This window comes from Peromyscus maniculatus, chromosome 1 (assembly GCF_049852395.1).
Source record: "Peromyscus maniculatus bairdii isolate BWxNUB_F1_BW_parent chromosome 1, HU_Pman_BW_mat_3.1, whole genome shotgun sequence".
NCBI classification, from domain to species: domain Eukaryota; kingdom Metazoa; phylum Chordata; class Mammalia; order Rodentia; family Cricetidae; genus Peromyscus; species Peromyscus maniculatus.
In genome coordinates this window covers 90,659,363-90,720,987 of record NC_134852.1, presented here as the reverse complement: position 1 = coordinate 90,720,987, position 61,625 = coordinate 90,659,363, and the positions used below count along the sequence as shown (strand labels likewise).

Genomic DNA, 61,625 nt, shown 5'->3' with positions numbered 1-61,625 from the left:
TCTTCCAGAGGACCCAGGTTCAGTTCCTAGCATTCATATCTTGTGGCTCATAATCACGTGTGGGTCCATATCCAGGGGGATCCAGGGCCTCTGACCTCTGAGGACAACTGTACTTACATGCACACACCTACAAACAGACACACATATGTACACATGGTTTGAAAATAATAACCCCAGCCCTCAGGAGGCAGAGGCAAGTAGATCTCTAAGTCTGAGGCCAACCTGGTCTACAGAGTGAGTTCCAGGACAGCCAGGGCTACACAGAGAAACCCTGTCTTGACAAACCAAATAAAGTAAAATCAAGCTTACTTAAGAGCGGAGTGGGGTGACTTGGAGAGACAGGGATCAAGACTTCTGAAACTGGGCATAGGTCCTGGGGCCAGGGAGAGGAAACAGGACAAGGCGGAGTCAGAAGACTCCAACAGCAGGGAGCAGCACTGGACTTGGTTTATGCTCTCAGGGCCTACAACATACACAGACATGGCAAACGGAAGCATGGCTTCCACCTGGGAACTTCCAGATGAATAAATGTTTAATTAAATACTGACAGATGCCCAGCAGTCAAATGCTCCATAACCCAGAGACTATATGTAATATGTAATGTGAGTAGGTTTTTGTTTGTTTTTTAATGTGTATGTGGGTGTTTTCCCTGCATTAGGTACATGCAGTAGCCCTGGAGGCCAGAGAGGGCACTGGATCCCCGGGGACTGGAGTTACAAACAGTTGTGCACTACCATGAGGGTGCTGGGTATCGAACCTAGATCCTCTAAAGTAAAGCTAGTGTTCTTTACTGCTGAGCCTTCTCTCCAGTTCTGTAAGCATATTTTATTGTTTTTTTTCCCCAAACAGGGTTTCTCCATGTAGTTTTGGTGCCTGTCCTGGATCTCGCTCTCTAGACCAGGCTGGCCTCAAACTCACAGATATCTGCCTGGCTCTGCCTCCTGAGTGCCGGGATTAAAGGCATGCTCCACCGCCGCCCAGCTCAGCATATTTTATTAGTAACACATTTGATGTATTGGGAGCAGGCTACCCAAAGGAGGCGAGGAGTAGAGCCTGGCCCTACTGGTGATACTCCCAGACATCCTCACAGCAAAGCCTGCCCCGGCCCAGGTGACAAGTCTGCATGGGGCAGGCAGAGAGTCACTGTGAGTAGGAAGAGGGACATGTGGAGAGTCAGCCGCAAAGACAAACCACGATGGCCAGACCCCTTCCTAAGCGCACGCACAACAATAGAGGGGTGCTGTAATATCTGGTTAGTACACACCACAGCTGTGCAACAAACCTTCCTGTTAATATATCTAGCACGGTTCAGTTCTAAGGTCAGATTTTTCATGTATATTTCTGCATAGAGGAACAGAAACACCCTCCACAGACACACCCAGAATTGCGTCTCCTAGGTGACTCTCAATCATTACATTGACATTGAAAGATTAACTGTCACAGGGCTGAGCAGATGTAGATTATTGGCTATATTACCCAAGCTGCCCACAAACTCCCAGACTCATGTCCTTCTTCCCTGACACTCCACAATTATTTGGACCATAGGTTTATGATGATGCCAGTCTTTGTTTTTTTTTTTTATAGTTAGAACTTTGTATTGATATTTTTTGAAGATTTTATTTATTTTGATTGTATGTTTGTAAGTGTTTTTGTCTGCATGTGTGTCTGTGCGCCACCTGTGTGCCTGGTGCCCAAAAGAGAGCATTGGACCCCATGGAACCAGAGTCACAGACAGTTGTAAGGCACTGTGTGGGTGCTGGGAATTGAACCCGGGTCCTCTAGGAGAGCAGCAAATGTTCTTAACCGCTGAGCCATCTCTCTATCCCCTTGATTTGTTTTAATTCACCATGTGAGTTCTGTTTTCTATAGCTTTCATCAGGACAGGAGGATTGGTTATGGATAGGCAGCATGGACTTGGCAGGACTGAGAAGGGCTGGCCCATGCCAGTTAGAGGATGACTCTCCCCTTTGGATAGCTACAGCTCTGCGGATTTGATGGAACATAATTCACTCTTTGTGGGAAACCACATACCCTCAGTGACACTGGTGGCTACTGGCAGCCCTCCCGTGACCGTGAGAATATTCCTGAAGATAAAGCCAGTGGGAAGGAGAGAGATGGAGGACTTGAGTCTCGGGTGACCTTGATGAGCTTTGACCCATGATAAGGTGTCCAAGGAGGTCCTGCCACTAGGCCTCCTGATCTGTAAGATAAGGGTCCCTAATGGGGAAGCCAGGTGTCATGTGAGGTTATTTGGAGACCATATCCCAGAGTAGAGGAAGCAAAAGCTTTCAGCAAGGAGCCGTCTGTGGAGGTCCCGATCACTCCTTTAGACCGTTCCCTTCGCTTCCCCATCTCTTCATGCACCTGTACTTATTTCCAGAGCACTTCTACGTGCTGACCAACCTGCTGAATACTGGACCCAGAGACAACACGGCCAGAGCCACCTCTTCTTCGTACTCTGGACTCCCGGCTGCTGCAGATTGACAGCTCTGCACAATCTGATATGAAGCCAACTCCCATACGTGCCATGGAAAATTTCAAATACAGAACAGGGTGAACTGTATACTGAACAAACAGATGAGAACACAGGTGTGCCTGTACCCACATAGAACATTTCTGGATAAATGCTAGAGAAATAGGTGTTAAAGACCCGAGGATGTATCTCACCTGGTAGTGTGCTTGCCCAGCATGTATAAAAGCCCTGAGTGTGATCCACTGCATGGCACTACAGGGGTCTCCGTTAGCTCTGCAGCCAGCAGAGTGATGACTCATGAGAGACAAGAAGGCCCTTCGGGCGGTGGTGGCGCACGCCTTTAATCCTAGCACTCGGGAGGCAGAGCCAGGCGGATCTCTGTGAGTTCGAGGCCAGCCTGGGCTACCAAGTGAGCTCCAGGAAAGGCGCAAAGCTACACAGAGAAACCCTGTCTCGGAAAACCAAAAAAAAAAAAAAAGAAGGCCCTTCGGTTCAATATGATCAGTAACCGGTGCTGGTTCAACCTTCAAGAGTCTCACCCTGAGTAGTTTATTTTAGGCATATTTAAGCACAGCACAATTTGGTGAAAAGTTTTCTGGTTATAATTAACCCAATCTCTTGTGCACAACAAAGCTTAAGACATGGCTACATCAAAACTCTTTGTAAAGTACAAGAGACCTGTGACATCTTCCCTCAAGATGGGTTCTATAGGTTAACTGAGAAAATAAGCTTAAGATAAGGGTGTAGAGAGGATCCGGTGTGATCTCTTTTGGCCACAATAGCGTTAAAGGTCACCAGGCTATCAACCAGGTCTGCTCCCAGCCTTCTGGGCTGAAAACAGGTTGTACATCTCTCCCTTTTGAGAGACTACCCTGTGTGTTTAACATTCCTGGTTTCCCTAGTGCTTCTCTGTGAGCACAAGAAATTCCTCTTACATGGCACAAAACCAGGCATAGTAGAGCACGCGTGAAATATCAGTACTCTGGAGGTGGAGGTAGGTGGATCAGAAGTTCATGGCCATCTTCAGGTATTTGTTGGATTCAAAGCCGGCTTGGGCTAGAAGGAGGGAAGGAAGTAGAGAAGAGAAATGGACCTTCAGGGCTGCCTCTGTAGAGGGGAACAAAAGAGAGGGAGGCTCAGACAGGAAACTTGTTTGTCTGATTTTTGCCTTTGCAGTTTGAATAGTTTGCAATGTGCTTTAAAAAAAAAAAAGTTGAAGCATCCGGAAAAAGCATTCAAGACACTTCGTTATCTTGACGTGATAAATTCAGGTTTCAAAATCGTAGGTACAATGTGACCCCTATTTTTGCAGAGAAAAGTGTGTGATACATCTCCATACCTAGAGGAATGTTGCATTAGTTGGTATTTTCACTGCTGTTTATTCGACATTTTTCTGATAAAATACACACAGTAGAAAAGGGCACAGACACAGAAGTCCATGTTCCTCTTCTCCGTTCTTTGCATCCTGTAGCCTGTGCTTCACTTATCACACGGAAAATGTCAACAGACATCATGTCTGGGGTGGGGTACAGCAGGGACAGTCTCTTTTGTGACTTCCTGGGGCTTCTCATTTTCATCTATGCACTTATATTACTATGAAGAGAAGAAAAATATAATTTATTTCTTTGTGTGTGCTGTATGCATGTGCAGGTGTTCTTGGGTGAATTCATATACACATTCAAGTGCACATTGAACACATGCATGTAGCAGCCAAAGGTCAAAGCCAAGTGTCTTTCTTAGTTACTCTCCACTTCATTTAGTTTTATTGTGCTTTTTTTTTTTTTTTTTTTTTGGTTTTTCGAGACAGGGTTTCTCTGTATAGCTTTGCGCCTTTCCTGGAACTCATTTGGTAGCCCAGGCTGGCCTCGAACTCACAGAGATCCGCCTGCCTCTGCCTCCCGAGTGCTGGGATTAAAGGCGTGCGCCACCACCGCCCTCATTTAGTTTTAATTATTTATTTATTTTTATTTTATGTGCATTGGTGTTTTGTCTGCATGTGTGTCTGTGTGAGGGTGTTAAATCTTGGAGTTACAGACAGTTGCTACCTGCCATGTGGGTCCTGGGAATTGAACCCAGGTCCTCTGGAAGTGCAGTTACTGTTCTTAAGCATTGAGCCATACCTCCAGTCCCAGCCCCTTGATTTTTGTTTGTTTGTCTGTTTTGTTTTTCAAGACAGGGTTTCTCTGTGTAGTTTTGGTGCCTTTCCTGGATTTCGCTCTGTAGACCAGGCTAACCTCGAACTCACAGAGATCCGCCTGGCTTTGTCTCCCGAGTGCTGGGATTAAAGGCGTGTACCACCACTGCCCAGCCCCTTGATTTTTTTAACTTATTTATTTTCATTTTATGTGTATGATAATTTCACCTTCATGTATGTTAATGCACTGTGAGCATGTCTGGTGCCCATAGAGATCAGAACTGGCATCGGGTCCCTGGAACTGGAGTTACGGACATTGCAAGCTGCTATGTGGGTTTGGGGACTAAGCTCAGGCAGGTCTGTTGCAGGAGCAGCAAGTTAACAGCTGAGCCATCTCAACAGTCCCCCTCTCCCCAGCCCCGGTCCACCCCCATGAAATGGGGTCTCACTATGTAGCTCAGGCTGGCCTAGGTGTTGCTATCTTCCTGTCTCAGTGCTGAGATACGAGGTGGGGTGTCACCATACCTGGCTCAAACACATTACAGTGCTGTGAACTGAGGCAGGCTTTAAGTTGCTTCTCAGTTCAACACAGGAGAAATAAGCTTCATGTGCCCCCTGTTATCACCCACTGCACCCCCCACCCCACTCAGTTTGAGAAGCGGATTGGGTGATAAGTCCACATTTCCAAATTATGGGAAAAGACTCCTGTACCACTCTGAACAAAATCCCCTTTCTCTCTGCATGCTCTGGCCTCATGACCTCCACCCTCTGCCCACCAGCCTCCTTGGAGAGACAGGATGAGTGTCACAGAGAAACTTGTTGCCCTGCTGGGACTCAGAGGGACTCAGCCCAGGACCCATCCCCTGCCTCCTTGCTCATCCAGAACTGTCTGGAAATGGATCTGAACAAGGAGGAGAGAAGGGAAGCATGCTAGTTCCCTTTCCCAGAGATCTTAGGTTAAAAAGGACTGGCCTAGTTAAAACCGCACCTTAATGAGGCTTCTTTCTGGCCTAATTGTCACCATGGCAATGACCCCCGGTGGCCATCTTTAATTAACTTGGAATCAGAGTTGCCAAATGAGCTTCTCCAGTAAATTGCTCAGCAGCCCAGGCAGTCACGCGGCCCCTCCTCTGTCCTGTGCCCTCTCTGCTCCTGAACATCGAGGATGATGAGGCAAGAAATTCTCAGCCTGGCTTTCCTCTCCACCCTCTGGACTTGCCCGCCATGGCCGGGGGAGGAGCTCAGACCCAGAGCAGTGGGAACAGTAGGGAGGATAGCTTCACAATGCCAAGTCGCTCATACACATTATCCCCTTCAGTCTTCCCAGCCATGCCAGCCAGGGTGGACACATTGTTACAACTCATCGCCTTTTCCTGACGAGGAAACACAGGCACAGAGAGAGTTAAGTCAGCAGCTGGCAGAGTTGAGGTTACACCCAGGCAGTCAGGTTCCAGGATCAGCGCCACAATGCCTCTGGTGCAGATGAAGTCCGTGGGCTCACATGTATGTTTCTTTGGAGCTGGAGTTGTGACTTTCCTGCTGGGCGACCTTGGGTCACTCACTTCACATCTGTGACGTGTTTCCTCACTTGAAACAAGGAGTGTAAAGCACTCCAGGGGGGTGGGCAAAGACCCGAGCGGCAGTACCATTGCCGCCAGAGCCTCCCGGCCGTCTTCACCATGATGTGGTCCTGGAAGCAAGATGACATGAGGTCTAGATAAGAAATACCACCACAGACGACCTTGACTCTGCAGTTCCTCTCACGATCCTCCTCCAGTCCCTTGGCAAATCTTTGTGTTTGCTCTTCAAGACAGGGTTGCTCTGCGTAGCCCTGGCTTCCTAGAATTCACTCTGTAGACCAGACTTGGCTTGAACTTCAAGAGCTGCCTGCCGCTGCCTCCCGAGTGCTGGGATTAAAGGCGCGTGCCGCCACCACTACCACCCAGCTTCCTTGTGAAATCTTAATGGCTTTCTCTTCAAAATACACCAGAATGGAGCCAGGGTTCATCAGTGGCTCCATCCCAACAGGCAAGAGGAGGCGAGCACCAGATATTGATAGGAAGAAGGGGTCTCTTGACTGCAGCAAGGACTTTGTCTTATCAAGAATGATATGAAGTGTATAGATGGATTTTAGGTGCCCCTTGAAAAGGCCACTCTAGCTGGGCGTGGTGACTCAAACCTGTAAGCCTAGCACTTGTAAGGCACAAGCAAGGGAACTGCAGAGTCTAAGTTATCTCAGACTACACAGGAAGTACCGGGCCAGCCTGGACTACAGACTGAGACTTGGTCTCAAAAAAGGAAAAGAGAAAAGCAAAGAAAGAGAGAAAGAAAGAAAGAAAGAGAGAGAGAGAGAGAGAGAGAGAGAGAGAGAAGAAAGAAAGAAAGAAAGAAAGAAAGAAAGAAAGAAAGAAAGAAAGAAAGAAAGAAAGAAAGAGAGAGAGAGAGAAAGAGAGAGAGAAAGGAGAGAAGAGGATCTAGGGGAAGAAGGAGCTGTTCTTGTGCTGACGTGTGGCCCAGCGGTATAATGCTCGCCTGGCTCGTGCATCTGGAGGGGGACAAGCGTAAGCACATGCACTTTGAGCAAAGCATGGCTCTCCTGTAACCCCAGCTATTGGAAGGTAGAGGCAGTTGGATCAGGAGCTCAAGACCAGCCTCAGCCTGTGTTACATGAGGCCATGTCTAAAAAAAAGGAGAGGGACTGGAGAGACGTTCAGTGGTTGAGGGTACTGGCTGATCTTCCAGAAAAAATGGGGGTTTGATTCCTAACACCTACATGGTGGCTCACAACCATCTGTAATTCCAGTTCCACAGGATTCAATGCCTTCATCTGGCCCTCCTTGTGCACTAGACATACATGTAAGCAAAATATTATATATATAATATATGTTGTATATATATAATGTATATAATTAAACATCCAGGCATGGTGGTGCATGCTTTTGATCTCAGCACTCAGAAGGCCGAGGTAGGTAGATCTCTGAGTTCAAGGCCAGCTTACAGAGGGAGTTCCAAGACAGCCAGGACTACACAGAGAAACTCTATTTCGGGGGGAGGGGGAGATAAAAATAAGTGATTTTTGTGTTTGTTTTTTGTTTGTTTGTTTTGTTTTTCGAGATAAGGTTTCTCTGTGTAGTTGTGGTGCCTGTTTTGGATCTCACTCTGTAGACCAGGCTGACCTCGGACTCACAGAGATCTGCCTGTCTCTGCCTCTCGAGTGCTGGGATTAAAGGCTTGTGCCACCACTGCCCGGCTAAAAATAAATATTTTGTTTTTTAAATTAGAAATCAATAAAGAGGGAGAAGGAAGAAAATCTCTCTGGGTGCTGAGTGGGGAAAGGTTGGAAGGAACACTGGAAGCAGTGAGACCCATTAGGTGGCTGCCGGGATTTGTTGCCAGACAATAGTGAGTCATTTAGCTGTGTCTCTAAGCAGGAAGGAGGGCAGTGGCTGAGCCACAGACCCGCCTGTAGGCGACCAGGCAATGCTGGCCTGAGTTTCAGCACCACTAAAAGAACAGCTCTCGACCGCTAGGCGAGCACAGTTCTGTGAACCGGACTAATCAAGCTTTCCACAAGCTTTCCAAGAGCAGGGCATCCTGGGGGATGAGCCTTGGCATCCTCCTTCTGGGAATATCTCACCTTTGAAAACTGTCTGCTGCCTTCTAAAGCGAAGAAAACTACTGTGCGCAGCCTCCAAAGGCCTCTGGGAACCCACACAAGCTCTGCACCTTGGGAATCCGGCATGCAGCATGCGGGCATGCGGTGGGGTCGGGGAGGGCACAGGTCAAGGCCTCTGAACTAGATCTTTCCCTCCCAAGGCTGGAGAACTAAAAATGAAGCCAACTCTGCAATGGGTTGTGGGAAGGGATGAGTGAAAGGGTGCTTGGCCAGGTCTAACCACAGGGCTTTCTGCCCTGCAGCTCTGTGAAGCAGATCTTCCAGAGAATGGGGTGGTCTCGTTGACCCACACACCTGTGGCCACATCCTCCCGGTGCCTCTGTGGGATGCCATCCAGGAGCCTCTTGGCCCATCGCCTCCCCGGCACGCAGCCTAGTTCTGATGAGATTCTATCTCTGGTGATCAACATGATTCCTTTTCCAAGTTTGGGTGGTGCCACTGGGGCTCCCTGGAACTGAAGAGCCAGCCCACTTAGGTTCTTCTCTGGAGCCTTCTCTGTCGAGGTGCTGAGAGCAAGGTTTTAAGACCTGAATGGTTTCCAGATTTCATACTCAGAAATGACCTCCAGATTTCCAGTCTCTCAGCTTCCCTGTGGAGAAGAAAAGAGAGCAAGAGTGAGACACACACACACACACACACCCTCCGCTTTAGCCATTCCCCTCAAGTCGCCTCTAGGAACCCTCCTTGAATAATGCTTGTGCCACAGTGCTAAGCCTGCTGGAAACCAAGAGTTCTCTGCCAATGTCCAGGTTCACACATGACTCCCTGGCCAGCACACTGACTGTCTCCCTGGCCAGCACACTGACTGACTCCCTGGCCAGCACACTGACGACTCCCTAGCCAGCACACTGACTGACTCCCTGGCCAGCACACTGACTGACTCCCTGGCCAGCACACTGACTGACTCCCTGGCCAGCACACTGACTGACTCCCTGACCAGCACACTGACTGGCTCCCTGACCAGCACACTGACTGGCTCCCTGACCAGCACACTGACTGACTCCCTGGCCAGCACACCGACTGACTGCCTGATCAGCACACTGACTGACTCCCTGGCCAGAATGTTGACTGGCTCCCTGACCAGCACACTGACTGACTCCCTGGCCAGCACACTGACTGACTCCCTGGCCAGCACACTGACTGACTCCCTGACCAGCACACTGACTGACTCCCTGGCCAGCACACTGACTGACTGCCTGATCAGCACACTGACTGACTCCCTGGCCAGCACACCGACTGACTGCCTGATCAGCACACTGACTGACTCCCTGGCCAGCACACTGACTGACTCCCTGGCCAGCACACTGACTGACTCCCTGGCCAGGACACTGACTGGCTACCTGGCCAGCACACTGACTGACTACCTGGCCAGCACACTGACTGACTCCCTGACCAGCACACCGACTGACTGCCTGATCAGCACACTGACTGACTCCCTGGCCAGAATGTTGACTGGCTCCCTGACCAGCACACTGACTGACGCCCTGGCCAGCACACTGACTGACTCCCTGGGCAGCACACTGACTGACTCCCTAGCCAGGACACTGACTGGCTACCTGGCCAGCACACTGACTGACTCCCTGGCCAGCACACTGACTGGCTACCTGGCCAGCACACTGACTGACTCCCTGATCAGCACACTGACTGACTCCCTAGCCAGGACACCGACTGGCTCCCTGGCCATGACGTCCTCTCCATTCCCCTGGTGCTTTTTGCACTGGGCTGGGTGCTGGTCCTTACTCACTTGGTCCTCAGAAGTCCCTGAAATGGATCCGGTCCCCACTTTGTAACTACCCTACCCTTAAGGGACAGTGGGTGAGTACCCAGATGAGGTTGTGCCCAGGCCAAGGTTTCTTGGTGTGACTGTGAAGCCATCAGACCTCTGATGGGACCTTCCCCCTTACCTCCATCACTCCTGAGACCTCTGGTGAGACCTCCCTTACCTCCATCACTCCTGAGACCTCTGATGAGACCTCCCTCACCTCCATCACTCCTGAGACCTCTGATGAGACCTTCTCCCTTACCTCCACCACTCCTGAGACCTCTGATGAGACCTCCCTCACCTCCATCACTCCTGAGACCTCTGATGAGACCTTCTCCCTTACCTCCATCACTCCTGAGACCTCTGATGAGACCTTCCCCCTTACCTCCATCACTCCTGAGACCTCTGATGAGACCTCCCTTACCTCCATCACTCCTGAGACCTCTGGTGAGACCTTCCCCCTTACCTCCATCACTCCTGAGACCTCTGATGAGACTTTCCCCCTTACCTCCATCACTCTGTGAAGACAATTTCCACTTTGACGATCTCAGTCTTACCTTCTCTACTTTTGAAATAGGGGACAACCAAGTCCCTCCCAGGAGGGAACCAGAAATGAGTCACTGATCCCAGAGCCAGACAAGAGGCTCTCTCTTGGGGAGAGTTTACCCAAGAAGACACCTAGAAAAATCTTTTGTCCAGCCCCCAGGCAAGCCATATCTCAGAAACTTTCTGGACCCTCTGACTTCTGCTGAGCCCCAAGCAACCATTTCTTGTGAGCTGTTTGATCACACCGTGAACCCTGGGTTTGCATTTGCATGAATTAAATAAAATCATTCTTGGGTCAGGAGGTGGAGCCAGCAACTAGTTGACAGAAAGTAATCATAGAGATCAGAGGGAGTCGGGGAGATGGATAGAGAGATGCACAGGAAGCAGGAGGGAGGGACTCTGAGTGTGGTGGTCTTTTTTGGTTTGGTGGCATGGAAGGACATGCTCTATCTGAAAGCCGGGGCAGCTGATTGCTCCTCAGTCTCTCTGAGCTGGCAGGCTTTCACTCCAGTCTCTGACTCCCGAGTTTTATTGATAAACAGAATGGTAAAGATTTAGTTAGGAACCTTTGGTGGGAGTGGCAGGGGGCGGATCCTGCCCAGTCACTGCCTGAGAAGTGGGCCAGGAACTGAGGAGCTGTGGTTATGGCTGAGACAGCAGCAGGTGCAGGTGCAGCCTCTGTGCCTGCGGAAAAACAATTTCTCATCTGAAAAATAGGCAATCCCGCTTTGCCACTGGGAAAGGTGAGGCCAGGCAGCCAACTGTCCTACTTTTCTCTGTTTCCCTAAACCAAGACCCCTGGTGAGGGACCTCAGCCTTCAGCCAGTCACCGTAGATGCCCCTTGTCACCCCTGGGAACTGCTGTTGTTGGTGTTACCACACATAGGCCAGACTGGCCTGGAACTCCTGTCTCAGCTTTTACAAGTGCTGGGGTTTACAGGCTTCGTACCACCATGCCTGGTTGGTCTCAGAAACTAATTCTAAAGAAGCCTAGGGAACTACCAAAGACTTTTACTCACGGCCCCAGGAACAAGAATGTCCACCCCCCCAACCCTCTTCTTCCAGACATTGGCTTCTTCATCCAAGCACCAGGAGAATGAGACTTCTCTGGTGAGGGAGGATTAAATAAAAGAAAATTCCAGCAATGCTTCCTTCCACCACGGTGTCCAGACAGCCTTCCACACGGAGTCTGCATCTCCCAACTGGCTGGTATTTTTGGCTCAATGGGTAGAAGAGGTTAAATAACCCAGCTGGAAATGTCGAGCGGGGACTCCAACCCACATATGCTTGGGCATCTGAGAGGGCAGGAGTCAGGATCCTGCTGGACAGAAGTACCAGAAGGGGCATTGAGAGGGACGAGGTCTGGGGAGGGTTTCCACGGCGTTATAACAGGAGATCCCGTATTCGGTGACCCCTCCACCTGCGCACACCGGGAGCCAAGCAAAGGTGTCCCTTTGGACTGTCTCCCTCCCAGATCCAGACGCCAGACCGCACCCTGCCTAGGGCATGCCTGTCTGCTCTAGAGCCAGGAAAAAAAAAAAAAAAAAAAAAAAGTCTGCCATCTTTGCCCTTCCACGTCTTTCTAATTCTGGCATTTTTAGAAACCAGGAGGCAACTGATTTTTAATTAGCTGAAATGATGGACTGTCAGGGGCTCCGGTATTTAAAAATATCTGTGAAAACAACTATTACGTGCACATATAGCTGCCCTCATTTTAGCAGATATACATACCAGGGTCCTGGATTAGCTCGTCTTTCTGCTCTCCACCTGCCAGCTCAAGGTAGTGGACAAAAAAATCTGGCGTGGCAAAAAGTAGGATCCGGAATGACACATCCCACAAGGCACATCCCACAAGGCCACATCCCACAAGGCAGCCCCGCCATGGCTAGAGCTGGGACTGTGCAGGGGTGTGTAAGGGAGGGAGACTGGGTGCGGTTTTCACCTCCACGCTGCCGTGTGTGGGGACAGTTGCCCCGCGCCTCCAGCTGTGAGGGGTAGCAGTGGCTGCCTGCTCTGAGCCGACACTGGGGCACTACGAAGAGACTATGCCCTCCGCTAAGTGCAGGTCATCGCCACCTCCCTAGGGTGGCCTGGGGACTGTCTTCAGCTTTGAACTTGCAGCTGCCCAGGCTTCTGCAGCACCCAAAGCCAGGCCGCGCTGCAGGGAAAGGGCCCTCGGGCTAGGGAAGTCTGGCCTCTACATTTATCCTAGGGCACCTCACTTGGTCACCGGAGCCGCCAACTTCCCTGCCCCACTTCAGATACACTGTACACAGTAGGTGATGGGTCACGTGTAACTTTCCGGGTCCCTTCCTGGCTCCTGCGTGCTCCGGCGCCTTGAGCTCCCCCTGCTGGCTCCCGCGGTAACAACCTGAGCCAATGCAGAAAGCTTGTGGCTCTCTCTCTCTCTCTCTCTCTCTCTCTCTCTCTCTCTCTCTCTCTCTCTCTCTCTCTCTCTCTCTCTCTCTCTCTCTCTCTCTCTCTCTCTCTCTCTCTCTCTCTCTCTCTCTCTCTCCCTCCCTCCCTCCCTCCCTCCCTCCCTCCCTCCCTCCCTCCCTCCCTCTTCCCTCTCCTCCCCCTCCCCTCCCTCTCTCCCTCTTTCCCTGTCTGTCTTTCTCTCTCTTTCTCTCTCCCTTCCTTCCCTTACTTTTTTCTTTCTCTTTCTTTCTTCTTCCTTATCATCATCATCATCATCTATTATATTCTAGTATTATGACCCAGAGCAGCAGCAGCATCCTTCTCCTCCTCCTCCTCCTTATTATCATCTATTATACTCTAGTAATATGACCCAGAACATCATCATCATCTATTATACTCTAGTAATATGACCCAGAGCACCACACACGTCAGGCAGGTGCTCTACAGCAGTTATGTCCCATCCCTGAAATCATGTTTTAACTTCAAGGGATTCTCTGCCTATAATTTTCTCCCCTACCCAATCCCAGACTCTGACCAAGTAACCCATGAGAGGCTGCCAAGATCTTATTTTCACACAACCTTATTCTGAATTCAAAGGCTAAAATTAAAAGGTGCTCTGACGTAGCCAATACATATTCACTGAGAACTCTAGTATTAAGCGCCATGGCTAACACTAATTGAGCTCTTGCTGTGTATGAGACATTGATGGACTCTGGATATCAGCACATTTAACCCTCACAACCATCACATTGGGGTGGAACTGTTATCATCCCCACTTTAAAACTGAAGACATCCAGGCCCTAAAAATCAGTACCCAGGGTCACATAAAACTGGGAAAAATTTTAAACCTGGGTAATTCCCAGAGCAGCCAGGCAGTGGTGGTGCACACCTTTAATCCCAGCACTTAGGAGGCAGAGCCAAGTAGATCTCCGTGAGTTCAAGGCCAGCCTGGTCTACAGAGTGAGTTCTAGGACAGCCAGGGCTACACAGAGAAACCCCCTTCTCAAAATAAATAAATAAACATACACACAAGAGCTGGGCTTGGTGGCGCATGCCCACGTGTAACCCCAATGCTCGAGAGACAGATGGCTGCAGGAGAATGACCTGTGGGTTTGAGAGAGGCCTGATCTACACAGCAAATTCTAGGTCAACCAGGGCCACATAAGCATTAAATCAAATTATATAATTAAAAAGCATGGGATTGGAGAGATGGCTCAGAGGATAAGAGCCCCGATTGCTCCTCTAGAGTGAGGGCCCAGGTTCAATTCCCAGCAACCACATGGCAACTCACAGCTGTCTGCAGCTCCAATTCTAGGGGATCCAACACCCTCACACAGACATACATGCAGGCGAGACATCAATGCACTAAAAATAGATAAAAATTTAAAAATAGTAGAGAACCTATTAGAAGTTACCGCCAAATGCCCCTTAATCTCTAAATAATCATTTGTAAATTCTTTCTACAAAGAGAAAGAGAGGAGCGTTTTGCTCAGATAGAGATGCTGGGGTTTCAGTGATCACTTGTGCCACCAGCAGTTATAGCATGATAAGGTCACCCACATTTCCAAGAGAAGACAAGGTTTAAAAAACTTGCAAATGGGAGATGGAGAGGAAGCTCCGTGGTTAAAAGTGCATAGTACTCTCATTGAGGACCTGTCCAGTGTCTCACAGCCACCTGTAAGGAGATCGTACAGGTTAGCTTGGAGCTCACAGTGTAGTCCCAGGGGATCTGACACCCTCTTCTGACCTCTGCATTCTGCAGCTTGGCAGCTGCATTCATACACACACACCCAACACCGGCACATCGTTCAAAACTAAAGTTAAAAATAAACATGCCATTGGCTGCATTTGAGAACTGACTCACGTCTCTTCGATGCTTTCTACCAAAGCAGGGTCATCAGCCTCATCTTTGGTCTTGGGGACCCCAGCAGGCTGCCCTCACCGTGGTCCTGCATTTAGCTCTGGCTTGGACTAAAAGTGCTGTGTTGTGGGTCCCCTGTGAGAAAGCCATGGCCATACGCATAAAGTCTTAGAGTGGAGAGAAGCTGGGAGAACAGTTAATCCACTATTTCCATCACATGGGGACTTCCAAGGTACCACGCTTGTGAGAAGGACACAGGATATTATTAAAAGAGCCACTCCAGGCTCTTGTGCTAACATTCAGGTATGGAAGCCAGAGATGCATCATATGACTTTTCTCCTGGCCCTAGCCATTCTTGGTACCTTATACCATAACTGTATATTTTTTTTCTTTCTTTTTTCCCCCCAAGACAGGGTTTCTCTGTGTAGCTCTGCACCTTTTTCCTGGAACTCACTTGGTAGCCCAGGCTGCCCTCGGACTCACAGAGATCTGCCTGCCTCTGCCTCCTGAGTGCTGGGATTAAAGGCGTGCACCACCACCGCCCGGCCCATAACTGTATATGAATTACTCACCACCGTATTCCAAGCCCTGTGCATAGGATCTGACACAGATTAGAAGCTGAATTCATTGATACATGCCCTCCACAGCATCTGCGGCTTGTGATCGCTCCATCCTCTTTTTTTAAATCCTCACAGAAATGGGGCATTTATTGCTCCTCTCTGGAACTGCTTCTCTTGGGTGCCACTTAGAAACCTGGCTTTGCCAGAATAAAGAGCACCCCTCTGAGCTTCTCCTGTGGAAAAATTACTGACTGGCCGGACAGCCTCATGCCTGTCATTTACCCTTAAAGCCTAAGCCAGTGGAAACACCCCCAAAAAGAGGTTTCCTCTTCCCAAAGGCATGGGAAATCTGAGGTCCAGAGAAGAACCCAATCCACCTGTATTTTTTTTTTTTTTTTTTTTAGGTATTCTTGAATGTCAATCATGAGGCTTACCCTAGAAACGTAACAGCATTTGGTTCCATAGCATTCCATAGTATTTTTCCTGTGTCAGTATGAGCAGACAATGTACACAAATCCACACACGGATGTGCATGTCAATCTGTATTTAAACACAGGCTAACCATAGGTTTAGGAAAGCCAGAAGTAAGTCTGTATCCTTGGGAGGAAAGGATGGAATTACTTCAGGGCACATGAACTGGTTAATGCCCCATTGCCACAGAAGATCTGGGTGTGCATGTGTGAGTGTGTGTGTGTGTGTGTGTGAGTGTGTGTATGTGTGTGTGTGTGTACAGACAAGACACAGCGCAATTTGGTTCTATGTCTGGAGGACAGTGCACATGACATGTATGGAGGACAGTGCACGTGACATGTATGGAGGACAGTGCACGTGACATGTATGTACATTTACTGCTCTCTTCCAACCTGGCTTGTGACAATGTGGTCCTGTTCTGAGCATGCATGTGTCCATATGTGCATGCACATGCGTGTTATTTACAATACAGTCCTAAGTCTTGTGAAAGTAACTGTGTGTGATATGTGTATTTGTGTGTTTAAATGTACAGTCATTTCTAAGTGAGATCCGGGTGGCTGTATAGTTACATGTGCACTCTTGCTCACTACCATACCCACAACCCCATGAATACATACGGGTCCTCTGCTACAAAGGCTGAGCCAAGCAGGCCCTGGGGCCGGCAAAGCACCTGGGGAAAACCCTGACCAACCTTTGTCTGGAGCCCACTCCCTGTGGCCTCTAAATTTCTGCTCCTGGCAGGGTCTCAGATGTCCCTGGTCACAGACTACCTTCCCCAAGGAGTCCCTTTAACTCACAGTCCCTTTTCCATCCAGGGGGCTGAGAGTTGGGGGATATTCATCTCGGGGAGTTTTTGTTCCGCCTCATGAAAGGCCTCAATGGCTGGGAATACCATTCTAATTACGGGGAAGCCCAGCTTATGTGGGGGATACAAAGGGCTGTGGTCTCATAGCAGCTCCTTCCATCCGTCAAATAAGGCTGTCTAATGACGGGGTGAGAGCTCTGAATGCCTAAAACAAACTCAAAAAGGAGGGAAAATAAAGCCGCCGGGGGCTTAAAATATATTAAATTACCCTGAGTAGGAGCCGTGGCTTTGCAAGCACTGGTTCGAGAGGCTGTCCAGGCCGTGAGTCCTGCTATTCACGTGGGGGGACAGGGGTCAGCAGGTCGGTGGGGGGGGGGGGGGCTCACAGAGCCCTGGCTCATTCTCATGCTAACATCAGGGACATGCTGCAGGCTTACTGGGCTGGAAAACAGAAATGAATTTGCCATAATCCTCCTCCTCCTTCTGCAGACCAGAAGCTTTGCCTAATTGCAACCCTTGGAGCCTGCTGGGACATAGCCACACCCTGGAGCCAGCACCCCACGACCCGCCCACCCTCTCTTTGGGGCTCAAGGATGAGTGTGCTCCAGGGCTCCTCTGAAGGAGCAGGGAAAACAGAGAGTAGGGATCAGTGGGGAGTAGAGGACGAGGTATAGAAATGTGTCACACCCACCGTCTGAAGAAATAGCTATCCCCAAGTCACAGCCATCCCTTTACACATGAACACACTACCCAGACACACAGATCCCTTTATTATTCTACACCCTTTATACAAAGCACTCCACAAATGCACACTTTCATAGGCACAAATACAGCTTCATACATATATAGACACATGTACCCTCCCATAAGTGCGCGCGCGCACGCGCGCGCGCACACACACACACACACACACACACACCTTCAGCTGTGACCCAGAAGCATCGACCTGGTACAGTTTCATTGTTTAACAGTAGAGGATATTGGTGATCCAATGACAGCTGAGAGGTGGCTCTTTGCCAGCCTTAGCTGAGTCAACGCTATACTGTTTATAATTGCTGCAGGACCTTGGATAAATCTGTCCCAGTCTCTGGGCCTCAGTTTCCTGCCATTTAAGGGAATGCTCAAGTTGGGTGTGGAGTACATACCTGCAACCCCAGCCCTAGGGACGTTGAGGCAGGAAAATCAGGATTTCAAGACCTGCCTGGGTTACTTAGTGAAACCCTGCCTCCATCCCCACCACCAAAGAGGAGAGATTACTTGAACTAAATGTTCTAGACAAACTCGACCCGCGCAGAAGAATTAAGAGCCATCCCAGGGACTACATCTTCTGCCTCTCGCCTGCTTCTGCACACTCCGTGTGAACACATGCACACACTGCTGGCACGCACACACCTCCACAGTGTGCCTAACAATGACTCCCTTCAGTGTTCACGTGGTTATAAAAAGATCTTCTGTGAAGCAGTAGCCCGCATCCTTCCTGCCGTAGGCGGGGACGCCTCCTTCCCACCCACCTTCAGGCCTGCTTCGGTAGCTTTGTCCAAGGGACTGCCAGTTTGGGATACAGTGATGACAGGTGCGGCTGTGAATCATCTAGCCCCACAGTGTGGCGCCAGGGACCCGGGAAAGGCATTCAAACCCGCTCCTTTCCTCTCCCAGGGCGCCCTCTGCCGGCGGGCCTGTAATAGACGGTTCTGGAGGAGACCATTCGAGCACACGCAGCTGCGGACCTGAACCCCGGAGTCCAAACAGTGAAATCTATGCATCTGTGTTCTCCGCTCCACTTTGAGAGGAGCTAGGAAACTGCACAGCCAGCGTGGAACCAAGACCACGAAACTACACCGTCGGGGAGCAGGGAACTGCAGCCCCTTGTCTGTAAGGGTTCTAGAAAACACCCTGCCTCCTCCATCCCACACAGATTGCTAGTGGGTGAAGGTGTGTAGAGATTGGGTGGAGTGTGAGCACCCGGAGTCGGCCCTGGCTGCTGATCTCTGGTGTGTTCCGAGACACTCCAGGCAGCCTAAGAAAGCGCGTGAAAAGCCCTAGAAAGAGCAAGACCCTATTTCTTACCCACCACAGACCGAGAAGGGCAGGGTTCAGAAGCTTGCGGAAGCCTGCCCTTGGGTGGTGCGCCAGTGTCTAGGGAGACCACAGACAGCTCTCTCTGCTGGCAAGGTCTGTTGTGGAGAATGAGGGCATTGCCCTGCACCACAGGTGAAGATCTTCCCTGCCTACATCCCCAGCTGTAGTAAGTGCTATGTGGGCAGCATGTCGCCAGAGCAGGGGCCCTGGCAAAGGCAAATGGCCCGAAGATGAAATTTGCTATATGTAGGCTGAATCCTTTCAGGGAATCAAGGGGTTTTCAGAAGGAGATAGGATGGGACGACAGGTTCCTTTTCAAACCCGTTTAGAGGTTAAGTACCAGCACCACATGCCATGACCATGTTTGGGGGGGCTCACGCGGTTGCTCCCCGAGCAGCATGAGAGAGCCTCTGCAACCCCCACGCTTCTTTCTTGGCCCTCACTGAGGCTTTAACAGACCAGGGCCCAAGATAGGGGCCGTGAGACTTGGGAAGGAAAGGCTGTGTTGTAGAGATGTGCGGAGGGTGGTGGTTTGAGCACAAGCAGAGACATCTACTCCAGGCCTTTCCTGTGAGACCTGAGTCCAAGAAGAAGCGTCTCCACGTGTGCCCCGTTTCTCCAGCAGCTGCACCAGGCCTCTGACCCGGCGGCCCCGCTAGGTGGAGGACCCAGGTCTGAAGCTACGCTCTGCTCTGTTCCCGCTGGACTCGGCTCCACGCCCCTGCCGTTGGGAGGAGTGGGGTTGGTTCCTTTGGGACAGCAAGGATGTGCACCAAAGGGTTTGATCCAGAAAGTGAAAGCTTGAGCACTGGAGGGAGCAGCTCAAAGCCCTTCGTGCTCCTGCTGTGATCTGAGGTCCACCCGATCTGTTGCCCCAGGGGAACCTCTCAGCTCCCGCAACAATCAGCCTCCCCAAACCCGTAGATTTGTAAAGAAGTACACACACTTGCCATAAGACATTCCGACACGGACACATAAGGCCAGCTAATTTGGATTCCGGAGTCCTCTCCAAGGGTCTTCTCCAAATTAAAGGGTCCTGTGGGGTTCAGATCCTGAACCCCTGGGGTGGAGACCAGGGAGTTTGTGTGTGTGTGTGTGTGTGTTTGTTTGTTTGTTTTAGCTATTCCTACTTGAAGGCTGTCTCCTAAAATCACTTGTCCCTTCTGTACCTGCCCTCACTCCAATGCATCCTCTTATCAACTACCACCTGCTAATGACAAAGAGAACCCAGAGCTTGTTGTTTTCTAGACCATTCCTCAAGTAAGTGGCTGTGTTTGAGGTGAGTTTCTGCTATGCCAACTTCGTTTCTTTGGCCAGGACTGGATAGGATCTGGAAAGTCTGGTCTCTGCACTCGGGTGGAAGTATGCGGCTAGCCAAAGACTCCAGGACAGCCATGGTTCTCCGGTATACCTGGAGGAGCCTGCAGCAGTCTCCGCCCTCACCTGGCCTAGGCATGTGGTTCATGGGCAGAGTCCCACCTCCACTAGGTCGGCTCACCACTGACCGCACCACCCCCGGACTCAGAAGCCCCAAACTCCTTCCTAATGCTTGGCAAGGATCTGGAAACTGGGTGTGCAAAGGCCACCGGCATTTAGTGTCAACGGAGAGCTAGGAATCCCTGGATTTGCACTCAAGTCTTGCATATCTGAACATCTGGAGCATTCAGATCCCGGAATCCCGTGGCCACCTCCATGAACCACGCAAGGGCCGGGTGTCAGAGCTGGGCTTGGTGTAAGGGCTCTGGGCTGGTGTTTGTAAACACTGAACGAAATCAAGAGAGCTGAATGAAGACAAAGCGACTTCCCTGGACTCATTTAGAGAAATCTCCCTTTCGCAAACACTTTCATTTTCAGAGCTGCTCGTGGTTGTCCGCAGGTCTGGAAAATCGCTGTGCGTCTGGACGAATTCCACCCTGGGAAAAGTCCTGGGAACAGGCGCCAGGCACACAGAAAGCACAGACGTCGTCCTCGGCGAGAATGTATGGGTGGAAAAGAAGCGTACCCCCAGGACGCCAACCGGCTACTTGCGGCTTACTCTCCCGCCTTCGTGTGAACCTAAAATGCATAGCTGTTAGCTTCAACTTTTATGCCCCCTGGGAGGCAAGTACGAATGTATTGGCAGGGCAGGCTACCCCTTCCCTCCTCCGAGCATTCTGAACCCTTGGCTGCGGATGCAAGCTTACATTTTCGGTGCAGCCGGGTTCCTGGAAGCGCCACTCCACTCCATCCCTCGCAACTGGCCTGGGTGTTTGCAAATTGTTATCCGGATTCTTATGTTCTCCGTCACAAATGCCCAAGACTTAAAACCCAGATCAAAATAAGACGCCCGAGTGAGGAAAGTGGGGGATATGACAGTACTGTGAGGCACCAAAGTTGGTAGGAATATTTATCGGACCTCTCGGACCTTTGCTTCCAGTATTTTGCCCAGTGTCCGGGAAACCCATTGGGCAGCATGTCTGCGGGTTTATGCAAGTACGACTTGCAAAGCCCCTGTGGCAGACGCAGAGCGGTGCTGACTTTTCCTATCAATGGGAGAGACGCAGGCTATTGACCCAGCGGCCTCCTCCTCTCGGCCTATTGTCGCGGCTCAATCACGCACTTACCGGAAGAAAAGCGAGTTTATTTTAGCTTGGAGGAGCCTCGTGTTGTGAGTGTGTGTGTGTGTGTGTGTGTGTGTGTGTGTGTGTGTGTGTGTGTGAAGGGTGGGGGAAATTCTGCAACCAGGACTGTGCAGATGGGTTGAGGATAGACACTTTCAGAAAAGGACCAATTTCCCTTTCACAATGAGCGCTAAGTACCTGACAAATGGGGCTGGTGTTTATTCATGAGCAGGTACTTTGGAGATGGCGATTAGAACAGCCGCCCGCGCTGCCTAGCCAAGGTACTTAAAGCCGGGCAGGTGCAGCTCGGCGCGCGGCCCCAGCGCACAAAGCCCGCGGCCGCCGCGGCACGGAGAGGGGGCGGGATGCGGGGCGCGCGGGCCCGGAGGGCGCGCCGAGCGCAGGCACCTAAGCCCTTTGTTCCTCTTCTGGAGCCAAGGCCACATCACAGAGGGGCGCCCCGGGAAAACCTCCCCTCTAATTACCAGGAATTTCCCTCCGACCCTCCTCTGGGAGCCCAGCCGAGCAGCTTTCGGGCTGGAGGCCGCAGAGGCTCGTGGGATCTGGCCTTGCGTTTACATAAATGTCGCCTGGGAGTTAACTATTGGCTAACCAGCTAACTAACTGGACAACTAGGACGGGACGTGGAACCCACCCAGGCCTGGGAACCGTTCTGGCACCCGCCGCTGAGGCGCCACCTCTGGCGGTGCGGACCAGCTCGGGCTTTCAGGTTTTGTTTCAACTCCAAAGGGAGAAAATTGGGGTCTGTCTCATTCTCCAGTTTGCTGGCGCCAAGGTCGTGGGACAAACCCGGTCTTGCCCTCGCCGCGGCTGCGGAATCCCTAAGTACCACCAGCTTTCGGCAGAGCGAGCTTGGCGGGAGCCGACCCGGGCGGGCACAGCGTGCAGGCTGTCCTGTGCTTAGCCACGGGACGGAACGCAGAGCACCGGCCGACAGCTCCGGTCCTCGGCCGGCCGGCCGGGCAGTGTGTGGGGGGCAGACCCCAGGCTGCTAAGGTGCTGCGTGTTCGTGATGTCCCGAGGTCGGGGACACCAGTGGTGTGCGTCCTCCTGGGGCCTGTCGGGATTGCTCTCTGTTGCTGTTGTTTTAAATCGTTTTCGAAAAGCCTGCTAAGATAACTTATCTCCAGCCTACAGAATCGGACAGGAGAAATGGGTTTCAGACAAGCTGGGTTCCCCTTGAGGAGAAAATTCTTTCAGGATGATAGGAAACGAGGGGCAGGGAACTGATGTTACCCACCACCAGGCAAGTTTTACATTTCCCATCGCGAATAACCCGACAGCTCTCCCTTTTGAGGCACACTGTACATATTGACATCCATTAGAGACTTTTCTGGAACCTCCAGGTTAGAATAAATTATAGAGATACGATAAACCCGATTCTCAGGCAAATCGATATCGTGATTGGGAATGCCACTGGCAGAGACATAGAGAAGAACAGTAGGAAGGAAGGTCGGAGTTAGGGCCCAAGGGCCTTAATTGTACTGCCATCAGCTTTGGGCAGGACGGGCGGGCAAGGCGAGCTAGCCACCATGCTTAAAAAAGAAGGCTTGTAAGAAAGGAAACGCTTCCCTTCAAGTCTCCTGTTAGGGCCTGAGTTAGAGTTCCAGGGTGAGTTACTTCTGGAAACGCCCTGCGCCAAAGAGACGTAGGAAGAAGGATAACAGTCCTGCCAGCTGAGCCACCAGAGGTCCAGATGCGGCCAGCACTACGCTTAGCTGCTTGGCCAACCCGGTAAGAACAGCTTTCTGGCCCGACAACCTTGGGTAAATGTTTTGAGATGGAGGAACTTGAGATTCCTCTGAAGTTCCTAGGCTAAAAGGGCAGGAACCCTGCACCGCTGGGTGCAGGAAGCAAATCAAGACCTACAGATCCACAGACAGGCTCTGCCCGGTCCCAGTCGCAAGGTGACTGCTGGCCCCTACTTGGGGCCTCAAATTCGGGCAGGAAATGAGAGATTGGAGCCGCGAGAGGTAGACCAAAGAAGCATGCTAAGACATATATATATATATATATATATATATGTCTTATATATATATGTCTTATATATATATGTCATATATATATATATATATATATATATATATATATATATTGCTTTCAAGACTTTTTTTGGTCTGAGGCAGGGTTTCTCTGTGTAGCCCTGATGGTCCTGGAACTCACTCTGTAAACCAGGCTGGCCTCGAATTCAGAGATCTGCCTGCTTCTGCCTCCTGAGGGAATAAAAGCATGTGCCACCACCACCTGGCTGCTTCGAAGACTAATCGATATCAGTGTGTTCAGGAGGAGGGCCATTGGTACCAACACCCTGAGTGATTTCCTTCACATTAGGATTTTAAACAAACCATAACAATATAATAAACATAATAAACATAATATAATATAATATAATATAATATAATATAATATAATATAATATAATATAATATAATATAATATAATATAATATAATATAATATAATATAATATAATATAATATAATATAATATAATATAATATAATATAATATAATATAATATAATAAATAATATTCTTAGAGAAAGAAAGAAAGAAAGAAAGAAAGAAAGAAAGAAAGAAAGAAAGAAAGAAAGAAAGAAAGAAAGAAAGCAGTCCCTCCGCCCCTAGTTGACTGGCCAGTCCTCTACTAAGTTTATTTTTCTAGGAGAGTTTGGGGCTAATACATTTTGGGGCAGACTAATTTAGGGCCTGGGGGGGCATCCTTGGCTTCCAGCAAAGCCTCATTGAGCAAGGTCAGTTGTTCCAGGGGCTTCAAGTGTCTCCCTCAGTTTACTGAGTTAGGCAGGCCTTGTGAGGTGCCATGCAAAAGCAGGGCACAAAAATGGTTCTTTGGATCAGACCTGGTGCTTCTTAACTTTGACCTCAGAGTCAACAGAGGCAGAAATCTTTCACCCAAGAAGAGTTGGGTCTGGATTTGGGGGTGACTGGAGTGGAACAAAATACTTTTTCTTTACTCTGGCTGTTTCACCAATATTGTGTGTTTCGGTTAGTTGGTGATATAGCCTCTATCTCCGCCAGGAAAATCCCGAAAACTCGATTTAAACTGGCATCCAGCTTAACAACCGGTGGAAATCATTACAGTAGAATTCTAACCAGAAAGCACTGCCCCCCACCCTAGCTTCCTCCTCACTGCAGCAAGTCCCTAGGGTTGGGGTAGGGTGAGGTGGATCTCTGGTGGATCCTGCCTAGGGGAATTCAGAGGAAGTACATCCCTGCCTCCTCCTTCCCCATCCTGTACCCTCTGCACCATTTTCCATCCTGTTTCTGGATTTGCGATGGAGTCTCTGGTCTAGAACTCAAAATTTCAAAATTATTGAATTGATGTGGAGTAAGCAGGGTCCCCCTCCACCTTCCTCCTGGTAGAGCGCCTTCACCCCCTCTTCTACACTCCCTCTCGGCACCCACCGGGCTCAGGGAGGTGTCTTTGTCTTCCTTCAACCAATAAGAAATGGAAGCTCAGAGAATGGAAAGAAATTGAGGCTCCCCAAGCATGGAGAGATATATAACATTCTTCCTGGCATTTTGACTTCAAATTCAGACTGGCCTTGACATTCTCTCCTCCTTCCAAAGAGAGGGCATTTTCCAGAGGGTTCTGGTTCTCTGAGCACATTGCGCCCCGGGTCCTCTGAAGCCCTTGAAGACCATCTGGATCACCTTTTTTTGCTCTCCTGGCACCAAGGTGCCCAGCAGTGTGGGCAGCTGAGCCTGGAGCAGTCTCTAGCCCAGACAGTAGCTCTTCCCTCTGAGGTCTTTGCATTCAGTTCCAGCCTGGCTGGCACCTGCTGATCGAGTTCTGCCAAGACCATGATGGAGTGCAGGTGCCTAGTTTGACAATGACTTCAGGCAAGTCCTTTCCCAGACTCAGTTTCCTTATCTGCCAAGAGACGGAAAGTTGCAAAAGAAGACTCCTGGCATCTCTAAAGAAGTAGGAGGGGTGCTAGGTGCGTAATCCCAGCATCTGGGGAGCTGAGGCAGGAGGATTGCTACAAGTTGGAGAACAGCCTGGGCTATAGAGTGAGTCTCTACCTCAAAACAGACAGACAGAGAGGCAGACAAGTTTAGAAGCTTGTGACAGAAGGAAATCTCCACAATTCTTAGGACCTTCTAGGGGGTAGATTTCAGCCGGGGAGAAACCCTTCCCCAGTGCCCAGATAAGCAGTTAGATCATGTGTTCAGTATGCAAGCCTACCTGGGATTCACATCTGACTCCCATGTGCTAGTTCCCACTGTGACTCTGGGCCACTTTATTTCATCTCGGTGCTTTGATGTAACTAATACAGATTAATAACAGTATTGGCATCGTGATCACAAATGGGCTGATACAATGGGTTAGCTATTAATGTAATTTCCGAGACCTCTGAACACAGCTCCACCCTTCCCAGTCCTGTTGGTCTCTATCACAGAATGTCATTATTCCTATTCTTGTACTGCTGCTTGGGGAAGCGCCAAACACCCACATCAAGTCAGATGGTTGGAATTTGTTATGTTTGTTTATGTTTGTTATGTTTCTGAGTACTGGGTACTGGGTACTGGGTACTGGGTACTGGGTACTGGGGATGGAACCCAGGACCTCACAGGTACTGGGTAAGTGCTTCTACCGCTGATCTAGTTTCCCAGTGGCCTTTACTTATTGCCTGCTAAAGAAGGAGTCCCGAGTCCCAGTCAGTCTTTCTCTCCTGACTAACCACCACAGGCAGAGATGGCTGTGTGTCCTCAGCACACAAGGATGAGTAACGGAGAGAGAATCCCAATTGACCCGTCTCACCATGGAGGATCCCGCTCAGAGGCAGGTAATAGACCTGTAGCCCACATAGCTATCCCAATGTTCTCTCTTCTGTTGTATAACACACACACACACACACACACACACACACACACACACACACACACACACACCAGCTCCACGGGGCATTTCTGTTTTGTTCTCTGCTTCATCCCAACACCCAAAACACTGACTGGCACAAGACAAACCCTGGATAAATAAACATTAATTTTTCAAAAGGTGGCAGAGGTAGCCAGCCCAGGGACAGGATTTGTTTTGGTAGCAGGATCTAGTCTTATTTTCTATCCAGAGGTGATGGTTAACCAATCTATGACTAAGAGAGAAAATAAGAACATGCTTCAGATCTACCCCCTTGAGAGTTTTCTATCTTGGTCTGTAAGTCTCTCAATTATCCACAGGGACTTTTTTTCAGTGTCCACCCCTCCCAACCTGCTTAGGGGGCAGAGCTTTCTATGTGTCTGGATTTAGGACCCTGTGGGTCAGTGAGTCTTCCTTGGCTGTGGGTAGTGTCATTTCCTAGACCCAGCTCGTCTTCCCCATTGCTTTCTTCCAGCACTGAGACAACCCAGAGGGTCAAATTCTTCTTGTGTTTTGGAGTGGGAGGGAAAGGACAGTACCAACTATTAGAGATGATTGGTATTCACAACACTGTCTGCCACCCATAGGTTCATCGATAATGTCTCCGGTATCCAGTCAAACAGCATCACCCTCACTGCAAGTCCGAGACCCATCAGCAAGCCCATTTTACAGATGAAGAAATAGAGATTTGACCAAAGTGACAGCTTCGTAAAGAAGAGGGAGCCAAATGAGGATTCGGAGAGAGGCTTTAGGGACAAGTCAGAATCTTGGCCATATACATAGCCATACATCTAAACCACCTGCACCTCTTCCTAGTTGTGAGGCAAATAGTCAAGTCTCCATTCCTCATTTTTCTCTTCTTCAAAGGGGGCTAAGAACAAGATCCATGTCCTTTAATTGAGAGAACTTCAGGATTAGATACATACAAATAGAAACATCACCATCAACACCTTCAATTTATGCCTCTCTTTGCAAACTGTGGCTGCCTAGTGTGTCCTTATTTACCCGAGTATGAACTGGGAGGTGTTGGAGGGAAAGGTGAGGTTCATTTAAGATGTCACAACCCCCTAGGGAGAATCAGGTGGATGAGACCTCTAGCCCCAAGCTCCCCTGAGAAAGAGAAAGAGTCTAGAACTGCCTCCATAGATTTTTTTTTCCTTTCAAACAAAGAAAAGTCATTTAGGGGACTAGGGAGATAACTCAATGGTTAAAAGCACTGGCTGCTTTTTCAAAAGATCCAGGTTTGATTCCTACACCCACATGGCAGCTCACTTCCATCTGTAAGTCTGAAACTCCACTTCTAGAGGATCCATGCCCTCTTCTGGTTTTTGAGGCCACCAAGCGCTCACGTGATACACAGATGTACTTGCAGGCAAAACACCCATATTCACAGAATAAATAAATATATAAAGCTATTTTGGTTTCTTTTCTTTTTAAGAAATAGAAACTTCTCCCCAGACTCCTCTCTCATGAGCATGTTGGTGATAAACTGGGCATAGTCACACACACCTTTAATAGCAGCCCTTGGGAAGCAGAGGCACGGAGATGTCTGAGGCTAGCCTGATCTACATAGTGATTTCCAGGACAGCTAAGGCTACAAAGAGAGACCATGTCTCAATATATGTGTGTGTGTGTGTGTGTGTGTGTGTGTGTGTGTGTGTGTGTGTGTGTGTATAAAACCAACAACACACAGAGTTGTTGGTGATAGGTCTGGTGGAGCTGATCTCCACTTTCAGGGCACACTAAGGCTTTGTCAGAGGGTCCCATGCATCTAGCTCTCCCAGGCCACCCCACACTCAGTCAGATGGAGTGAAGAGCGGCATGGTGTTGAAGGGGTTCCCTTCTGCTACTTCTTTCACAAAATACTGTAAAGCAAATTTTTTGCCACTGAATGTTTTCCCGTTCTTTTTAATAGAACCCCTGGAAGAGCCTTTTTATCCTCTGTTTTCATGGTCCCTGCTTGCGAATGAGACCCCCAAAGTTACGGAACAGAAGGATGAAGTAGCTGAGAGCTTCTGACCGTGAAGTGCATAGTAAAACCAAGACCAATGCAAACTTAACGCTTTTTAAATGGATGCTGTATCGTTTTTATAATTCATCTATCCATAAGTCATTTCACTTATTGATAAATATTGACAGTACAGCTGAAGATGGAGAGAGAGAGAGAGAGAGAGAGAGAGAGAGAGAGAGAGAGAGAGAGAGAGAGGTCTGAACAAGCCTGAACAAGCATCCTGAACAAGGAGAAACTCGTCAACGTTTGGCCAGGCGGTGTCCCACAAATGAGACACCAGGGAGGAGACCCCCCCCACAAACGAAAGAAAGGAACGCACGGGAAGCACCATGGCGGGTGGAGTGGGGAACACGCACTTCTGACTCCCCGCTTCTAACTTACTGTGGGTTCAGAAACCGACTATCATGGATGTTGGGACAGTATGTAAAGCAGTGTCGCGTAAACGACGTCCAATCCAGAAGAGGAGAGTGAAAGGCGGCTCTGACGCAGCCCTCCGTGTCCTTTCAGTTTAGAAGAGGGCGGGGTGGAAAGGGTAACCCCTAACTCGGAAAGTCCCAGAACCGGGCGTGTAGGAACCGAAGGAGGTCTTAGAGGCAGAATAAAGTTCCCAGCATTGACACTGGGTTTCAGCCCACCTCGGCCCACACCAGCAACCGGCGTTAGTCACAGAACTTCCAATTAGGTGTCGCGGAGAGGGGAAGGAGCGTGCACGGCTCTATTAGCTAAGAGTGATTCCTCTCTTAGCTAAGCTGCAAGCACACCTCAGTCCTCCTTCCCAAGGGGACTTGAGTCTGAGGCGATATCCTTTAGCTCTGGTACCCTCCCTCCCTGCTGAAATCTGAGGTGCACGAAGCCAAAGAGATGCAGGCGTGGAGGCCAGGAGAGTGTTGCAAGAAAGATGGTGAATCAGCTGCCCTTGGGAAAGAGGCCAATCAATGTTCTCTCCCAACCTCCGCAAGGCGCCCCTGACCCAGTACTCATCCCCCCCCCCCCCCCCGCCCAAGTCTGGCACCCTCGAAGGTCTGGAGCCGCAGCGCGCCCCCGTGAGGCCCAACCTGGAGGTTTTGCAGCACGCAGTTGATCTCGCTGCTGGTCTAGGTCGGTCCGGCCCGGAGTGGGGCGGGGCACAGGGGGTGCAGACGAACCCCGCCAAGGGTCCTTACCTCCGCGCGCGCGGGCATCCGTCCGACCAAGCGCAGTTTGCTGCTGGGACTGCGGGGCTAGGGAGGCTCCCACGGGCTCGGACCGCGCATCCCCCCGCCCCGAGCCCCCAGACCCTTCGGTGGCCCTGAGCAGGGTGGCCGGGACCCCGGCACAGGCACCGCGCGGGCGGGAGGAGGCGGCTGCTGCGGGGCGCGGCGGGGCGGGGCGGGGGTATCTGCCGGGCCCCGCCCGGGAGGGGGACGTGGGAGCGCTTATCCCGGAGAACAAAGGCAGCTGGGGATGGCTCCCCCCACCCGCCTTCCTCCTGGGGCCTGCCCCTGAACTTGAACTTGTACTTGACACTTTGTCCGGAAGGTGGCGAGGAAGCTTGTCTGAGTCGGGACAGGACTCGCCCGCCACCTTCGGTCCGGGAGGCCGGAGAGCTTGCACTCCGCTGGGACCCTAGGGAGCCCTGATCTCCAGGGCCCAGTGTCGCTGCAAACCGCCCGGCGCTCCGGGGCCCTGGGGTTCCGGGCTCCCTCCAGACTGAGGGTGCGGAGGCCTTGGGTGTCGGGGCCCCGAGCCCCAGGCGGAGGCCTGCTCCCCGCCGCGCCCCTCCTCCCGATCCCGCGCCCGGCCCGCCGCCGCGCTGCGCGGGGCAGGCAAGATTCTCTGCACGTCGCGTCGGCAGGCACTATTCAGCCGCTAATTGAACGTTAATGGCAGGTGCGGATGAGGTCACCGGAGCTGGCTTTTCTCACACATTTTTCATGCAAATTCGCGAAACTCTAAACAAATTTGAATAAAAAGCTCTTTGTGCCGCCCGCCTCCTAGTCCTCTCCTCCCAGCCCAGGATCTTGGCTCCTCCCGGTGCCCCGGGGCTCCAGCCTGCAGTTCTGGCCGCAGGATCCGGGCGCCCCGGGGAGTGCCGACTGGTAGTCGGTGGTTCTGGCTCCAACTACTCGGTGGTTCCGGCTGCTGTGAGCCGGCGAGAGAGTTTTTCATTTGGGATCTTGGGGTCAAATCGGGCTGGCCAGCCACCAAGCTTTTTAGGGGGGCAGTGGGTAAGCAAGCATCTGGCGACTGGACAGACAGGCATTCCACAGCTGACATCTCACATCTCAGCAGCGCTCAGCCACCTTGAACAGCTTCTTGGTTCTTACCCTCTCCGTAGCTCAGATGGGGATAAGGATGGACGGTGCCCAGCTATGCACACCAACGCCTGAGGATTAAATGTAATTTGGGGCTGCGCAAGCACTTAGAGCTGTGCTGGGAGCAAGAAAGTGTTAATTATTGTCTGGGGTACAAGGGCCTGTGAGAATGAAAACTGATGAAAGCATGATTGTGATTTTGCGCATACATGAAAAAACTTGTCAAAGGCTTTCCAAGCCTCATGACCCCCTGCTTCCCATTCTGTTCATAGAGATCCGGAGCCCAGGGCCACTGTTTCCTCACTGTGTGGCTCTGACTGTGTCTAAGCCTCTCTGAGCCTCGGTTTCCTAAAGTGGAAAATGTGATCATCTTATGGGATCATGGTGAAAATGGAGGAGACATTGCTTGAGGCTTAGGCGTACACTGGGACCAGGTTCCCAGTTCAGAACCTCCAGCACTCCTAAGTCAAGACGCTTATACTCTCGAGCCTGAACACAAGCTAGGCTTCTGGCTGCCCTCCTGACCCTAGCCCAGGTAAGAGAGACGATCGTCTGAGGCTTCTCACTCCATCCTCCCTATCACACCTCAATATCCCATGAGCTGTCTTTGCTAGTGATCGAATCTTCCTTTCCTCACTCTTGTCTGCCCAGAAAAAAAAAAATATTAGAGACAAAGTCTTCAAACTTTTATTTGTTGTGAGCTGGGATAAAAGAGGCAGAGGGTTCCCAGGGTTGGAAGAGTCCTTTCTCTCAGAATTTCTCTTAATTCTCCCTCAGGGTTGTCCTGAAAACAAACAAACAAACAAACAAACAAACAAACAAACAACCCGATGGTTTGGGGAGAGTCCCAAGGATTCATGAACCTGAGTGTCATCTCTGCTCTCCCCTGTCTGCTCCTCCAGCCTCAGCCTTGCCGCAGCCCCCCATAGGTCCACCTCTGAGGAGCACTGGGGTGGACCCAGGAGCATCCTTCCCTTTCCATCAGTCTTTTAGGTCAAGAACCCGAAGAAAGGGCAGCATCTGCAGAGTGCAGATGACCAGCCCCCAGGAAGCAGACAGCATAGTCCTCAACAGCAATACTAACTGAAGGCCCCCAATCTGCATATGGCTCTGAATTCCTTCTCCAGCTCTAATGCCCAGGCTCCGAGTCTTGACATATCCCAGAGATGAAATTAGATAGAATTAGGGAAGGCCCCAGGCATGATATTGTAGGAACCTTGGAGGGAGAGGTTAATGTCTCCTCATATGGAACGGGGGACGGGACGGTTAGGGCTTAGGAGACCTCTCTTAAAGTGGCCCAGGCAAACAGGATATATTTGGGGTTAGGAGACCAGACTGCAATCAATGAGGTGGGTGTTAAATCTCAGTTCTGTCACTTTCCAGCTGTGACTTGGGACATGTAACAACATTTCTGGACTTTCGTGTCACCTGTAAAATGAGTGGACTAGTGGCCCCCGCAGTATAAAACTGGGGCTCACTGCACCAGAGCAGCAGACCTGACCTGACAGCACCACCGTGCTTCCCTTCAGCTGCCCTCCAAGTCCAGGGACCTCCATGGGTTTCCCAGGTTCCCCGGTCAACTCGACTGTGAATCTTTGCTGGCTCCTAAGTCTCAGGACCCAGCTCAGAGCTCGGTGGGATGTTGTACCTAGACCTATGTTGGATTCCAAACCGCAAGGCTCAGCTCCACATTGTGCTTTACGGGCACCCTCAAGCAAGCAATTTACTCCTTTGGGGGTAAAGCCAGGCAGGCTTTTGATTAGCACTGGGAGCAGCAAGGTCAGGCAGTGTCTCTCTGGACACATGCTGTGTATGCAGATAGAGCCTTTCAGAGTCAGTCCACTCCCGAGGCCAGGCTGTCCTCAGCAGGGCACTTCCATTGGGCTAAAGCAGGTAGGTGCGCCTACTCCTAATCAACACAGCCACAAAGCCCCCCCCCCCTCCAAACAGCTCCTCCCTGAGGGAAATCAGAACCACACTTGATTTACCCATTCTAGGATACTGACTCCGCCCCTCACTTGCCAACCAGCTTGGAGAAACCCTCTGATTTCCTTGCTCTGTCTCCTGCAGAGGTGAGACTGAAATATGATGCTCCCCTAAGCAAGAACCAGAGAAGCCAAGCCTGGCACATAGTAGGCTTTTGGTTAATAAGTAGCAGCCATGATGGTACACGTGACTGGTAGGCTGCAGTAACACCACTGGCCAGAGGCCGTCAGTACTGTTAAGACACTCTTCCCTGCCACATCACCACCTTGTCTTAGTGTGTCTACCCTTTCATTGGCTGAGAGGAGTTAAACCTATTAGGTGATTACTACTCTGTTTTCAATAAAAGCATTTCACAAACACAGAGAAAAAACAAACACAAACATCCAGGAAGAAATCCCTCCCATTTCCCAGAGGTTGCTGTCCAGTGTTCATGTTCAGGAACCATCCATACACAGACATAGACAAGCTTAATGGCCGATACATTTTATTTGACTCTAGGCTTCTTGTGTGTTGTATGTATTTTATCACTGAGCTTCACATACCTCGGACTCCATGACTGACTGTTAAATGTATACAAACAAGAACATACTTGAACGTTCTGTAATTTGTTCTACTCACTTAAGTATATTAGTCAGCCTTCCTATCAGCCTGCAAGCAAAGATCTACCACACTTTTACAGCTGTGTGGTGTCCCACAGTATTAAATGACCCGTTAGTGAACCACAGTTCTTCTTAGCAAACGTTTCCAGTGTATCTGGAGGAAATTTCTAGTCATGAAATTAGTAACCAAGTATATGTGCCTTTTACATTTTGACATTGCAACATTTCAGAAAGTGTTGTAGTTTCTACTCTCCAACAAACTGCACACAAACATCTAACCAGTGGGACAGAGGCACCAAGGGGTCCCCCCGAGAATAGCCCTGCACTGGCCTGTAGTGTAGAGCAGCACCTAGTGGCCTGCTTCTGTTCAGGCTTGTGCAAGCTGGGGGCCCAAGGGTGCCCTGCGTCCCAGCGGAGTCGGATGATAGGAGCACTGGGAGCGGAGGGCAGTCGAGTGTGGCTGGGGTCCCGCCTGAATGCTTTCTTGAAGCCATTGTCTCTGTCCCGCCCCGGTCTCCTTAACAGGAGTTGATTCAGGGTTTGTGTGGAGGGGGCTGGCTGTGCAGGAGGGGGTGGGTGTGCAGTCCTCACCACAGGCACCCAGGAATGTGTCACAGGAGGGAGAGAAAGAGGAAGGGGGGAACCCATGCCTGGGAGAGACAGGACGTCAAGAACCCCTGACTAATGAATAGCGAGGGTGCCCTTGAACCTCACTGGGCTTCCCCGTTCTCAGGCCCAGAACAAGAGCCGAGACACATCTGAGCCCAGCTGCACAGGATGGCGTGGTTCATCTGAGACACTTTGACAGGCTGAGCCTTTTCCCTGCATAGCTCCGATCTGCCTCCCAGCTCCCCTGGCAACAGCACAGCAGCATGGCTCCTGGTTCCAGGCCCTGCCTGCTGTGAGCGGGAGGAGGGAGGGAGAGGAGCACCAAGAGGAGGACAGCTGGGGAGGAGAAGCATCTTTAACTCCTGGGAGGCTGCAGTCCCTTCCTCTGGCAACTTCCCAATGTGCTGCCGGGTTCTTTGGGGGTGGAAATGCCAGTCATGAAGCTTCCATTTCCCAAGTGCCTGGACAGAGTGTCCCCACGGCACATCAGACCCAGAACAGTCCTGAAAGGTGTGGCGTGGGCAGGCACGGAGGAGATGCTAGGCCAGCAGGCTGATGACAAAGGCCCTCTAGCAGGGCTCCTGCTGAGTCCCTGGTGGCAGGGGCTCCCTGTACAACAGCCTCAGGTGCTTCTGTATTTCCCTTTCCTGCTGCACTCTGCTGTGTCTGAAGCAGCTCGGCTCTGTAGGCTCTGTGTTGGGCCTGTGACCCTGGCAGGAGTTACCACTTCTCTGTTTCCATAAAAGCTGAACTGCCTGTCCCATCACTGCCCTTCACAGGGCCATCTGAAGACAAGAGAACAGTCTATGAGCAGCTTGCACTCGGGGAGGCAGGTGTCCTGTGATCCCATTCAGGTATTATGGGGGCTGGGAAGGGGATAATGGGGAGGAGAGAGGGTCTCCCAAGGTTATGTCAGGATCTCCCCAGCAGGGAAGTTCTGGAGCTGGAAAAGGACTCATTTATGACCATGGTCTTTGGGGTCTCTGAGAACTTAGGAGATAAAAGAGATGGAACTTACTCTTCCAAAGTATTTTTCTATATTATTTATATGTCTTTGTGTATGTTTATGTGAAAGGTATGGTTATTATTATTGTTATATTTTGAGCCTAAGGATACATCTGAAGGTCTTGAGCATGCTTGGAAAGCTCTCTACCTTGCCGGGCGGTGGTGGCGCACGCCTTTAATCCCAGCACTCGGGAGGCAGAGGCAGGCGGATCTCTGTGAGTTCGAGGCCAGCCTGGGCTACCAAGTGAGTTCCAGGAAAGGCGCAAAGCTACACAGAGAAACCCTGTCTCGGGGAAAAAAAAAAAAAAAGGCATTAAAGAAAGCTCTCTACCACTGAAGCCTATCTCCACCCTGTTTCTTATTTTAGAAATGTGGAAACAGTGCTATGCACTGTCCCAGGGTCACCCTGGTCACACAGGGATATTGGGTTCGCACCCTGTAGACTTCACAGCCTGTTTCTGCTATACCTGTAGTGGAGTCATCTGGCTGGAGAAGTCAGGGAGAGAAACCAGATGTTAAGAAGTGGTGCCTTCGTGGAGTCTAAGGGGCTCTGGCCCAAGGAAGGTCCCAAATATATGACAAACCTTTCTGAAGCCACCAGGGCACTGTTCAGAACATCTGAAACCAGAGGAGAAGGCAAAGCATCTGACTCAGGCTGGAAGCACACCTAGCCAAGATATACACTGTCTGGCCCAGGCCTTTGCTCCAGGACAGGCCACTTTCCAGTTCAATGCTGAAGGTCAGCAATGGGACAAGCTTCTGGGTTTTTTGTTTGTTTCTTTCTTTCTTTGTTTCTTTGTAGGCTTTAGTAGAGGAATCTACCTGTGTCCCAGGGCAGCTTGAAGGAGAAAAGGCTGAGTTGCCTGAAATTCAGGGAGCAGGAGGTAGGGTGACTTGCAGGTAACAAAGCAGAAAAAATAAGAATTCCCAGTGTAAAATGTAGGGGCTGAGTGGCTGCAGACACAGCCATATCCAGTGTTCCTTTTCCAGGCCAGGAGAGGAAAGAGGCTTGCCCAGTGCACTAAACAGGATGGTGGGCTGGAGGGTGAGGAGCCTCTGACTTCCAGGTGAGTGGGGCTGGTCTTCTAGTGACCTTCTTTCTTTACTAGGCCACCTTGAACCCTGAAAGGGAAAGATTTCAGTAAGGAAAAAGAAAACTCAGAGGAAGTCACTATTGTCAGGGTGCATATGTCCAGGGCAGGGATAGTTTCCAAAATCCTGGGGCTGAAGACTTATGCTGCCTTGAGGCCAGAAGCTCTCTTTAGTAAGCTGTGGCTCCATCCCCGCTCCAGCATCACACTCCCAGACAACAGGAGCCACTAACACCCCTAGAGGAAGAAGCAGAGGCCTGAGGAGGTGAGGCAGACCGAGGACCTAGTCCTTGGCCCACCACAGTGCTTCTGAAAAGGACTCTGAGAGATCCAGATGAAGCTCAGCCCCACAGAGAGAGGCTGGGGCAGGTTTTCAGCCAGCCTGGAGCTCAGATCAGAGGAGGGTGTGCCCCATGGGGGGCAGATCTGACCTGGAGAGAGAGCAAAGGAGAGGGGATCATGCATCCGCATCTGGCTGTCCTGTCAGGAATTGCCCTGAGGGAGATTGTGTGCTTGCTGAGGGATAGACACCTATGTGACGGAACAGAGACAAAAAGACTAATGGATTGATTTGGGCCCAGCTGTGCCCTCTTCTGTGGGCTGCTGGTTCAGACAAGTTACCGTACTGGTACCAAGGCCGGTTGGTAGTTAACACTCTGAATATCACCACCGTTTCCATCCTCCTCCCCGAAACACAGCCCTATTAAGTGACCTTGAAAAGGTTGCCTCTGTCCTATCTGTCACATAGCTGAGGAGAAGAGCCAGTGTCTGCACCAGGCCCAGCAATTCCACAGTGAGAGTTCTTCCAACATTACAGATGTGACTTTAGAGGTCCTGGGACATTCGGGGATCTAAGTGCCCGTGAATCGAGGGCTGAGTGTCTGTCCATAGCATCTATTTGTCTGTCCCTCCCTTCTCTCTAGCCAGGGTTTTGCCTGCCTCCGGGTCGTCACAAAGCCCCAGAACTACCTGGGCCTGCATTCACACCCCAACTTCAGTTTCTAAACTCTCTGGGCTTTCTCAGAACCACTCAAACTAATATGGAAAGCATAATCACTCTGCTGCCGCGCGACAAATCCCTCCCCCTGGCCAGCTCTGACAGCATTTTTCTGGCTGACCAGGAGAATGACTACCTGTAACACACAGACACTACTTCTAATTGGGATTGGCAGCTGGAAGATCTAGGAGCTGAAATACAGTTAAGGGCAGCTACGGAAAAAGAAAGGCCTAGAGAAAGGACTAGAAAGCACCCGATCTGAGGAAGTTTTCTTCTCAGGAACAAAGAACAAGGTGATGCCTGGGGGCAGGCAGGACCCCTCTCTTAGCTTTCACTGGGCACCACCCATCCCGGGTCCAGCCCAGTCAAGACTGCTGCCTCTGGAGGGGAGCTGCGCTTGGAATGTGATTCTCCAGCTTTGCCATGACACTTGGTTTTGCTCCATTAACAGAGTGTGACTCTTCAGATCCCTGTCACCTCCTAAAGCCTCAGCCAGCCCGCCCCCCAGCACCACACTGATCACCAGATTAAGGAGCTCAGATACAGCTGAGGCAGCAGCTGAGAGAGGGATGGGGCCGGGAGGGCAGCAGACAACTCCCCCAAGGCCCTGCCATCTTGTCTCCCCCCACCCCCACCCTACTCAGGCACTTCGCTCACTGTCTGGCTTCCATATTCTTCGTCACTGAACTTGGGCTACCCCACCAGATTCCCAGCTTGAGTGAGAAAACAGCTCAGGGGGGCAGGGAAGAGGTACTGAGATGAGGGAGGTGGGAGAGGAAACTGGCTAGAGCCTCGCACTAGGAGGAGAAAAGCCCAGGCTCACCTGTTGTCCACGAGGCCATCTGAGGCCAATCACAGGGCTCCCTGTTGGTCTCTGGCCAGCTGCCTGCTCTAAAGCAGAGGACCTCCCACCATGTCTGAGGAGAAAAGGCTGGCAAAGAAGGAACCAGAGAGGGAACCAAGTGGGCACTAGACTATTTTCCCAAAGACCTCAGGATTTCTGGACCCAAAGACATCCCAACTTATTTAAGACATACACAGAAGTCAGGAGTGGTGTCGCATATCTTTAATCCCAGTACTCAGCAGGCAGATTTCTGTAAATTCAAAGCCAGCCTGGAGTAAGTACATAGGGAATTCCAGGATATCCAGGACTACACAGAGATTCTAAAATTTGAACGCGCGCGCGCACACACACACACACACACACACACACACACACACACACAGAGAGAGAGAGAGAGAGAGAGAGAGAGAGAGAGAGAGAGAGAGAGAGAGAGAGAGAGAGAGAGAAATCCTTTTGTCTGTAAAGTATGACACACAGGCTTGCTTCATCTGTGATAAAAACTGACCAGAAAGGATCAGGGAGTTTGGACTGACGAGTCCTAGGCAGATGTGCCGTAACCCAAATGCCCTGTCACGGAGGGCGAGACTAGTGGGGATGAGTGGTGGGAAGAGACCAGCAAAGAGCTGGAGTCACATGTGCGGACATGTGCACCTGAATGAGAGAAGGCTGCATCCTGCCCTCCCCTTCCTGGGTTCCTGCGGGGCTCCACAGGGCTAGACACTGAAGCCATGACCTGGGAAGATGCTAGGGCCAGGTTGAGCCTAGCTGGGCAGGTACCCCGCCTTTCTCAGCCCTGGGCCCTATCCCAGGGCCTGCAGGGGCCCAGGCAGCAGTAGCTCTCCACCCAGCTTCTCCTCTGCTGGGCTGGGGTGGATTTCACCACTGCAGCATACAGGCCAGGGGGAGACTCAGGCTCAGGAGGGGGCTCTGTGAGGATCTGGGAAGGCAGGCTCTGCTGATTCCTGATCCTCCGTAAACCGTAAACCGCCCAGAAAACACAAGACCTCACTTGAGCGTATGCAGTGATCAAATCCTTTCTTCCATCTCCCCACCCACCCCTATTCAGAATTCACTGGTCTCTTTCTTGTCATTGTGCTAAATGAACACAAGCTGAAATGATCACCACTGGCAAAGATTCCCCCAGCTAGGAGGAAACCAAGAGTTCCTGATGTTCAGCTTCATCATGTTGCTGATGATATTAAGAGCCGGAGAGACTTGGGCTGTCCAAGGTCACACAGTAAGGCAGTGGGGAGGCCATGACTGTACTCTGCCACCCTACTACAAGGGCCTAAAAGGGAGCTTCTCCATCATATCCTAAACAAGATCCTGACCTGCTATGGACGGCAGGGGTCTGGGGACAGAGGAGGCCGTAATGCGATAAGCTGACTGGCCATCTGGCTCTGGGACAGAAGAGAGCCCAGACTGGTCGCTTCTGCCGCCTGGTCCCAAGGGGCCCTGTGTCGCAAGAGACAGACTGCCAGATGGACAGGCAGTAGCCTAGGTCTGGGTAGAAGCCAATGCGTTCCTGGTAGTCCGCACTGACCAACTTTCGGCAGTAGGGCCGAAGCGTAGAGAGTAAGGCCGGGCTCCCCACAGGGCAAAGAACTGCAGGCCAGGGAAGCTGGGGTTTTCCCCACTCGGAGCCTGAGCCTGGCTCCCCAGGTAGGCCCAGCCCAGCCCTGCCAAGCTCAACTCCCCAGCCTCCAGCCCACTGGCCAGCCACAAACAGGGCCCCCTCCTGGGGGAGGAGGAAGGCAAACACATCTCCCCTGGCACCTTCTCAGACATGCATGCAAAACTAATTAACATGGGGAGACATGCGAGCAGCCGGCCAGCTCCACACCCTTGAGTCCATGCAGACAAGGCGAGCCCTTGTCCAGGGGACCTGCACAAAGCTTTGTTGCTAATTTAGGCATCTGTCTCTGTCTGGTCTGGTCCTCCTGCCTGCACTGGGGTTTTTCCCAGCCCCTCGGACAATGCTGGGAACAGGCCCGCAGATCCCTTATTCAAATCACACCCGGGACAATGAGCTCATTGTGCAGACCACAGAAAGGGGGATGCTGGGGGGTGGGAGTATGTAAGGGGCATCGGGGAGTGGAGAAGGGTGGGGGTGTGTGTGAAGAAAATAGGAAGCCAGTAAAGTGTTTACTAACATAGCCCCTGCAGCTGCCCAGGGCCCCTTGCCCCTCCCTTGCTTGGCTGGGAGCTGGGCGTCTTGGGCCTGAGAGGTGGGAGCCCCAGAGTGGATGGAGGGCCTTGTGTCTATGGGCCCAGCAGACAGATACAAACTCTGGCTGCAGCCTTCATCTTGGTGGCTTCCTCCTTCACCAATCTGCAGCTTTCCCTGCATGTTCAAGGGCGGACATCACTTTTTCATAGAATGGTGTGGGGTCCTTTTCTTCCTTACCTCAGGTTCAGCAGAGGGAAGGCAGAGGAGACCAGGCTGGGGAAGGAGGCCCTGGCGGCTGTGCAGGGTGGGACAGGCTGTCTCGCCATTGTCTTCGGGCAACATTTCATTTTCTCCTCCTTCCCATCTAATAAATTAGAGAGTAGATGGTAAACGGTGAAGGGACAGGCTCCCCACGGACATGGAGGGCGGGAGGCAACTCTGTAAGCTCTTGGCAGATGGGCTCCCCCAGCCCAGGCCACTGCTCAGGCCATACCTGGCTAGACACTTGAATGCATCTCCATGCAATGAGCGAGATGAGAAAAAGCTCTCTATCTATATATGCGCAAGTACATATCTACCAGCATCCTGATGTCCCTGAGGGGGAGAGCTGAGGCTCTGAAATGTCTTCCTTTTACCAACACCACCCCCAGCTCCCTGTTGCACTGAGCACGCCTAGACAGGCCGACATAAATAGACACACACAGCCTGACAACTGACACGAAGATACAAAAAGAAACACACACACCCAGAGGCGGCCACAGACACACCCTGACTAGGGTGTAATGAGTGCGGGACGGATGTGCATTCAGTCAGGAGCTCCAGCCATGGGGTGGCCGAAAGGTTATGGTGTATGGTGTGGCTGCAACAGCACTCCAGCACCCCCTTCCTCTACAGCAGCACCTCAGGCTCCTGCGACGGAGAAGTAAAATACAATTTCACCGTCCAGATGGAAGCGAAGGACTCCTGAGTCAGGAAAGTCTGTAACTGGTCCAGCCCTCAGTCAGGGCTGGCTAGGCTATCTCAGAGACTTTTCTGCTTTTATTAATGATGAAAGAAAGGATAGCCAAAGCCATTCTGTCTTTCCTTTCCTCTCGTTTGTTTTCTGAGGCAGGAGCTCATGTAGCCTGGCTGACCTTGAACTTCTGATCTTCCTGCCTCCGTCTCCCAAGTACCAGGGTTAACGGCATAAACCATCATCTGGGCTTCAAAAGTCATCTTGATTGTCCTTATCTCAAGACAACAAACAGATCCTGAAGTTGGAGCAAGTGGAGCTTTGCTGGCCTCGTTTTCCTTTCGGGACAATCTCAGGCTCCAGTTTCTTGCTGTTAAAATAATGCTGAAGGGGTGTTGTAGGATGAAGAGGAACATAAATAGTTGAGATGTACCATCCCATGATGGAAATGTGTTAGCTTGAACCACATGAACAGTTAACAGTTCTTGATTTAACAATGAAGAAATTGTATATGGGTCAACCTAGCAAGCAACTGGCCCCACGAGAAGGGAACATTCCATTTGTTTATTTACTTAACTTTATTGTATTTTGAGACAGGGCCTCATTAGTTGTTCAAACGGACATTGAACTCCCGGCTCAAGCATTCTTCCTGCCTCAGCCTCCTGAGTAGCCAGGACCGGAAGTGTACGTCCCTCACTGGCTTCCCTATTTCAGTGTCTCCCTCAAACTAGGCTGCTTTGGTCCCAATGAAGGAAACATAGTGACAAGAGTGACCTGAGAGTGGATTCTACCTGGACCTTCCATCTACACCACAGTCCACACAGAGCAGGCGCCGCTGCTGGAGAGAGCTTTGAATGTCTATGCAGGGCCCATGGCCTGCGCTGGAAGGGAACCCATCTTCTTAGTTACCACCAAGCTGTCTCTTCTCTTCTTCTGACCCTGGAGCGTGTCCTGGAAGAGAGACAAAGGCCATGAGAGGGACAGCAGAACAGGAACGGAGACAGCTGTGCACCTCCTTCTTCAGCACGAGAGTCTGTGAGGCCCTCTGCTCTGGAGGGAGCTTCCCTCATCAGCCTCGTGACTGAGAGTGTGTGCCGTCAGCCGGCTCCCATATTTAAACCCTTGGCAAGTCTCGATGGATGTGACATTTATTCAGTAAACTTCCTCCAGGAAATCTAAGCAAAGGAAGCCAGAAGGGAGCCAAGGCCACCCAGCGCAGGGAAGACCCACTTGCGGCTAGACCCTGAACATCCCCTTGTTCAGCGTACAGGACTAAGAGTACATTCTCTCTTCCTGGGAAAGCATCCTCATGGACCTCTGGCTTTCCTAAATGAAAGAGTCAAGTGCTGCCGCCTCACCTGTCCACAGAAGAGCCTGTTTCAAGGTCACTCTTGCCTACCAGCAACAGCTGGGCAGTACAGAAGGAGGCAGAGCACAGGACACATCCTCCTAGTCTTCTGGTGATTAAACCAAAGATTTAGAAAGAATATCCATGCAGCCGGAAGTGGCATGGGCCTCCTGTGCTTTGATAATCACCATACAATATCTAAGAGCTTGATCTTACACACACACACACACACACACACACACACACACACACACACACACACGTCTACCAGAGTAGTAGTAATGAGAAGAAACCCATTTGTCTTTCCTGGTCTTGGAAGGCAAGGGACAGAAAAAGGCCACAGTCAGGGTTGGGGGCTGGGGCTAAGGACGCATCTGCAGGGCTGGGTCACCCCACTGTGTGGGGAGGTGATGGTCAGATGCCCACTACTGTCACTTCACATGCAGGCTACCCCCCCTCCCCCCAGAGCTGCCCTCAGGGGCCGGGCCGAGGAGAGCCAGGTAGGATTCGGAACCTGGCGCTCCAGACAGGCTTCTGGTGTCTAAGGAGAAGAAAACATCTATCCATGAATTCCTCCAGGTGTTGGTTTATTATTTCATTGCACTTAAGACGTTTCCTGCTGGTCTCACACATAAATCTCAACGAGTTATTGATATTCTGGTTCTTAAGATCGAAGTTGTTTTAAGCGGAGAAAGGGAAACTACAGAACTGGTGGGGTCTAGAGAACTGAAGTCTGGCTGAAGCTAAGTGACAGCTGAGGGTCGCCATGGGCAAAGCATGAAATGGCCTCTGACTTTGTTCTTGTGGGTTCTTGAAGAGTGGAGAGGGCTGGGGGAGCAAGAAGCCATAGGATGATGGTAACTGTCACATCCCAAGCCTGCCAACTCCGCACTCCCTCCCCTCAGCCTGACCTTCCTGTTGTGGATGGATATGTGAAGTTCCCTATCACAAGAGCTAAAGGGCCGGGCAGAGGACTGTGGTTTCCTCCTCTGTGTCCCCAAGGCCTTACTTAACACATAATGTGCAGTCAATAAATGTTGAATGAATAAATGATTGTGGTAGCAAAAATAACGTGGCATGGGAAGATATCCAATTTCTGAGCTCCACAATTTCCTTGCGAACTTGGAAAGAGCTCCCGGAGCTACTAGAGTCCAAGCCAAGTGCTACAAGTTGACAGGCCCAGAGTGGGCATGCCTGCTGAGCTCCAGCTGGCCTGGGTGGCACAGGGCCTGACAGCCTCCATCCTACCCATCTCGTACCCATGGTGACCAGGCCAGTTCCTTTAGCCGGCTCCCTGCCTGTTGTTCTCGGCTTCCAGCATCTGACCTGACGTTCCGTACCAAATCTCATGCCCTGTCCATCAGGACACTTCCAGCTTCTCTGAACCTCTGGCCAGAGAGTACTCTCCTCTGGCATGGATGCCCTGTCCTGCCCTCTTGGTGGCCTAAAAGACATGTTTGGCCACAGGAAGCCTTCTCTGGTACTTGTATCTCCAGACAAATTCCTCTTGTCTTAACTTCCTGGGCCCAAGTTAGATCATATACCCCTGTATGAGTGACTACTAAGGCTTTTCAAGCTGTTCTCTCTGATACAGAGGTCGGGGAGCAGGTCAGGGTTCTCCCCACACTATGGAGTTTATGGACAATCAGGAAACACAAGGACAGAGAGCTAAGCTTGGTCCCTTGCTTGCTGTCTTCCAGAGATTTTATTCACGACAATGTGTGACACCACATCAAATGGGATGCATACTAATATTACACACACACACACAAACACACACACACTTCTCCCTCTTCCCCTCCTCCTCCTTCTTTCTCTCCTTCTTTCTCAGACCCAGGGACTGAACTTGGGCCCTGGTGTTTTTGAGTGCTATTCCTAAATTCAGGGGTGAGAACAGTAGCTCACAAAGAGGAAAAGCAGCATGCTCGTGGTTTTTGAACTAGATCAGAAAGGCTCCAGAACCTGGCTCCTGTTGAGCCTGTGGCTTCTGCCTCACTGCTGTGCTCTGACAACGTAGGGGAGAATCTGCAGCAGCTGAGAATGGGATGCAGAGGCTGGAGAGATGGCTTAGGGAGACTGCCAAGCCTAATGACCTGAGTCTGATCACCAGGCCCACACAGTAGAGAGAACTAGCTCATGCTGTCCTCTGATCTGCACACACACACACACACACACACACACACACACACACACACAGCAAATAAATATACACAAATGTTAATATGTATTTAAATGCAATGGGATACAAGAAATTGCAGGCTCATAAGGATGGGAACTAGAGACCCCCTCCTCTTTACCCTCCCAAGGCACTTGATAAGGAAATGACACTCTCAGAGGTGATGGCCATTCTCCTAACCAGCAGGTTTCTATGCTACCAAACTGGCAGACAGAAGGAAGCCTTGGCATTCTTTGTTTAAGGAAACAAGACTGGGGGCTGGAGAGATGGCTTAGCAGTTAGGAGTGCTTCCGGCTCTTCCGAAGGACCAAGTCTGGATTTGCACACTCTTGTTAGGCAGCTTACAACATCTGTAATTCCATTTCCAGGGGACCTGAGGCCCTCTTCTTGGCTTTGCAGGTATCTGCACACACATGCTACACACACACACACACACACACACACACACACACACACACACACACACCACAACACACACACACCCCTTAGAAAACAAGACTGGACAGAGGACACAGATACCATCCCTTCCCCGTATGACTGCGTACCACTTCTGGAAGCAGAAAGCAAAACCCACATTCACTCTGAGCAGCCAGCCCCTTGCAATTGTGGGAGTTGGTGGAGTTGGGTCACTCTGATTTTATTTTATTTTACTATTTATTTATTTATTTATTTATTTATTTATGAATGACAGGGTTTCTCTGTGTAGCCCTTTGCTGCCCTAATCTATCTATCTATCTATCTATCTGCCTGCCTATCTATCTATCTATCTATCTATCTATCTATCTATCTATCTATCTATCTATCTATCTATGGGAGGGCTTCTCTGTGTAGCCCTGGCTGTCCTGGAACCACCCTGATTTTTATAAACCGAAGCACAGCAAGGCTTGGCTGACAGACAATATCAAGACAAGCCAGGACCAGAAGAGATGTTTCCCACCTCTCTAATTCCTTTTGGGGTTCCCAGGGGCCTGGCACTGAGCTCTCTCCATCTGGATTACTCGGCTATGTTGCCTACCTGAAGTAGGAGATGCTGCAGAGACATCTAGCAGCCCAAATAACCCCATGCTGCCTCCCAAGACTCAGCTGATCCCTTGGGAGACAAGGGCCCTGTGACAACTGAACCCTAAGACTACAGCTTCTGAGCCATACCTCGTGCAACCCCTGTGCGATATTTGGCTAAGAAGAGAAGGGTGGAGCCTGGATTATATTTACTTTTCTGAGCCAGGCCTCAAAGACCCAGTGTGCAAAGATCAGCACAGAACCTAGCACAGTGTGTGTGCCCGGTAAATGCTTTGTGCCACCGTCACTATAACCATTAGGGTTTCCATTCCCCATCTCGCAAGCTCCACTTTTCAGACACTCCCAGAGTATGGAGGCTGGAAGGCCCTTCGCCCAGAGCAGGGTTTCCCCAGGAAGAAACTGACAATTACGAAGGGGCCAGGGCTGCTGGCGAGGCTGGCCCACAGCCTGGGGTCTTCCAAGGTGAGAAGGCTGAGCAGGTCTCTACCCTCTGACAGCAAGATGAGCCCAGCACCTCCCTGGGAAAAAAAAAAGAAATCTCTCTGGAGACCAGAGGCCTGGCAGGGAGCCAAAGCAGGAGCCTCTCCAAGAAAATGCTGGCTTTGAGCCAAGGAGCATCCCAGAAGCTCCAGCTTGCTAGTCGGGGAGGCTGAGGGGAGGAGGGGCAGCCAGGAGATGGGCAGCCCCAGCCAGGTTCCAAGCAAAGGAACCCGGCCAAAAGGGAGTTTGATGTGAACCTGGGACACACAGCTGTCTTCCCTTGTTTAGTGGCTCCTCTGTATCTGGGAGAGTATGAAGTCACCAGTGGGGGGTGGGTCCCACTTTGGGAACAATGATCCTATCAGCTCCAGCTCTGCCCACACAAACCCACTAGGGTACTGCTGACCTAAGTTTTTAATCTAAAGATTCTTTCTTACTCTTACCCTAAATGCTGAAAACACCATGTTGCCCGTAGATTCAGGACTGAGAGGTAATCTCCACCTAATGGGCTCTTCTAGGCTGTCCTAAAAGCCCCCTCAGGCCCAAGACGCCACCTGGTTTTTCCACTGCACTCTATGCATAGACCTCTGTGATTCTGATCTCCTGGGTGAGATCAGAACAATCAGTCCAAGTGTCGGGTCTGTAAAAGGGCTCCACCCTCTGGTTTAGACCAGCCATTTCCAGCAGAAATGTAAGGGGGGAGTTTCCTGTATAATCTTAAATGTTCTAGAAGCCTCATTCCAAAGACAGGAGAAACAGGTCATTTTAATTATATATTTTATTTAGATCATTACTTAAATGTGCCATGCTGCCCACATATATGAGATCAACCATTCCTGTCTATTGAGTATCACACCGGACAGAACAATACAGCTCTTGACTCCAGCAGCAGGTCACCATTTTCAGATGAGGATACAGCCAACGTCTCTATGGAGTGGGCACCACAGTAGAAGGCAGAGCCCCAGACTCCATCCTTACAGCTGGGCCTCCCACCAGCCTTCCCTTCCAGCTCCCAGATGCATAACCATGGGCTATTAGGGAGAGGACTGTATGCTCAGTCAAGTTCAGGAGGACTGCAACCTAAACCTAACGAAATAGACAACTCCGAGAGGACGAGAAACGGACACATCTGATGTCACAAGGCTGGGGAACAAAGACAGCTGAAGGGAACTGGAGGGAGGCTCTGGAAGACCTCTGTGTCAGCCCCAAGTCTCGCTGAGGCCCTCTGTTTGTGCCATCCTGCTCAGGGCCACCTGGCTCCCATGGCGCATCAGTACCCATGCTCCAGCACAGGGTCTGGTGAATTTTCCACCACGTCTCCCTGGAAGAACTACCCACAAAAGCTCCTCTCTGCTTTAGAAGGCGAGAACAAGTCGTGCATTTACCCACTGCCTCTAGTCTTCTTCCTCGGAGTCGCCATGCCAACACACAGTCATAATTACCAAGGAACGCGTCAATAGTGGCAGCATTGACAAAGACACTATATCAGGGCTTGTGAGCTAAGCAAGGTCAGGCTCTTCACAGCTCCCCAGCTTCCTGCCCACTTCCTTTATTCTCCTCAGATCCATCGCTCTCCTTCATTCTTTCTCTCCCACCCAGATGGTCTGATTTTATTTTCTCTGCAGAGAAAGGAACTACAGCTCAGTGTATAAAACACTTTTATAGCAATTAGGAGACAGGTTCTCCTTTGAGTTCTGATTTTAACTTGTGGGAAAAAGTCACTTTAACATCCAGGCCTCAGGGGTTTGGTTTTTTTTGTTTTGTTTTTTGGGGTTTTTTTTCTGTGAATAGGGAGAATGTTTCTGGACACTGTCTATTCAACAAGGGGGTGCCTGCATTTAATTTGCCTTCTAAATTCAGAGGCTGAGTAAGTGTTATGTAGTCATCTCTGAAATCGTCTTTATGATCAACAACAGAGGTACCAGAAGCTCAAGGAAACAAAAGGAGGTTCAGATCAGAGAGGGAGTTAGTTCTAATGCCTGGGAACAGCAGGGCTTGTATCTCCCCCCAGGAAGAGCGAAAATCTCAGAAAAGGAGCCAGGAACAGCTGAATGGTGGCCTCTATCAGATTATGAAAAGATGAGTGGGACGGATGAGAACGATCAGGCTAAATGACAAGCATCCTGAGGCCCCCAGTGAGAAGCAGGACATGCACCCATTTAAAATGAGAGGTCAGAAAAAGAAGGCAGCCAGCCATCACTGGAGCCCTACACAAGAGCGCCCCGATTTCAGAACACCCAGTGCACCAACATCTGAACTTACAAAGGAGATAAATTGGAGGCTGATGATTAGCATCACAAAATGATTATTCCCTTTGTAAAAGGCTTCACTGCAGGACTGCTTTAAATAGTGCATTTAAACCATGATCTGATTTGCTAAATTCGATTTATACACATCTACTGCCTAAGCTGGCGTGCGGCTGTATTTACATGTCTTCCCTTGGCACAGAGGAGGGGAGAAGCTAGCCATTATTTGGGGCCTTTAATCCTTGTAGACAGTAACTAATCTGGGGAGCTGAACCCTGTTTTTCTTCTGCAGCTGGGGCTTTAGCAGCACACTAGCCCCAGTTCTGCTGTGGTGCCCGTGGAGACCCCGCTGGAGGACAAGTTAGGACTAGGCCAGGTCTGTTGGAGCCTTTCTGGAAATGGGGGCTCCCTACCGAGAAGCATACCCTCCCCACATTCAGGAGTAACACTCTTTTGGTACAGATTTCTGGGTTACTGGACTATTTTGTTCCTACAGTCATCAAGCCAAGGATTCAAATCCCACCTTTTGGGGGCCACTGGCATTTCCTGACCTGAGTCACAGCTCTATCAGTGAGTGTACTTAAGTCACGGGAACCAAACCCATGAAGGCATGGGAAAGCTGGCTCTCCACTAAAGAAGACAAAAGATCTCCTGGCACAGCACAGGAGGACGGAACAGGGACGGGACACACACACACACACACACACACACACACACACACACACACACACACACACACACACACCTTCCTTGCTTCACCTAAAGGGATTTGTAGGCTTCCCTGACAAGGCCCTCTGAAAGACAAATGACCCTTGCTAGTGGGGTCCAGTACATGTGGTAGTGCAGCTAGGAATCAGGCCATGGAAAAGCCACTCGCCAGCTCACACTGTTTGCTGGGGTGGCGGTGGGGTTATATTACTAAGTGCAGGAATTCTACACTGAAAAAATAAAGTGCCCCCCCCCACCCCCAGTCAGTGGTTCCACCCTACCCTCAACTCAGCACTAGGCTTGGCTTTAGGTCTTGTTTACCACATGTCTACAGATCCCCACAATGGTAAGTCCAGCTTAGTACCCAGAACCTGGGCAAAGAATGGAACAGCACCCAGGTCAGAAGAATTTATAGTGAGGATAGAGGTTATCAGGCCACCAGTAAATCATCTCCCTGTTGAGAAGTCCACCGAAGCCCAGCTTCTGAAGAATGGGCCGTCAGGATCCCTGATCCTAGTCTTTGTTACACTAACTTAGTGGCCTCAAGGAAAATCCAGTCTTGGGGGTTCACGTCCCCATCTGTGACGACATATGCACTCAACCTACATAATCACTAAGTTTTATTAATTTTTTTTTCTGGTGCTGGGTATTGAACCACTAGGCAAGAGCTCTACCACTGAGCCACATCCCCAACCCATCAATGTTGTATAAACCATAGATCAGAAAAATGTTTATCTCTGACAAGTCCTAATGAGCTTCCTTTTTGAGCAGGGTTATAGAGTCCTCATGCTTTGTCTTGGCTGCCAGGAAGCTCAGAACAGCCACAGCAGCCAATCATAAATACTATTTTAGGCCAGGGCTTAAGGGTGGACGTTGGGGAGTGACATGAGAGCCCTCAGATGTGAGGCAGGGCTGAGTGAGGAGACTTGGGTTCATAGCGGCTTGATAATGGTTATTGCAGAGGAGAACAGACAAGATAAACCTTTGTGTTTATGTGTATGTGTGTGCACTTGCAGAGACTCAAATTGAGAACCAAGGCCTCAGGCCTAACTCTTCCTTTGGCAAAAGTCACTTAAGGGACTCCTCACCCTCCCTATCTAGGAAGGTCCGAGGTCACATGAAGCACTCAGGCCTGGCACAAGGCAGAATTCATTGAACATAAATTGGTAACTGAAGTTTCTTGGTGGGTGACTGTACACAACACACATGAACAGGGCCTGCTTTAGGGCATCCATGGCTAAGGGAAGCAGACCGACTAATGATTGATGGACGGGGGCGCTGGAGAAAGAAAAGCAGATGTGACTCTTGGGCCGAGGTCTGGAGAGGGCAAGCCCAAAGATGCTGCTGTCCCCATGGCTCTCCTCCTGCCCACCTTCATCCTCCAAGTGACTCAGCCCAGCCTAGGCAGTGAGAATGGGGCCTCTCTAGGTCACCCTCAACCCCAACCACACAGACTTTCACAGGTCTCACACTGGGGTTCTCTGGACTCCCTTCACCTTAGGGTCACACCAGCCAGGGTCTGGGATAATGCAGACGGGCGGCTCACCACCTCCTGCACCACAGTTTCAAGGAAATGCGGGCGCTGGCCGCACAGGCGCAGGTGAGCACTGCAGGGAAGCAACTCTCCAAGAGCTTGCGGGTCCAAACTACAAAAACAAATAAACAACAACGATAACAAAACCCCACTGTGCTGGGTCAGCGGGGCCTGCACCTCAGCTTGGTGGAGAAGGCCCTTCCGCCAGCGTCCCTGCAAGGGGCCCTGGAGCACCCTGCTTTCTCCTTTGCACCCCGAGCAAGGTCACTGCGGCCTTGGGGCCAGGGTCCCCGGGCGAGCGAGCGTACGACGGAGGATGGTCCGGGCAAGGGGTGGAGGATGGAGGGGGGGGTGACTCAGAGATGACTCTGACGAGTGCTCGGCGGCGTCGGCCGCCCCGCAGGCAGCTTCCAGGACTCCCGGGCCCGGTGCCCTCTCTCTGAGCTCACGGCTTCCGAGCTCGGCGGACCCCGCGGCGCGGCGACCCTACCTCGTGCCCACGCAGCCATCTTGCCGCCGCTCGCTCGCTCTCAAAATGGCCTCCCGGGCCCGCGGCGCGCCCCGCCGGAGCAGCCTTGGCGCGGGGCCGAGGGGGCGCACGCGCCCGGCCCTCCGGGTCTCCGCTCAGCTCCCCCACCCCACCCCGGCGTGCGCGGGCCGCGCTCAGGGCTCTTCCCCGTCCCGCTTTGGCCGCGGGCGGGCGAGAGGGCGGGCGCCCGGCTCTTCCGTAGGCCCCGGGGCGAGCGCGAGGTGTGAGGCCGGCCAGGGAGTGTCTGTCGGGGGGCCAGAGGGAGCGCACAAGACCAAGCCCTAGGCCTGGCGCCCCCCCGCCCCATTGGGGCGAGCCTGACCCCCCGGGGCAGATGAGAAGCGGCCGCGCCTTTTAGCAGCCGAGGTTCCTCCGGCACTGGCCGGACGTGTGCAAAGAGCCCCCTCGGAGGCCAGAACCATTGCAGCTCCCCCGGTGCGCTCAGCCTGCCAGCCGCTCCTGCAACCAGCAGCTCAGCGGGGAGAGCGGTCCAAAGCACAAGCCAGCAGGTGTATTTTCAAAGCCATCGCACACTTGGGATGTGCACACAAACGGGGTCGTGGTGGAGGTGGTGGAGGTGGAGGTGGAGGTGGAGGTGGAGGTGGAGGTGGAGGTGGAGGTGGAGGTGGTGGTGGTGGTGGTGGTGACTTGGTGACTTTGGACTCTGGCCTAGAGAGGGAAGGGGGGTCGCCCGCCCTCCAGGGGACTCAGGTAGAAACACAGCCGCCTTACCAACGGGATCCTGGGATCTTCCAACGCTCCTGGTCGCCCGACCCGTTTTGGAGACACCCCGCGTCCTCCTTCCCTGGCTGTGGCCACTCACCTCTCCCGTGGCGGTGGCACGCCCTCCTTCGTTGCGGGGGAGAGCGAATAGGTGCCAGCCAAGGAGACGCAGAGCCCAGGTAGGAAGTGCAGGAAGCTGGAGGACCTGCCGTGGAGCAACTGTAACACAGAGAGGAGACGTCGGGCGCCTGCCACGGACCCCTAGAAGTGTGTCCCGGTCAAGCCTCGGGGTACTGTGGCACTGGCTTGGAGGTGTGTGTGTGTGTGTGGGGGACACACAGGCGTCCTCCGAGTCACGACCACAGCCTGAGGAAAATGTTGGATGCTCTGATCCCCACCACATCCAGCCAGAATGTGGGAGACATCGGGTTGGGTGTCGGCTATGGAAGGGAGCAGGTTCTGCCTAGGACCCAAGGTTGTCTCTGCGGAAGTCCCTCGGGAATGGAAGTCCAGGTGTCTGTCGGAAGACCTGGATGCGTGTTCCTGACCTAAACAGAAAGCCTGAGTTCGACCCAACCGAGGCACGAACGTGGCTTTGCCCAATGTCATATAAGTAATGAGACTTCGACCCCGGGAGGTTTTCCCGGAAGAGCCAGCTCCATACACAGAGCTAACACCGGCCTCCTGGAGGTGCCGTCTTGGCCTCCAGCCCTAGCCTTCTTTACTAGGGTAGCCGGTGAGGGTCTGCTGACTTCAAATGTCTCAAGACAGTTCCATGTCCCCCTAGTTAGTCATCCAAGCTCAGACTTATAGCTGTCTCTCCCTGATCTCCCATGGAGTGCTCTTTGAGGCCCTTGGGACCTAGCAGATCTGGTACTAGCTGGGGGAGGTAGGTAGCCTGTGGGCCCTTTGGTGACATTTTCCATCTATTGGGGCTGTCATTATGTCTTCAGCTGGGGGAAGTTTTGAATTTCAGACCCAGATATGTGTGCACCCCCTGCCAGACTACTGCCCACTATGTGCCAGGCGTTTTATTTACATGTTTTATGTAAATCTCACGTGACCCCTGTAGGTACAGGTACGATTGTCCCCATTTCACCCAGAGAGGTGAAGGCCACACCTCACGGATAGCCTGAGTTGGAGAAAGGAAAGGGTAAAATCTGTGAAAGAACGCTGCCTCACAGTAGAGCACTCCCAGTTCCCAGCTGCTCAGCCTCTCAAAAAATTTAGAATGGGAGTTTTTTAAACCTGGTGATCCTGAATCCTGAACTCTAGAACTTCAAGTGAGGAATTATCACCTTCAGGGGCAAAAAAAAAAAAGTCACATAAGCCGGCCAGTCCTACCTCCCCATGAGCTGGGGATCTCCGCAGCCTTTCCAGGCGCCACCCTTCTTTAGTGTAGGTCCAAAATCTTGTGGAAACCTGGAGAAGCCCCACAATGGCCAACAATTCACTCACAATGGACAGCAGTATTGTTATCAGGATAACCCAACCAGAATAATATGAGATACATTGATATAAGGGCTTGATATTTTTGCACACACCCTGAGGGGATAGAGGAGCTAAAAATAAAAGAACAGTCATAGAAATGCTCCTCTCTTTTCCCTTCACATTTAGGTAAGAAGCTTTCCCATTCTGAGAGCTGCTTTTTCTTTAAATGGTAAGACATGCCCCCCCCCCCCGTTCCCCATGAAACGTTTATAAGAGGCAAAAATTACATCAACCGGGCCTGAGTTGAAATAAATACATTTTAAAAGTTTTTTTTTTTAAATAGTCTTTTTCAGACGAAGGGTAAGGGACATGGCTCTTAGCCTAGGCTGTGTGAGGCAGCAAAGATTGGGCCGCTGTAGGGTGAGGTGAGATGGGTGGGGACTAGATAGAGAGACATCCAGAATGGGCATAATAGCAAAGGACAAGAGACTGGAGCCAGAAATCCTTTACCCAACAACCCCAGACAGATGCTCTAACACTGACCTACCCTGGAGGGTGGCCATGGTTCCCAAACTTCCATCCAACTTGCCGGGAGATCCAACTATGTCCTAACAAGGTCTGAGAAACACCACCCTGTACGTTTCTAAAACACACAAAGACTAGGGATTTGACCTAAGCCAGCGAGAAGCAGTTCTGCTCACGGTACCCCTAATTCATGGGGGTAACAGAATTAGGCTGCAAGCTGGGGTGGGGGTGGTGAGGCTGACCAGTGAGGGGTTCCAATGCCTGCACAGATGGAAGCCGAAGAGTTCTAATTAGCACAAAGCCTGCACCTTCCATTAATAGCTCACCACCAGCCCCTGGATGCCGCTGGAGGCAGTCAAGTTGGAATGTGTGAGGCTCACCTGTCCCCAGCTCATTAACAGACCTAGGGTGAGAAGAGGGCTCTCCTGCGGAAGGACCAGCCCAAACCAGCCCCCCACCCCCATCTAATTACAGGTTTGACTTCTAGGTCCATCTGAGGGGAAGAATGCTTGACCCAAGTCCCATATTCCTGGGCACATGTTCAGCCAGGCCTCCAAGGACAGTGAGCTCCCTCCAGACTTGAAATAAATTCCTTCTTTAAAAGTGCCGGCATACATTCCATTTATATGAAACCCTAAATAGGTAAAACTGACAGAGACCTCAAGGGGTGTGGGAGCAGGCAGACTGGGAAGAAGCAAGAGAGAAGTTTCTGGAAGGGGGGAACTGCTGTCTTGGGTGCAAATGCATTTGTCAGAATTCATAGAACTGTACACCTATAATCTATTTCCAGATGAAAATCATGCCTCTCCGAATACGTGTGTGTGCCTCACATATCCACCCAAAGGTGTCGGCCTCTAACTGATCTCTCCAGAGCTTCTGGTTGCTGTGCAGGTTCACACCCTTTCTCAGGGGTCACAGTGGAGAAAGGGGCCAGAGCAGATGGGGAAACAGGACTGTGCACATCTCACAAGCACGAGGCCTTGGCTGGCCGAGTGGGGAGGAGGAATGTCTGAATTGAATCAATTAGCTGCAGAAAACTTCAGAAAAGAAGTAAGGCCCTTCATAAAAACAAAGCCCACTCCTTAATCCCCAAAGGCAATCCTCTCCCCCATTCCCATGGCCATTCCTCAGTAAACAAAGAAATCCCCCCTTCCACATCCACACCTCAATATTCATTATGAGCTGATGTCTGAGGCTGCATTCCAGCCTCCCAGAGTGCCCTAATGACTGGAAACCCAAGGCAGATGACTGAGGGGTTTTCCTCTCCTCTCTCTCCACAGCTCTGCCCTTCCCATGGCAGTCTGTTCTTTCTTTCCTCCTTCTCTTTCTTCTTTTCTTCAAATTAGTGAATAAGCAAAAAACCCCTAGCAAGCAAATCAAAGCAAAGACATCACTAACTCTACTTTGTTCATTTATTTTGACAAGTGCAGTTTAATTTTAATTATTTATGATAATACTTCATAGTAGACGAGTAAATGTGCCGGGGTATATTTGGTAACATTAATGAAGTCTGCCTAATAGGGACCTTCACTCCAGCACCCTGCCTGAAGAGCTCCCTGCTGGAGGAGTAAGCAAGCCCACTGGTCTGTAGTAGGGTTTGCAATTTTTTTTGTGTGTGGGGGGGGGGTGGGGAGAGGAGAACTTAATGGGTTTGAGGATTAGCCAAGGGCAAATTAACCCGATTCTAGAGAAGAGGCAAATAGTAAGCCCATAATCATGTGTCGATGTGGACTGTGTGTATTTAAACACCAAGAACGCACACTTGGTGATAAGAAGGCCCAGGCGTGCACACATGCCACATGCATATTTACACACGAATCTCCAATGTGCAAATCAACAGAAGCCTGGAGAAATTAGGCTCTGGGCAATTAAAAATAGAAATAAAAATAGAAAATGGAATACATAGAGTTCTCTATCTCTCCCAAGTACCTTTTTCCTATTTATCATATGCTTCAGATGGGCAAACACCGGGCAAAATTTGGAAGCCTGGGGGAGGCAGTTTCTTCAGCTCGTGATCACATTGGAATGTTCCATTCAAGACACAATAGAGATAATACACAGGTCTTTGTGGATGCAATGTCACTTTAAATAGGGCTGGACTAGGGATGTAGCTCTGTGGTGGAGCACTTGCCTGGCATCCATAGCATTAAAATATCCAGTAAAGCTGACTCTTATAGCACATTCCCATGACTGTTAATATAAGTGTAGTACTCTACATGTCAACAAAATATATACATATGCACACTTAAGAATGGGTATATTGGATACCATTTGGTGCAAACACATAGGTATCTGAGACATTTTGAGATACACACTGTAAAGCATTTACAATAAAACTTTGTGCAGTCATAATAGATTTTAGGCATATTACAATTAATGCTTGGTTTTTGAGACTGTAAAGAAACCTTTGGATCTCCATTTTGTTTTTCAAGTACTGAGGATTTCCTGTTACTTCTGACGTGTCTGCTAATGCTCAGGGTAGTTTAGAGACTTATCAAGGGATAGATGGGTTTTCTTGAGGCCCACAGTAGTACAGTCTCAGGACAAAGCCCAAGTTTGGTCTAGCCCTTGGGACAAGAACTATTAACTCCACCATTTTTGTTTTGTTTTGTTTTGTTTTTCTGAATGATCCCAGCAGGGAAAGTGGGACCTCTTCACCAGGAGGGCTAGCCAAAGGGCTAGAGGTGGGAAACTGTTTTCTTGGCATAGCCCAGGTGTGCAGGGTGACTGTCTCCAGGACCTGCTTGTCCCTAAACACAGGTGTTCCCAGGGTCCCTCCCAATCCCCTACTCTTCAAACAGAGGGGTGTTTTGGACAGTACAAGAGGATCAGCCCTAGGCACCTGGCTCCAAGACTTCTCCCCTGGCCCCAATCTCTTCCAACCTTTCTCCGTAATGCTGTGACCTGGCTCTGGCGTGGGAAAGGCGGTTGGGAGCTTTTCACAAATCCAGTATCCCCTTGAACCAAAACCAATTAGCCTGGCCCAAGGTCCTGTCATTGAGGCCCTGGTCCTCTTTTCATACCCCTGCAGCTCAATTGCGGTGAGGGGCTGGCCAGTGAATGCCGGGACCACTTAAAGCGGTGCTTAAGCCGGACCAGGAGGGAAGGAAGGAGCCAGCGCTACAGGAGCCGCGGCCGCCCATTCTCAGAGCCACTGACCAAGGTTTTGTTCCCGTCACAGCCCCCACCCTGGCTCTACTTTTAACGACCCTCCCTTCTCTCCACTTTCCAGCTGTCTGGAGGAGAAATCAAAAGCTAACTCTAGGAATCCGTGAGACACCCAAATGTGGCTACCCTGGATAGAAAGGGCATCACAGCGTTTGAGTCTGAACCCGACAGGTCTTGTTAACCACGATAAAGCACCTACTATATATATCAAGCACCTACTGTATACGTGTTTTCCTTGACTGCACCCGAGCAAACAACCTATCTTCTGGATGAGAAAACTGACTTGCCTGAAATCACAGGACTTAACCTGAGGGCAGTTTGGGAAAAGCTTTTGGGAACTCCGGAAGGCTACTCTCTTAGGAAGAGGGAGAGGGACCTCCGGACCAAGATGAGAAAGATCACGGAGAGCTCATCCTCAGTGGACGGAAAACTGATTTAAAAAATAAAAAAAGCAGGGACAAGCCCAGATAGCTACCAAGATGGGGTCCACATTGTCCACATCTACATATGGACATATGGAGCGAGTGTGAGGATAAAGTGCCCCAGCCTTCCTTTAGTCCCCTGCCTCTCGCTTGTCCCCCAACTTCCTTTTACAGCCTTCCAGGTGGGATGAAGACTCACCCTCTGTGTAGGGTAGCACTACTAGGGGGTTCTGGCTGTCGCCATGGTAACGCGCATCCCACCCTAGGCCAGAGCTGATTGGTCATTTAAACCAGGGTGGAGGAAGGTAGGGTAGGCTCCAGTCTGGGTGAAATAGGGGACAGGGACACCCCACCCCACGCGTGTGAGAAGCCAAGGGTGGAAGAGAAGGCGATTAAAATGGCGCCGCAGCCTCCGAAGGGCCGCTGCTCTGGGTGCGGACACCCGGGTGGGAGAACGCTCGGCGGCCGGCAGCGCTGCTTCTCCGGGGCCCTGGAGGGTGCATCAGTCCGGGCAAGGCTGTCGTCCTGGGGATCCTGGCCGAGCGCTCCCCGCCCGGCTCCCTCGGCCTGCGGGTCTGCACGGTCTGGCCGGCCAGGCGCTGTCGGTGGCTTAGCGGGATCCGCGGACCCCGGGGCGCGGGGCTGCGCGTTGGGGGCGAGGGCGGGGCGGGCGGCGGCCTCGCCTCTAATCCCGGCGCTGCGTGTGGGAGCGGCGGGATCAGGGAATTAGCGCTGTAACTTCGGATTAGTAACGCTCGCTAAATGAGGGCCTAATTCCGACCCTTCATGCTTTTCAGCGTCGCGCCGGGTCCTGGGAGGCCTCCTGGCCCCGCTGCTGCTTCGTGCTCCGTTCCCATTTCCCGGGAGGTCCGGCTGCGGTCGGTCGGTCGAGAACTCCTGGACCAGCCTCGAGCCGGCCTCTGGCCTCGCAGCAGCCTGCGTTTCGGTGATGCCTGCTGATGCCAGCTTTTCATTGGCCGGTCTGAGGCCCATAGGAGGCCGGTGTGGTTCAGGGCTGAAATTCCGTGGACCAGGAAGGAAGAAGTCCTCGAAGCCTCACCATCAACAAGGGCTGCCCGCAACCCTGCCCTACCAAGTGGCCTCCGTGCGACCTTCTGCGAAAGGTTCCGTGTTTCTAGTTGTAAAATGAAAGGGGATGACGTCTTTGAGATCCCAACCAATTCTGGCTTCCGACTGTGCTTTCAGCCGCACTTCCAGGGCCCACGAGCCTTTTCTTTAGAAAGAGACTAGTTAGTGGAAATTGGAACAGTGTAGCCCAATCTTGGGCAGTCAGACCAGAGGAGACCTGGAGAACAAATGGAAAGGGGGTGGGTGGGTGGGAAGCAAAGGCTGAGGAGGCCTCAGGCCTTGCTGGCTCCTCCAGGCCTAAACTAGCTAGGGAGGTTGATAAGGAACATAATTTTGAGCCTGTGTCTTGGGCTCCAAGTGCCCAGGGTGGGATTTGAATATCTCTCTGTTAGGATGAAATGGATAGGCTGGCACCCCTGAAAGCCTTTTCTGATGGGTGTGAGATAAACTCTGTGATTTAGAATCAGTATGCCCATTCCATCAACTACCACCACTGCCTCCCTCGAAAGCCCTCATCCTTTCCCTAAAGCTCGAGGTTTGTATCAGCAGATTTTCCCCCCTCCTTCATAGAAAGCAAGCGGGGAAAAGTCCTGCACTTCCTCAGGCTCAGACTCAACCTCCTTCGGATTCCTAATGGGGGTTCAGGCCTGCCCCTGACAGCAAGGGAACCGGTGTTTAAAAGCAGCACACATTTGAAATGCACAGACACAGCTGTGAAGCTATGAAGCCATCCTGGCTTTAGAAGGGCCGGTTCTTCCAAAATAGCAAAGGAGTCGGGGTGGTGGGAGAGAAGGATCTAGGCCGTGGGGCAGGGTCCATGGAAGCCCCAGCCCAGCTGTGAGATGTGGAGGCAGGGAGTGCTGGGCAAGCAGGCTGAGAGAACTGCTCTGCTTTCCTCTGAAATGAGGTCACCATCAGCACACAGGCTCCCAAGTGCCCTAGGAAGGGAGGGCAGGCCCAGGAGATGCTGGGGGTGGTGGTGCTCCTGGGTCCCCAAACATGTGAGCGACCCTTCTTCACAGGCCAAGAAAAGCAGTCTGGACTTTCAAAATAGGGAGGAATCACAACAGGATCATGGAAATCTTCCTTCTACACAATGATCGTCTCTGAGGAGGAGGCAACCAGAGACAGTTGCTTTCCTGCCTCTGCCTGCCTGCTCTTAATTTTGTCAATAGCTAAAATTCAAAGAACAATACAGTGAAGAGTCTCCATCTACCTTAGCCACACCTTGCCCCTTCCCAGAGCCAAGGGGTTTCCCTATTGTACCACTTGAATTTTGTAAAAAAAAAAAAAAAAAAAAAAAAAAAAACAAAAAAAAAACACATGCAATCTTTGTTGTTGTTAAAATAATTTTTGCTAAGCAAAGGAAAAAAAAACGGTTTGTAGGCGCGAAGGTGGAAAAAGATTTCTATTCTTACAAGGGGGCTGGGCAGGTTTCGGGGGAGAGGCTGAGAAACCAATATTATAAATAACTGAGGCGGAGGCTCTTGGGATTGAATTGGGCCAAGATGGAAGTGAGGGGATCTAGGTAAGGCCCACCTCTGCACTTCTAAGCTGAGTGACCCTGGAAGAGTCAGTCAGTCCCCCACCCCACCCCCAGATCTGCTTCCTTATTTGTCCAAGGAAATGAAAACGGGTCAAGTCAGGATGGTGGCTCCAGTCCCTCCCAGCCAATCTGTTAAAGCACTCATACGCTGCTGATATTCCCGCAAAGCACCGCAAGCCTCCAAGGAATGTGAACTGACTGACTTTGGATCCTTTCTTCTCTACAGCTCCACAGGGTCCTCAGCTGGGTCTACATTCACGGGGGTGGGGGGGAGGGCGGAAGGAGCCCCAATGGTTTTCCAAGTTGCAAGGGCCCCAAACTTCACAAAGGAAAGGGGGTGAAGGGAGTATCAGGGAGGAGAATGACCTGGAGGCAGATTAACCTCAGAGGGGGACCTTCCGCGCTACGTGGGCCTAAGAACCTCCTGCGCGGAGCAGCGGCACGCCCCACTCGCTGCGCCCAGCTAAGAGGGACCTGGAGCTTGAGTGGCCGGTGTGCAGCATTAGGTTGCCATGGGAACGGAATTCAGATTTTTCCCCCAATTGCTTTTTTATTTGCTAGACATTGTAATACATCTTATGCTGCCACTTATTGGGGCGGGAGGGAGAGGAGCTCCGGAGGCCCCGGCTGCCCCTTAACCAGTTGGGGAAGTTGGGGAGGCGGCGGCTCAAGTCGTCCGACCAGGGCCGACGCAGAGGCTGGGTCTCTCCCGCCCACCAGCCTAGCCCGCTCTTGGTTTGTATGCAGGGCAGGGCCGGCCGGTCGGTCGGGGCGGGAGGCCCCCGCCTAGGCCCCTTGCCATTGAGCACGCTCCCCGCCAGTTCTGCTCCGCTTCACGCTGCACACAGACCCCCCAACTGCACACAAAGGCAGCTGCCAGAGCCGGTGAAAAGTGATCAAATTATCAAGAACTTGACCTCACCGAGGGGCGAAGCTCCAGCAACCCCCCAGCCGTATGCTAATGGCGCTCAGGGGCTGACTCGTCGAATAATTCGATAAAGGCCGCATTGTTAGCGGCAGGGCAGCCCCCTGCCCACCCCTTTACTCCCCCCACCCCACCGCCTACCGCTTCTCTCTCTCTCTCTCTCTCTCTCTCTCTCTCTCTCTCTCTCTCTCTCTCTCTCTCTCTCTCTCTCCCTCTCTCTCTCCCTCTCTCTCCTCTCTCCTCTCCCCCCTCCCTCTTTCTCATCGCATTTGCATCCCAAAATCCCCGTCCGCAGCTCCGGGCGCGGATTGTTCTAGCCTGATTTATGGGGTGAAGGCAAAGGCTGGCGCCTTCCCCGCCAGCGACCCCTCCGCAACCCCAGCCCGCTCCCTGCCCCCAGCCCACTCCACTTTGGGGTTCCAGCCTCGGCGCTGGGGAATGGGGGTAGGGGGCAGGGAACCAGGAGGAGGGGAAGGGAGTGCCTCCAGGACACGGCGGGTGTCCCCGGGAAAGCCGAGGTCGGATACCTGGTCCGGGCGCGGCCGCTCCATCGAGTTGGAGTCCCCTGGGTGGCGTGGGCTTCTCTGGACTCCTCTGGCTCCTGTGGCCAGGGCGGCCGGGCGGGCGATCGCACGCAGAAGTTGTGAGAGTCATTTCTACTTTCGGTTATCTAGCTTTATGACGGCTCTGTGGCACTCATACAGCTAGATAACCAAAGAGAGAAACGGGCCTCCCTTCGCCGGCACCGCTGCCGCGCTGTGGGCCCCACGTGCCGCTGCCGACCCGGCGCGGGGGCCTGAGCGGGCGCCTCTCCCGCAGCCTCGGGCGCACGCGGAGAGCCAGAGGGGACCGACAGACACACAGACACACGGACTCCCGCTACCCGGGTCGCCCAGCTCCCGTCCTCCCTCG

The 61,625-nt window shown here is 51.4% G+C and overlaps 1 long non-coding RNA gene across 2 annotated transcripts; it reads right to left on the bottom strand.

The window, feature by feature from the left end:
* Positions 1–33,043: 33,043 nt before the first annotated feature.
* Positions 33,044–53,262, bottom strand: LOC107401105 (uncharacterized). 2 transcript variants are annotated; one of them, XR_013042595.1, is made up of 4 exons: positions 51,617–53,262; positions 40,129–41,794; positions 35,121–35,911; positions 33,044–34,937 (listed from the first exon to the last, which is right to left on the bottom strand). It is a non-coding gene; the product is annotated as an uncharacterized LOC107401105 (long non-coding RNA). The 2 variants fall into 2 exon arrangements; XR_013042596.1 differs by lacking the exon at positions 51,617–53,262 and adding an exon at positions 50,846–51,605.
* Between the last annotated feature and the right edge of the window lie 8,363 nt (positions 53,263–61,625).